The sequence below is a fragment of the Melitaea cinxia genome, chromosome 26 (genome assembly GCF_905220565.1).
Source record: "Melitaea cinxia chromosome 26, ilMelCinx1.1, whole genome shotgun sequence".
Classification (NCBI taxonomy): Eukaryota; Metazoa; Arthropoda; class Insecta; order Lepidoptera; family Nymphalidae; genus Melitaea; species Melitaea cinxia.
This window is the reverse complement of record NC_059419.1, coordinates 298,651-370,739: the sequence shown is the minus strand read 5'-3', so window position 1 is coordinate 370,739 and position 72,089 is coordinate 298,651. Positions and strand designations below refer to the sequence as shown.

Below are 72,089 nucleotides of genomic sequence, written 5' to 3'. Positions count from 1 at the left end.
TTGCAGATGAGGTGAGTAGAGTAAAGGTTTAATACCTACCAGCACTTCTACCAGTGATTTGGAACTTTGTGTTATTTATTTTTAGATATCGAGATAAAATCTGAGTTTTATTTTTTAAATATATACATACATGTATGTATATATTTGAAAAATAAACTCGTGTATATATTTTTTTAATATATTTCCACGCCATTTTTGGCGCACTGGAGGCCTATGTCCAGCAGTGGACTGCGATAGGCTGAAATGACGATGATTGATGGATAGGTCTATGCAACGAAATGTAAATGATACAAAAACCATGACAGTCGAACAAAATTGTAATAATTTAGCTCATGCTTAGCGGTTAAGGCTACCGGAAATCGGCGAATCGGAGGAGTGTTTTTCGAAAGCAGAAATGACTACGGCACAGTTAGAGGAGCAGCAGTTTGTTAAAGGACGTAATGCGGAAATTGTGATACGAATTCTCAAAAGCTTTTTTAATATTATACACTATTCCAACCATTCTAAAAAATAGACTCCTTACTGTATTATTTTTATACACAATTTCGTAATAATAATTATGTAAAATAAAATTCATACTTGTGCATCTGCAATGTATAATCTATGGCGCTGTTATGGTTTTTCCGGGTCGTGTTTTATATGATTTGCTCATTGGAGTGCAATTAACGCAATGTTTATTGCTGTTCTTCAGTTAATGAACCGGCGCAGGGTCAGTCTTATTGGAAATTATGTTGTTACTAACTGAGGGGCTGATTTTCGTTTATGTCGATCACTTAATGATTTAGAATAACGTTTTCTCGTGAGAGTTGAACTCTGATAAGTGACCCTTTTAACAATATAACTAGTTGAAGTAGCTGTCATACCTACAAATCATTTTGTTATTTAATATTAACATTTTACCAGTAATTACTTATTTATTGTTATGAAAAAATGCAGTTAAATTTCGTTTGTATTTGTAGCTAGACCTCATTTCCTACGAAGGAGAAGGGTAGACGTTTTATCCTTATACAGCTACGTCGCAATGTCTTCAAACGTCTTGTTTCCCTCCACTTTCAAACATGAAATGAATTTCAGAGACAAATTTAGCACTCGTAAATTCAGTGACGTAGAGAGTTTTAAAAGTATTATAATTTCTCAAAAAAGACTTATTGACGACTGTAACACCAACAAATACTTATCATTGTATAAAAACTTGCTTATTTATAAACAGTTGATTGTAAGAATTGCTCCCACTCTCGTGAAATCCCAATCAAGAATTGTTAAACAATTTTTTTTTTAATTTTTTATTTAATGGGAGTTTAATCACTTAGTGATTGTCACCCCCGTAACATAAATGATACAAAATGACAACAACAAAAACATAGCCATATAACAATAAGTAACATTATACTTAGTTTAAAAAAAAAGATAATAATAATAGGCCACGGACCAAGCACAAAGCCACAGTTATGTGTGATTTGTTCTTGGTCCCCCGCATATCTTAACTTTTGACACTTACAATACGATTGATCTAACCTTAATTATTCTCTTAGATATACAGCAAATAACATCCTGCACAGCACCCTAGCATCCTCCGAAAAGGGAGAGGCCAAGGCGCTGTTGCATAGTTAAACACTGAACGGGTGGTTTAAGATAACATGTGTTTAAAGTTCAACGAATAAAGAAACGTCCAGACAATCGCGACGTCCCTTCAAATTTGTGCAAAACACGAGTTTTCCGCCCAAATCCTCGCACAATGACGTAATCCCAGTCTGTCACAATATAAACGGTAAGCCTATTAGCAAATTTGTCCTCTGAACGCTGCGGTCGGCTGTCGAGTCCGGCACACACGATTGCTTTTGTATTATCAAATGGAAATCGTAAAATTCTCTTTCCTAATATTCTTCCTAGAATAGGCTGTCGACATGTCCATATATACCAGATGATTTCACCTGCTTTACTATTTTGGGGCTACAGAAATTGACGCTTGGTATTCGTATAGCTACAATCAACGCTGGTGTACTATTACACCTATTCGTATCTTACATAATCAGATTAAACACTCTGAAACTACCATCTCAGCGTCAAGAGCGTGGCACGTCTTATATCCTTTCATTAAAAGTAGGTAATCGAAATTTCGTACATTAAAATAAACATATTTGAAAGCTGTAAATACGCAATTGATCGCGGAACTAAGACTGGTGTAGTACGACGTGTAATGAAGATTCGAAAACTCAATAAAATTCTCAATACACGAAGCGTGCAAACATTACAATTGCTCAACGAGCTTACGTTTATCTCGTGATGTTATGAACGCTCGGTCGCCGTCTATTCTGCGAGTGTCACATTGTGTTGCGCGGTGTATGCGCTCTCAGGAAGTGGCGGACACTCGCCACAATGCGCAGGATTTGCGCGGATTACATCATAACAGATCAATGTCGAGCCTCGCCGCTACTGATGACAGTACGCGATTCTATAGACATATACGATTTCTATGGTGTATTGTTGGTGATACGTTTATTATTGAATATTGAATTGGAGGTTTGTTTTTTTTTTTTATTCATATTGATGGTGAAGTAGTTATATTTTCATATCATATTCATTCGAGTTTAATATAAATGAATTAATTATTTTAAATGTTTATATTTCTTTCAATTCGTTCAAATCCGTTTATTAAAAGTTTTTATTTAACTTGACATGATGCGATAAGCTTTTGCACCATATAAATTATGTAATGATGTTACATATTGATAGTAAAAGTTTGTTGAAAGGAGTAGTTTATGTTCTTTTTAGCGCATCTATACTATAATATTATAAAGCTGAAGAGTTTGTTTGTTTGAACGCGCTAATCTCAGGAACTACTGGTCCGACTTAAAAAAATCTTTCAGTGTTAGATAGCCCATTTATCGAGAAAGGCTATATAGGCTATATATCATCACGCTAATATCAACGGGAACGGAACACTAATGAAGAATGTTTCAAAATAGGGTTTTTTTTTTCAAATAACTATTCAACGCCAACGAAGTCGTGGGCAGTAGCTAGTTTAATATAAAAAGCTTGTTTCCTTTATTTATTTTTAAAGAATGTGATTAAAAGTGGAATTTGTTTAAAATATTAAAATAAAAAATGTGCTTCGAAGATGTAGTACAGAGTATTCCAGTTTAAGTAAGACCAATTTACCTTACTCTATACTTATTATATTGTCTCGTTTTATAATAAAAAAATACTATTAAGTAATAGGCACATTCTGACATATCATAAATCTACAATGGAGTCTTTTAAAGACACCATGTGATAGTAGCAGAAATGAAATCGACAAAATACAAAATAAACGGGAGACACAAAAATATCGTGTCCCTCTGCGCTCGACAGGCAATCTGCCTGCCATGAGTACCGGGACGCAGGCGGTACTTCGCCCTCCAAAAGCAAGGTGTCACCTCACACTGCGGACAGGCATCAGACACTTATGACGATTAAAATTTTATTGTTTTAATATTCTATCTAGCTATTGAGTTGTTTGTTGTTAATTCTTTTACTATATTCAAAAAGTCTTTCGAATTGTAAAAAATGACTGTTAGTTCATCAAAAATTATAGATAAAGCTTATTACTCGGTGCAGGATTACATAGTTGATAAAGATGTGTGGACTTAGTGACGCTGTATTTCATGCAACATGTTTCTAATTTTGTACTAAAATACAGTTTATTTATTATTTTCAAGAGTAACTGCGGAGTTTCTTACCGATTCTTCTCTGCAGAATCTACATTCCGAATCGGTGGTAGCTTCACTTCTACAAAAATAATAATTGATTTTTAATGTTTTAATTTGTAAAATGACGATTCGAAAGTGCTCATGGAGCCTATTTGAATAAAGCTGTTTATGATTTGATTTGATCACAAGTAATAACAAACCTAATGAGATTGTTTATCTGCAGTTCAGGTTTAAGGTCTTTGCATTAAATAGCATGTTAATATAAAGCCTCCTGGAATATTCTCAGTCATGTATATCAAGTAGGAGCGTGGAGTATGGAGATTCAAATATTTTAGTAATTATAAATCTTTAATTATATATGACTGTATATGACCCTACGGGAATTTTATACTTAAAGAACTCCTCAAAAAACTATCCTAGAATCTATTAAATTATCATAGTATTTATCTTGATAATTTTGAAAATAAACCAGCAAATTTGAAGAAAAAAATCAACAATTAAAGCAATCATATTATTTCAACACTTTTAAAGACGCCTTAAAAACGCGTATAGAATATAAAAGTACACAGTTCAATTACAATTCAAATAAAACCTTCTTACAAATAATCCGGAACTGGCCACAGCGCGCACATTATCCGGTTACTCGGAACCTTCTTTGAGCGGAAGCGCTTGAGTCCGGATTAGTAGCTAATGTTCCTTTTATTGGTTATTAGCGGTGTCGCCGGTCTGTCTGTTGTGGATGATATTTGTGGGTGTCGGCACAAATCATTACTTAATGTGGTGTAGAGGTGTTAGAGGGGATTTAGTTCTTTTTGTAAGGGTATATTATATTTGTAAAATTTCGATCAAATTGTTTGAGGTTTGAATATTTGCGTCGAAGATATTAACGATTAAACTTTATACGCTGGGTTATATTCTATGTACTTTTGTGGCTACATCTTATAATATAAATAAATAATTCTTAAGTAGTTTTTTTATGTAACAATAAGTGTCTAAATTGCGTAATCGTTTTGTTTATAATCTCTCTCAATCTGGTTTACCGCAAAATGAATAACAGATAAATTACGGTCTCCGTTAAGATAAAAAGATTAAATATATGAAGAATAGTAGTACATTAACTATCATCTGTGTACGGGTTAACGCACATTGAGCAATGTGATTGTTTTGCTAATTAGTAACCTTTTTAATTTAGCTGATTTATTACGAAATTGTTATTTTACTTATGCAGATTTCTAATGAAATTGATATTTGTTTGCTACGAATGACGTCAAATGAGGTCTGTACTTCTGCCTAATCTTAATCTTAATAAATTTAGTGTTAGATCGACTTTCATTGGGTTTGGTTTCCCTCATAACCTTCCCTCACATGTCATCTCTCACTCAACCATAGACTGTACCATACAATCTGATTTCAAAAAGTAGGGATCCTTACAATAAAAGAAAGCCCCGTAAACAAAAAAATGTTTACATACATTGTAAACTGACAATTCAGAGGCGCTATTAAAGCCTCGTTGAATAAAGAAATTTATAATTTCATTTGAATATCGTATATAGCAAAGTATATTACATTTAAGGACATACAAAACGGCTATATGACACTATTACATAACAAAGACTGTTCACTTTGTATTAAACTTTGAAATAAAATATTCATTTTGTAAACACTAATGCCCTATATTAACTTAATGAAATATAATGAACAGTGATAGAATTATCACTAACAATATAACGATCTTACGTTTGATAATGACACTTCGTCTCAACGACAGCGGCAGATGCGAACAAAAACGAAATTCTTGAACCCTTGTGAAGGGACGCGGAAGATTCTTAGTTGAAGAGTATTTAATATCGGTTGGTACTATTTGTATTTGCAACTTTTTATTTAAATAAAAATGCATACAATTTTGAAGTAATTATCTCATGATATGTTATTGACAAATTATACGTAAGACTTATATAATTAGTTAAAATTCGAAAAAAAAAGATGTATTCCTTTTTATTTTATTTTCTTGTGTTTAGAAATATGTAGTCTTATTTGTCATAATTTTAAACATCGTAAGTACATATATATTTATTTATATAAGTATTTCCATGTATTTATTGAAAAAATATATGTAGCTATATCAGCCGACTGTTACCCACATCCATTATAACTTACGATAGGAACAGACAACCGTGTGTATGTTATCATCACTACATCATCACTACAGCCTATTGCAGTCCACTGCTGGACATAGGCCTCCACAAGTTCGCGCCAAAAATGGCGTGAACTCAGGCGTGCCCATATCACCACGCTGGGCAGGCGGGTTGGTGACCGCAGGGCTGGCTTTGTCGCACCGAAGACGCTGACGCTACTGTGTATGTTATACGATATTTATTTATTTAATTACATATATACGAGTTGACTAAGACGGGAGAAAGATATTTAAGATTTTTTTTTAGATTTTTTTCTTTTACTAAATTAGAAAGCCTACTAATAGTAAAAAATTATTCATCTCAACCACATACACGTAGATATAGAAATATAGTTATAGTTCAATGTATTATTATATTTCAATGTTGTTGAGAATCAACAAATAAAAAATAACTACACGAGATGATCGACAACAATTAAATATAATAAATCTTTTTCCAACAAAATCACGATTCGAACCTCGGACCGGCAGAGCGGAAGTGATTGTGCAAGGATTATTGCGTCACAATGGGTACGAACGCTTGAAAGGCTGCCAGCCTGCCTACAGCCATTCATAAGATTCCCTGCTTTATGAGAAAATTAAGAAAAATATTTCTCTTTATACTTGAGTTGGATTGCAGTAAATATGATTATTTATCGTAATTACCTTTATAAATAAATAATAATAAATAATAAATAAATATCTACACAATACACACACGGTCATCTGTTCCTAAAGTAAGTTACAGGTAACAGCCGACTAGTATAGCTACTTAAATATATTTTTTTTTCGATAAACATACTATTATATATATAACATATTCCATATAAGTATGTTTATCGAGAAAAAAAAATGTAGCTATATACCAGTCGGCTGTTACCTATAACACAAGCATTAAGTTGCTTACTTTAGGAACAGACGACCGTGTGTGTATTGTGTAAATATTTATTTATTTATTATTTATATACTTATAAATAATACATATCTGAATATATAAATAAATATTTATATTAAACCCAGACTCGGGGTGGGAATCGAACCCACAACCCCCGGAGCAGAAAGCGGGGTCACTACAAACTGCGCTAACGGGCTAGGCAAGTGGCTTTATGTAGATAAACTTACAAGGCTGTTTCTAAACTGTATTTTACTTATATAAACTCCATTTAAACGCATTCACAGTCATTTGAGATTTCGATTAGTTGGACAAATAAATAAAATTGGAATGTATGTTTGTAATATTAAAGTAACCGCTTTAAACTAAATGCATATGTATATATACACGATACATATACCAAAATAACATTTTTTACAATTTTTGTCTGTCTATCTCTCTGTCTGTTTGTTCCGGCTAATCTCTGAAACGGCTGGATCGATTTTGACGGGACTTTCACTGGCAGATAGCTGATAGTAACTTAAGCTACTTTTATTTTAGAAGTTTATTTACTTTATAACTCTGCGAACTTTAGAATATTTTTTTTAATTCCACGCGGATGAAGTCGCGGGCACAGCTAGTAATATAATACACGCAATGTCATATCTTAAGCAGTATTAAACCTTTTTTAAAACAATTCTTGAACAGAGTGTAACTTGTACCTAAATAAATATCAACATAAATAAAAAAGGCTACATTTGGAATGAAATTTAACTCTCAATCAGTTGAAATCGCAGATGAATATATACTATCTGCGCGACGCGGTTTCACCCACGTAATTTCCGATCACGTACAAATTTAATTTAATTTAATTTACTCTTTATTGTATACATAAAAAAAGTTTACAATTTACAAAACGAATCACAAAAAGAAATGTACAACAGGCGGTCTTATCGCTAAACAGCGATCTCTTCCAGACAACCAGCTTGGAGGAGATAATGTGAAAAAAGCGGAAAGGGTGTACAGAATTAAAATTAATAGAACAGGAAGAAAACCAAAAAGAAGTGTCGGGGAAAAAAGTGTGGTTCTCGGTACGTCGGGATAAAAACTTGACAATATATTTACGAGTCGCTATCGACGTACCAAGTTTCATTACGTTTGATTTAATAGTTTTTGCGTGTAAAGTAACAAATATGAAACATCCATCACTCACTTTTGCGCTTGTCATATTAATCTCATCATTACAGCCTATACAGTCCACTGCTGAACACAGGCCTCCACAAGTTTACGCCAAAAATAATGTGAACTCATGTGTTTTGCCCATAGTCACCACGCTGGGCAGGCGGGTTGGTGACCGCAGGGCTGGCTTTGTCGCACCGAAGACGCTGCTGCCCGTCTTCGGCCTGTGTATTTCAAAGTCAGCAGTTGGGTGGTTATCCCGCCACCAGTCGGCTTTTTAAGTTCCAAGGTGGTAGCGGAACTACGTTATCCCTTAGTCGCCTCTTACGACACCCACGGGAAGAGAGGGGGTGGCTATATTCTTTAGTACCGTAGCCACACAGTACATATTAATCTCAGTTTTGTACAAATAGGTATACAACGGAATCGACTGTTAACGTTTATAAAGTTTAAATATAAAAAATAACTAACTGATACGTCACTAAGCTAAGCCGGGTAAGCGGCATATGCGCGAGTCCCGGCGGGACTCGATGTTTGCGCTCGTAATTTGAACAAACATTTGGCAATAATTATAAATGTTTGAACAACTCGCCGGGTGCTCGGCATATATCGCGTATATACCTACACGTATTATAAACTCTTAACTAGAATTCTGTAGAATATTGACAATTTAAGCTATTTAAATTTTATTTTATTTATTTATTTATTTTATATTCTTTATTGTACACGACAAAATTTAAATATTAAAATATTACACAAAATTTGACTAGCCTGTTGGCGCAGTTTGTAGTGAATCTGCTTTCTGCTCCGGGGGTTATGGATTCGATTTCCAACCCGAGTCTGGGTGTAGTGTATATGTGTATTTATTTATATATATGTATTATTTATAAGTATGTTTATCAAAAAAATGTAGCTGTACCAGTCGGTTGTTATCTATAACACAAGCATTAAGTTGCTTACCTTAGGACGTATGTATATGGTGTAGATTTTTCGTGTTCCTTAGAAGGACCGGACCGGGCATGCCCGATCTGGACCAGATAAGATATGTAACGCAGAAGATTTGTCTGGACCTGATCAGGATGAGATGAGATTCTCTTTATTTATTTTTTGACTTTAAATATCAATTATTTTTATTTATTTTTATATTATTAATTAATTATTATTATTATTAATTAAATTTTATTTATTAACCTCTATTGTCTTCTAGGCTATCCTGATCCTGATGCAGTTATGCCTTACCGTACTTGATTATATTTTACATCAGGCTATCCTTATCTGGACTGGACCAGGTCCTGATCCAGTATACCTTACCATACTTGATTATATTTTACATCAGGCTATTCTTGTCTGGACCAGACCTGGTCCTGATAAAGCTTGCTGGATCTGGCATGCCTCACACTATCCTGATCCGGTACAGATACATGATCTGGTTGAGCCTGACCTTTTTTCTAGTCGGGATTGATATTCATTGATATTATGTACTTGCTTAGGAATAGACTTGTAATTGACGTATTGCTTAAATAATAGATTAGCGTTGTTATTACGAAAGAAGAAGTAAATATAACTGAGGTAGAGAAATTTCTAGCTTGAAATATGGAGCAGCCCGCCTGGGGTAGTACCTCAAACTTACAGAAGATCACAGCTAAATAATACTGCTTTCAAGCAGTGTTATATTCCTGATGATAAGTAAAGTGACCAGAGCTCCAGAGGGGAATTAGGGATAGGGTAAGCAACGCGCTTGCGATGCTTCTGGTGTTGCAGGCGTCTATAAGCTACGGTAATCGCTTACCATCAGGTGAGCCGTACGCATGTTTACCGACCTAGTTGTATAAAAAAAAAGAAACAATTAAACATCTAAATGTGTAGGTAGCTAGTTGATACCTACATACAAATACTTTGAAATACCAATTACTTTTTTGACTATAGATAGATACTAGCTGAACCCGCAAACGTTATTTAGCCATATATGTTATTAAACCCTTAATGCCCCCCCCCCCCCCCGCTTATAACCTAGCTGTATGAAAAATAGATGTTGGCCGATTCTCAGACCTACCTAGATATGCACACAAAATTTCATAAAAATCGGTCCAGCCGTTTCGGAAGGAATTTTATATATAAGATATAATACCTACACCGGGAATTAAATTTGATTAAACAAGTTAACAAAAACAAAAAAGTTGGTAAAAAGCGTGTGAACTCTTTTGAAGACTCTAATATCCTGTATTACTAACGAACGTAATGCAACACCGACATTATCAGTTTTATTAGACAATTCTCATTACAAGTTCGCCATGGTTTCAAACAAAAGCAATTTACGACACGCGCCGCAACCGATCGACCAAATACCGTAATTGGACGATAGGTTTCACTCATCGAAGTTGATTTATTTATTTATTTTATTTATTTATTTATTTACAGAAAAAAAAGATACAGTTTATGTGATAAACAGTGCAGCAAAAACAAAGAATAGTTTAACAGTGCACTGTGTTTCTAAAGTAATAATACTAAAGTTCATACGATATTATATACTAACATAAACATATGATATAAAGCTATACAATTAATAGATTATACATGTGAATATAATTGGAATGAAAAAAAATTAACATTAAGTCGTTAAAGAATAATAATAATCATAATAAAAATAATAAATGCGGCCATGTCAATCTTTCTCTATATGTTGGTCTAAAAAGAATTTTTTAAATAATTATGTTTTTATAGTTGTTTTCTTGAATTTTTTTTCTTAAATTCGATGGCAGATTATTTATTAAGAAAGGAATAATATATTCAAGCGTACGTTTTCCATAAAAAATACTATGTCTAGGTATTTTTAATGTGTGATTTGTAATATTTCTTGTTAGTTTATAAGTGACTCATTTTTATTTGAATGTTTTAATTTAAAATATTGTTCTATTAATAATGTATATTTTATTTTAGTATGTATTGGTATTACTTTGCAGTAGGTAAATAATTTCAAGGCGTTGTTTTTGTATTTATTTCTTAAATGTAAGACCGTAGGTGCTTAGTCCATAAGATATAATAGATTCACCTAAAGATTTATAAAACATTAATAGGATTGTGAATGGAATTTTGGGTTTAATTATGGTTAATTTCGCTAAAAGGGCACGTAATTTGTCGCAAACATTGTTTATATGTTCCTTCCAATTGAGGTTAGTATCTATAGTAATACCAAGGTAACGCTGAGTTTTAACAAAGTCAATGTGGTTACAGTCGCAGGTACCAGTATATGAATTATGAAAACATTGATGGCTATGTGCATTGATTTGTATGTTCCCAGAGAATCTATTTTGCGTTGAGCTTATATAGATGGCTTTTGTTTTTTCTCTATTTAATACTAGGCCAACATCATGGGACCATTTTGAAAGTTGGTCAAAATCATATTGAAGTTTTTTAATTGCTTGTTTTATATCATGATGGGCCGATAGAAGACATGTATCATCCGCATATTGATACATTTCACAGGTTTTTACAACGTTTTTAAGATCGTTAACATATGTGAGGTAATGAAGGGGTCCTAAAACTGAACCCTGTGCAGTTCCTTCTGTTACTTGTATTTCGTCACTGAGGGTGTCAGTAATTTTAACGCGATATGTTCTATTTGAAAGATAATTATAACACCAATTTAGAAGTGGGCAACTGATTCCGTTATTTTCTAATTTTTCAAGAAGAATGTTATGTTGTAGAGTATCAAATGCTTTGCTATAATCTATAAATATTACTAAAATGTGCTTTCTATCGTTCAAGTGTTTATTTACAGAATTTGAAAATATTGACAAAAGTTGTGTAGTACTTTTTTTGGCTGAAAACCGAATTGATTACTATATAATATCATACAATATAATTTAAAACTGTATTTGGAATTTGGGTTCTGCTAAGAACAACGAGCAAAAAATGATATGTTAATTTTTTTATTAATCGAACATATCATGTAACAAATACCTAAAATTTAATCATACATCTCACAAAAACCTGCCTTACTAAAACCATATGTACACATTCCTGTCACAATGATTTCATTCGATTTTTCTTCGCTCCGAATTTCGCTTGTATGAAGTTATATTGTGGAAGAGTTTCGGGCGTTTTCTTGTAACATCATCGAAACAACAGATGTGATGATTCTTCATAGATTCATTCAACCCACTACATAAAACCTACTACGAGTGTTAGGTGCTTGCTACGAGTTATATCATATTATCACATTCGCTTCAATTCCCTTCCAAAACCGATTTATTTATTTTTTTGTTATTATTTATACTTTCTACATTTTATTGATTGGCGTGATTGATTTTTTGGACCCCCCACCGAGTGTCGAAGAGCGCGTAAAGCCGCCGGTCTCGGTTTCTATAATAACCAGCTGATAATTATTATCGTTAAAATTATGCTCAAAATCGCATGAGACTAGCATGTGGTTATTATGACCTATTTTTTCTCGTATTTGTGGCGACAAAGTAAGTTATTTGCAAGTTGCTTTAGTCAGGCTTAGAACTTCTGGACCATCTAAATTTCTGATCATTACATATAAAGAATATCGAACATAACGAACCTCGAAGTTCCACTACCACCTTAGAACTTAAAAAGCCGACCGATGGCGGGATAACCATCCAACTGCTGGCTTTGAAATACACGGGCCGAAGACGGGCAGCAGCGTCTTCGGTGCGACAAAGCCAGCCCTGCGGTCACCAACTCGCCTGCCCAACGTGATGACTATAGGCAACACACATGAGTTCACCTGGGCCTACATGCAGCAGTGGATTGCAATAGGCTGAAGTGATGAACCTTGAAGTCATCAGAGTTTATCGATCATAAACAAGCATTTCCTTATTAAGTCCGTACATTAGAATAGGTAAATAAAAACAATCCCTGTAAACAAGATACAGCACTCGAGAACGAATGTTTCAAGCTAACCATTAAACGATACATCCCGTGCTTATCCACAAATTATATTGCATTAAATGGGGTGAAATATCCCACTCCATACTATTGCACTTTCAACATTATGCTGTGGTTTTAAGGTTATTTTTTCGTTGTGATGTGTTTCGAGTGTGGGTGTATGCGGGCGGGAATCAAACCGGAGTAATGGGTTATTAAAATCGTTAACAGGCAATTGATTGGTTACCTCGTTGAGATTATTGCTTGTGACATTAATTCGTGCAAGTAATTTTTGCTAAATATTTAATCATTTCTGCTTACATATGCATATTACAAGATAACATTTACATTAAAAAATAAGAATATTTTTACCACCAGGTTGCCAAATAAGCGGCACACATAGTGGTAAGTGGTTACCGCAGACGTAGAAAGACTCCTGAAACACCAGAAGCATCGCAAGCACGTTGTCGACCTTCCCAGAGTTCTGGTCACCTTACTGACGACAGGAACTCTATAGATCGAGCAGTATTACTAGCTGTGCTTTTGTAAGGTACGTTAACGAAACGATTATGATCATACGACATTACTCGCTTCAGCCTTCACTACTGGGCATAGGCCTCTTTCCCCATGGAGGGGAAGGATTAGAGCTTAATCCACCACGCTGCTCCAATGCGGGTTGGCGGATGTATTCGCTACTATGAATAACGATCCCTATCAGGTGTAGATGGTAACAACCGGGACCGATGGCTTAACGTGCTCTCCGAGGCACGGTGAGGAGACCTACAAGGACTACACAAACCTACCCAGACCACGGCAAACACCTGTATGGCCATTACAAATGTTTGTCATGTGCGGGGATCGAACCCGCAACCGCCAGCGCAACAAGCACAATCAATAGCTGTGACCGTTGCGCCAACGCGGCATCATTACTATGAGTGATATTTTACGCTCAGATTACTCTCATGATCCCACTTATAATCATGTTTCTAGAAAGGTAGAGTTTTTAAGTTAAATAAATAAACTAAATACCTGCCTCTCGGAATATCAACTTAAACAGAGTTAAGAATGCTCCATGATAATAAGGAGAAAAAAAGAGGATATTATTGTTAGTAAACATTATATTTTTTTGTTATGATAAGTTCAGTTGGAAAGTATCAAAAAGGTCTCCCAAAAAAAATCCCCATATAATCGTCAGCTAATAATCGTATGCACAACTGTTACACCATCCTTTCGAAATAAAGAATTATTCTTTCATCAAAATTATTTAATATCTGTAATAAAAACGATAAAGTTACCAATTCCAATAACGAAACAACACATCACCGTCAAACGGTTAAAGATATTTGCTGAACGCGTGCGCGCCACGCGCCGCGACACGCCCGCCACCCGTCAACTAATCATTGGATTGATCGCTGCTAGTAGCGTTGTCGTGGACACCTCCACCTTTGTTGGGAACATACGAGCACGAATTTGTGGGACTATCTGATTAAATGACCAAAATGCTACTGCATATGTAGATGCAGCTTATATAGTTTAGTTTGTTTTTTTTTTGCAGTAAAACCTCTTTACGCATGTTTGACTTGGGTAGTAAGCTGGAGAATGCGTGACGAGAGCGTTACGAAAAGTGTGGTCGGGTGAGGCAAACGGAGGTTAAGAGGGAGATATGAATTAGGGAAGATAGGAAGAGAGAGAGTTACGTTTCGTATATTACTGTAGGAGCTAAAGAAATTTTACTTCAGTCGTATGGTCCAAAGCACCCTCGTTTTTTTTCGAACTATGACGTGAATAATGTATAGTTTGAATATAAAATGGTCATAGCTGTTCCCTTTTTCAGTTCTTTAACTTTTCATTTAAATGTACTCTCAAAAAATCATTTTAACCCAAACCCGTTTAGTATTTTTGTTGAAATCTCTTGAATCAAGCTATACCTTAATTTTGATGTAGTTTTGTGATTATTCATGATATAATGAATGCTAAATTTTCTAAAAGCAGAACAAAGCGATTGAACCAATCGCTTCAGCCTGTAATATCACACTGCTGGGCATAGGGCTCTTTCCCCATGTAGGAGAAGGATCAGAACTTAATCCACCGCGCTGCTCCAAAGCGGGTTGGCGGATCGAAACAAACCTTGATAAAAATTATGAGATCGTTCTACATAAATAATCTCCCACTTGAAAAGTTGGCTTCGAGGCGTTTAATTATTTATTTATAAAAAGCTCGAAACTAATTTTATGTCATTGATCATACATTTTAGGTAGTACCTTTTATAACCCGAAAGTTCGAAGATTCGTCTAAACCATCATCATATATCAATTTCCAATGACCCAAATAACATACCTAACACGTAGGCACTGTGATAAGATCGCACGCCGGGGGCAGCCGCGGCGCGCAAATATTTGAGGAGAGTAATAGCTTTTAATACGAACTTTGGAACTTCGCTGACGGAACGGGTGTATTTGCTTAAAATAATTAATGTGTTATAAAAAATTGTTCTAAATATCTTATTCAAGATTTGACTGTACAAACTACCATCTACTGTTTTTTTTTTTAATTTTGATCCACGGGCTCAAAATGCCCGTCATCATTACAGCCTATACAGTCCACTGCTGGACATAGGCCTCCACAAGTTTACGCCAAAAATAACGTGAACTCGTGTGTTTTGCCCATAGTCACCACGCTGGGCAGACGGGTTGGTGACCGCAGGCCTGGCTTTGTCGCACCGAAGACGCTGCCGCTCGTCTTCGGCCTGTGTATTTCAAAGCCAGCAGTTGGATGGTTATCCCGCCACCAGTTGGCTTTTTAAGTTCCAAGGTGGTACTGGAACTGTGTTATCCCTTAGTCGCCTCTTACGACACCCACGGGAAGAGAGGGGGTGATTAACAAAATGCCCATGCCTTTTGTTAATCATGCATGCATTATAATAATACCACAGGCGATTTTTCTTTATTACTACAGATCGACAGTCCTATGACTAACCTAACCTAACACTAGGACGTGGTCCGACGCTGACGGTTTTTTTTTTACTAAATACTGTTTATGGAGAAGTATACACATAATTCCATTCTAATTTCTGAACATTATTATTTTTCTTATCTATGTCTATATTTACACTTATTTGCTAGTTATCATATATGTACACTTATTTCCTAGTTACCATACCATCTACTGGTTTAGTAATGTATGCGCTCAAACACCGTTCCGGGCTCGATTCCCGCTCCGAGTGGATATTTGTATTTGTATTTCGGTTTGGGTGTCTGTCCTTGTGGGTCTCCCCATCGTACCTCGAACAGCCAGTAAAGCGTCCCGGTTGTTATCATACACACCTGATAGCGATCATTGCTCATCATTCTCCTGCAAAAAAAAAGAGCCCTATGCCCAGCAGTGGAATGTTTTCCAATAACTACCGACTATCAAAGTTTTTTTTTATTATGTCACTAGGTCGGCAAACAAGCGTACGGCTCACCTGATGGTAAGCGATTACCGTAGCTTATAGACACCTGCAACACCAGAAGCATCGCAAGCGCGTTGCCGATCCTACACCCATCATACATCATCATACTCACCAACAGGAACACAATACTGCTTGAAAACAGTATTATTTAGCTGTGATCTTCTGTAAGGTCGAGGTACTACTCCAGTCGGGCTGCTCCATATTTTTTCTCCATTTTTTTCAGTTATATGTTTCAATTTCATCTCTGAGCAATTATTTGCATTTATACAAATGTTTATTTTTGATTTGATTCTCTCCTAGACTAGATGACTCCAATTGCGCCTGGAACATTTGTTATCTAAGTTGATTCCCTCAGTCTCGGTTTATACCATAAACTCCTGAACTTCTTGTGACGATATTATTCGCCAATCTTCAGTAGAAAAGCGTAATGAATTACGTTTTGAAGACGAAATCTTTAACCGTTAGTCTGGAAGATTGGATTAAATTAATTACACAAAATAATACAAAACTAACGGTATTAAAACGTTCAAAGTACGTATACCATACGTAGGTCTATTTAGGTACCGATATTTTTTATTTTACTTCAATATTAAATAAATGGTGTTACACGTGTTTTTTTATTTACCTTTGTGGGCTCATGCACAACACTGTGCTGAATATCACGACGTGATTATATGCACAGTTTAAGATTTTATAAAGAACATACAGACAAACATTCGTATATATATATATATATATATACGTATATATATATATATATATATATATATATATATTAATTGAAAAAAATGCAATGGAGAGAAGTATTTTAAAAAAATGGGAGATAGAGTGAAATTGCAAGAAATCAAAAAGAAAAAAAAAATTAAAATGCAAACACAGTCTACAGACAGCTTAAATGGCGTTGGGCGGGACATATGTTAAGAGAAAGTAAAGAGAATGGACTAAGTAACAGAATGGTATCCAAGAGATAGTAAAAGAAATAGAGGAAGACAAATGAAAAGATGGGAAGATGACTTCAAGAAAATAGCTGGTCCGGTATGGACTCGCTTAGCAAAAGATAGAATACGTGGAAATCTTTAGAGGAGGTCTTTATCGACAGACAAGCTGTTCCACACAAACACCCAGCTACCGATCATTCAACTACAAGTTAAATTTAATTAAATCAATTTGTTTTTTAGAAAGTAGGCTTGTATTATTGTCTTAATGTTAAGGGAAGAAGCAGCAATAAAGGCTATTTTATTTTATTTTTATTTATTATATATACATATATGAAGTCTTTCGACTCTTGCAAGCTCTTTCCATATTTGCAGGGCGCGGACATAGGTTATACTTGCACTCTTTACAATATTATGTAGGTAGTACTTAAAAAGATTATAGCAAAATTGTAGCGTCCATCGAACACGTGGATGCGTGCGCGCTCTTCGGCGTTCCGATCGAGTCTATCGTGTGGCGGAGGGAGTAACTCAGAGCAGTGCCTAGGACTTGCGACCCAGGTGTAGGTTTAAGGAGGCCCCCTTTGAGATGCGCATCAACGCTCACCTTCACTGCTCGAGTTATACGCCCCGCCTAGCCAAATTAATCGTAATAGGTAATAATTAATTCGTTTGCACAAATTAATTATTGAATGAGTCTAGATTAAGCTACTAGCAGGATACAACAAGTGTATCGTGCCAAGCCAGAGCCAAGACTCCCTTAGCCGAGGTTACACCGTTCGTTTTATACACGTCAGAATAATTCGAGTAATAGCGAGTGAGGGTAGTTGACTATCGAACGATGTGCATCTGTTGTTTATAAATTCCTTGTTAATTGCGTACGACAGTGCTATTGCTGACATATATATTATTCTAGTAGTAACTTATATTACACGTATTCGTTATTCAAAATTTTAATATTTTTGAAAAAATAATAGATTTATAAACAATACCTAATCAACTAAAGATCATCTAGATAGGAGACGACGTCTAGGCTTTATTAGTATGATGCTAAAATGTATTCTCAATAAGGTACATTCGACCTGCACTTCCGCGCATCGAGTGTACCAGTACATGAGGGATCAATACTAAGTCTCAGTTAGTGTTTATGTAATAGTAAGAAACGTGAACCAAAGCTCTCGATACATACTTCGCGGAGCATATAAACAACAATTTCGTTTCAGACTGTGTGCAGAGGCGACGGAAACGAGTGCTTGCGAAAGGGTCGCTCTTAAATTATTCACCGAAGGGACAACACTGAGCATCTATATCCTTTCCTCTCTAACACCACGATATACCATCTAACTATCTCTGTCTTCTTTGAATGGTAGGTATTGCGCTTTCGTCCGCCACATATGTTTGTCTCGCTCGGTGACGAGCGGGTGGTATGAGTGCGTCTCGCTTGCTCTCATTAGGTTAGGCCCGGGAGTCATGTTTGCACGACGCTTGCCAGTCGCATTTTGTTTTGTGTGCCGTTGCGAAGAGTAGAGAATGGTTACAGAGATTTTTTATTACATTTTCTATACTAAGTTGGAAATGCGAATATCTATATATTTTCAGTGTACAGTTTTATATTAAGTTTTTAGTTTTATTATTATTTAAAATTGTACAGATTAAAAATTATGAAGAAGCACATGCTTAAAAATTTGCGCCCCACGACTCTACCTGCAGTTCGTCACTAAGCATTTCATACTAAGAACAAATTTAAATTAATATTTATTAAAAATTTTATTTCTTTGCTATTCATTACATACAATTTACTTATTTACATACGAAAAACATATTCAACTATTGGGTAAAATAAAAAAAAAAAAACCGTGTGGTGTCGTGGGACACCAGATAGGAACGAAGTTCCTTATTATAAAATATAAAATTCAAGTTCTATTCCAGGTATAAAGAAAATAATTATTCGGGTATACATTTTTATTATGATTTTTATATCGATAAAAATCACAATCAAACAAGGTACTTTACAAAATTATCTTAACACCTTTATTTTATTTACAATGTGGTTTATAAAAATACATAATAATTTTATCGATTGATATAATAATAATAGCAAACTGCAATGAAGATACTATACATTAGACTATACATTTGACACTGTATCATACATAGACTATACATAAAAATCTTACGCTTTTTTTAACGTTACGGACATTTTTTGTCGGCTAGGGTGACCCTCCGCAACGCCCCATTAGGAACTTCGTTCCAAAACATTTTTTTTACAAGTAAGAATCAATATAAATGATAAATTAATATTATAAATACGTTGTTACTTTGCTATTTAATGCTGTATATGGTGTCATAGAATTTTAAGTTGATACCTAATTTAAAATACCAAATAAGTATCATGCATCGGTCTGACACATAGATTTACAAATTTTTAGGCTCCGGCCTCCGGTCGATATCCGGTCGGATCTTTAGACAGAATGTTGAGATCGAATAAAAAACTGTAAATTTATTTATTGCTTTAATAAATAATAACTAATAAATATTAATTAATAAATAATTTAATAAATAAATAAATAAATTTACAGTCTTCCACAACGAATAAATTAAAGAATTAACTATTTATTAACTTTTGCAAGCAACTAACGCTACAAAAAAACTACGAGCACTTACTAATACTTAGTTATACGACATTTCTGATGTACCTCCATAATACTTACACCAAAAAGTTCCATTAACGATGATACTCGATTCCAATTTCATCTCAGAATACAAGATCAAATCGAGCGCTGTTTATTTACATACAAGTTAATGTTATTTCTCGACGATGATGTTTTGATGCAGCAGTCTCAGCGCTGACTGTTTCGCCGGCTTGCGGGTTCGATCTCGCTCATGGCCAACATGTGTTAGCCATACAAATCTTTGTCGAGGGCTGGGTGTTTGTGTTTTTTTATTGTATGTATCAGATTACGTCGTGTACCACGACTTGATCCGCTGTTGAGTGTAACGTGTTAAAAAATAGCGCTCATTACCTATTAGAAAATACTTTTAACGTAACCACGTCTGCCTAAATGCTGTAGGCACTTATAGATTTAAAAGCTTAAGATTGAGACTAAAAGATTTTATTTGTGCTAGGTAATGGTTTCACTCTTTGATGAAGAGACGCTACCTTAATATGACCACGGTCACGATTAACCCTATAACATTAGGCCTCTTTCTCCATGTAGGAGAAGGATTGGAGCTTAATCCATCACGCTGCTCCACTGGACGGCGGATGTTCCCTACTATAAGTAACGATCACTATCAGATATTTATGATAACAACCGGGACCGACAGCTTAGCGTGCTCTCCGATGCACGGTGGGGAGACCCGCTAGGACAAAAATCCAAACCGAAAATGTAAATATAAATGTCCATACCGAGTGGGAATCGAATCACTACCTACACTATAGCGGTTAATTGTTGTCTTAATACAGACAACGTAAATACTACTCTCCATCGAATGAATGTCATTAGGTACACATAAATTCATTAATAAAAACATGTTTACATAATTTTTAAAGCCTACATATATTTATAAGAATGCACATGTTGTCAATAAACCACAAATCGTTCAAATCTGTCCCTCCAGTCTGTCAGCGGCGGAGTAATAACGCGAAGAGGGCGCGAGGGACGAAGATTGACGTCAAGAGGGCTTTGATCTCATCGACCTCTCGCTTCTGCTTGTTTGCTTATTAAAGGATTTATTTAATTGAATCGACTTCATCCGCGCTTTGACGGCGCCGCCGGGAAGCGAAGTGTGCCTTTGTTCATTCACTTGACAATATTTCCGTATCTACATTTGATTATAATTAATGATTTTGTGAAACTCTTAATTAATAAGTTTATAGCAGGGTCTTAGTAACCAATTGAACTCCTAGATAGCTCAGTGGACAGTAGGTCGGTAGTTCGGTACCTATCATACGTAAATTAATATTAAGTAGATGATCTCACATTTACACACAGACCAGTAACGAATGTCTATTTGTAACAAGAAAAACATAAAAACTAAAACCCGACTACCACAAAAAAAGTGTGTGGCTGTACTTGGCAAGCCCGAGGGCCTGTCTGGGTACGGGCCTCGAGGTTACCCTCTTTACCCGGACTTTCATCACCGGGGCTTTGCCTCCGGGGTCAAATTATTTCGGCCCTAATGGGCCAGGTACCGCAAAAAAATAGCACGTCACTTTATGTCCTGTAGAGGGCGCCACGTTCAATATAATGTGATACCATATAGCCTATAACCAGTGTACAGTTAAGACGCTTCTAACGATACCTCATTTGTTCATTAATATTTCATTGAGATGCGAAGGAATAGATGAACATACGTACATAAATACATAGACTGATAAAAATTTGATCCTTCTTTGGCTTTGCCGCAGTGGGGTAAAAATATAATTAATCGCTGTTAAAATAAATTTCGTCACCACTCCACCAGAATTGTTGTCAATAAATAAATAATTAAATAATTACGGAACCCAATATTTAATCAATTAAATATTTAACACACATTTATACAATTAAAGTTTTCAGTGCACGAGTGCTAATGGAAGCTAAACTCAGTTAAACTAACGCCTAAGCTCGGCTACTTCTCACAAGGGCTCCGTCTCTTCAGCTTTGCATACGAGAGACGCCTGCGTTTGAGATGCAAATGTCGGCAGGTGGCGCTGTCGCCCGTTTGTCGTTCCTTTGATTATAATAAACACGACTTACTGTAAACACGGCTCTGAGCGCCCTCCGCGTTGATTCACATAAATTAACATCGTATAAGATCGACAGCTATATTGTGTTTTAAATGTTTAAAGAAACTCGTTCATTGAAATAAAGCGCGTGCGTACAAAATACACATGTCAGAAGGAAACTTCTTTGGAAAAAAAATTTGAAGTCTCGTTTATATCTATACAAATCTAAAGCTTTAGATTTCCGTTCGTTGCCGTTTCATCAAAACGTTGCAATTTAAAATAAAATACCCTCACGTGCCTAAACAAGTTTCACTTCAAAAATGTAACGTTAAATGTAATATTGAGTTGAGAGCTATGCAGGTGTATATTAGTACATACTGTACTGGTAATTACCAGAAACTTTGTCTATGTGTACCGTAAATATGAGATAAGGAACTTGAAAAAAAGAGCAATGTCTGCCTCTTTTATCTATAATATAGGTAACTACGTACCTGTAGCTAAATTGTTATCAGTCGATATCTATGCGTGAGGGATATTTTAGGGAAACGAATTAAATATGATTTTTTGTAAGTTATAGACGCTAAAAAACATCTTTTTAAAAATTTCGTCTGTCTATCTGCCTGCCTGACTTATCTTTATGTTTTAAGTTTATGCAAATTGGAAGGAATTTCTTTGTTTTATTTATTTAGGTACCTAGTACTGTTGTAAAGAGTTTATTAGGAAGTGAGTAGCGGCTATGGTTTAAGAGTTTAGTGCATGTTACATCGTAATACATCGTCTAGAAGTAGATTTATTACTCTTACCAACAATTGTTGAGAAATGGTAATGAAGTAAAGATTTCCCGCTCAAAATATGGAGCAGCCCGACTGGGGTAGTACCTTGACTTTACAGAAGATCACAGCTAAATAATACTGTTTTCAAGCAGTATTGTGTTCCTGTTGGTCAGTAAGGTGACCAGAGCTCCTGGGGGGAATTGGGGATAAGGTAACAGATTTGCGATGGTTCTGGTGTTTCAGACGTCTAATAAGCTACAGTAATCGCTTCCCATCAGGTGAACCGTAAGCTTGGTTGCCTACCTAGTTACATTAAAAATAAAACCCAAAAAGTATTCTACTAAATATTTGTAACAAGTTTTTACGTTGAGTCATTACAAGAATTTTATGTTATTTTAATTCTGGATAAAGTGACATTCTAACGAAGAACAGATCAATAGAGTTGAATTCTCAGAGTTAACAATTAAGTGCAATACATATACAAAAGGTAGATAAAATATTTTTCTTTATATATTTATAGATATACAAATGTACTTGGCGTGTAGGCCTTAAAGTAGTGTAAGTACGCAGCATCTTGTTAGTATTATTTCGTACGGTAATTATAGCGCTATAAGTAAAACCCATTCCAGTGCGGATGCCTCAGAAGTCCTCGTTCGAATCCTTGAGCACGTACACTCCTCAATGAGCAGAAATAACTCGGATCAATCGCCGTCTGTCGCCGCGCCGCACTCGAGGTGCACTCGTGCACGCGGCGGGGAGATATCAAAGATGCACAGCGACGCTGTATAAATATTTTGATTTTATTTCAGAATAATGTGACGCGGAGATCGGTTTGATCAAATTAATGAGAAATATTGCTCTATAGGTAAGCAGTCTAAGAGTAATTAAGGGTCTCGGAGACGAAATTATCATTACAATATGAACCTGTATCTATATAAAATCCATACCTTGCTCAAGACTTAAAGATGAACTACTTAGTTATTACCATTTACTTATTTATTTAAAGGACCGCTAACAAATGATTAAAAAAAATACAAAACAGAAAAAACTCTCACACTGTGCTCATTAGACTGGACCACTTACTTTTACTTTTTTTTTGTAATGAAACTGTGGAAATATCATTCATGATGGGGGTGTAGGGCAGGGAGTGAGTAGGCTTAAGGGTGCGGCGTTAAGCTGGCTTGCCCCTGTTGAGTCTGTCATACGCGTCCTCGTCGCCCTCAGCTCGCCGACGTACGGGCTTGGAGGCGAACCCACTCCTGGGCGTCAGCTCCTTTGGAGTGGGTCGCACACCCTGGAAATGCAGCAGTCATAACGGGCGCCGCAACTACCATCTACCCCGGACTGCTGTAGCCAAGTATGACAGGCCATCCGCCGGGTATAGTAGGTGACCCGGTGGATCAACTGCAATTGTCTACCTGCGTGTGTCCTGCGCAGTTGATCGCCGTACGCAGGGATGAAGGAGTCCTGGGGGGCTGAGTCGAACGGGGTCTGGGTTCGTTACCGCGGGAGACAACACGCCCTCTTTGGTCCGGATTTCAGGCTAAACGGTAGCCCCGTAGCTAGCCACTGCTGGGAAATGGACATGCGTAACTGCACGGATGAGCTGGGTGCTTTACGCTGGCGAGATGGGGTGGGGTCCTCTGGGAGGACGCGGAGACCGGCCATGCTGACGGGGCAAGGGTGTTCGGAACAACTGGGGGCCGTGGGATCGCGGTCACCAGCCGGGCATCTGTAGCTCCCAATGTCGCGTTTGGAATCCAACCTACCACATCTATATCTACTGCGTAGCCCCGGTGTCGATACGGCATCCCCAACGTTGCGGGCTCCATGGAGGGTAGGGAGCGCAGTGGATGAATCTTTTTTCTTACTCAACATGGACAACAACAGATCCAAACCCTCACAGGGACCTGAAGGGAAACCGGATGGTACCTTACTGGTGGCGGGAACCGCGAATGCGGGTCCGTCTACCAAACACCCATTACGGGTCCAACAAACACAACAGGGGAGCGGTACCACGAAGTTGGGACCGCCCTCCTTCACTAGCGGAGGCAAGGCAGCGAAGTCGACCTTGACCTCAGCAAACACACACACACTCGGGGGTGGTGCCGAGAAGGTGGCGCCACCACACACAAAGCGCAGGTCCGTGGGTGGCCGAGGGGAAACCGGGAAACCGGAGGAACCGAGGCCGTCCACGTCGACGGCGCCTTCAACAGGCTCAGTGCCACCTCAGGGAGGCACTAAGCCAGAGGGTGCTATCCTCGATGCTGACAGGGCACTGGGGCAACCCGGAACCCGGTCGGCAGGAGAGGTGGCTGCCCTAAAACGCTTTGACGAGGCGTGGACCCTAATCGACCGCCGACAAGTCAAGGGGAAACCCGGCAAGTCGGCGGGACGCGCAGGTGGTACAGGGTCCTCCCAACCAGGGAGTGAACCTAAGCCCCAGCGCATGAACAGGAGGCAACGCCAACGTCAGAGGAGGCGTGCATCGGAGGCGGGAGCCCCCAAGCGCGCTATAACAACCCACGCCGAAGAACCCAAAACCAAGGGGTCCGTCAAGTTCGCGAAGGGGGTGGCAGGTGGCCAGGGTAACCAGGCAACCGGTCACGCCCAACGCGGCAAGGCGCAGGCGAAGGGTAAGGCGGGCAATGGATGTGCATCCCAGGTACCGGCTAAAAGGGCTCGCCTCGACGACTCTCAGTAGCCGAGGGGTGGTCCCAAAAAGCCGAGGCTGGCTGATGGTACCCATGTCCCCTATTCAGCGGCAGTGCAGTCGGACTTACTGGTTGCGGTGACAACTGTGACCGGAGAGCACCTGACTGCACAGGCCGCACATGAAGTACAGGTCCTTCTACAAGAGCGCCTTCTCAAGGATCTTATAGAAGCGACCGATGACGAACCGGTGAATCCTGTTTTTCAGGGTAAACCGATATACGCCGACGGAGCTCTGAAACTGTGGTGTGAGAACCACGAAACCGTGGGGTACCTCACACGTGTAGTTTCGGAGCTCGCCCTGCCCACGGGCACCAAACTAATGGTTAAACGGCAGTGCGACCTTGTCAGGCTGGTCCGCTGCGGCGTCCTCCTTCCGGGTGAACAACCGGACATCTGGAATGTGGGACGTGCGCTGCGGCTCCAGAATATGTGGGCGAGGGTAGACAGCTGGATCCTCCATAAGGTTGACAGACAGGACGGTAACACGTTCCTGATCTTCAGCGTTCCTGAGGACGTGGTGCAGACCCTGGTTGAACGTGAGCGCCGACTCTGCTATTTGCTGGGGTCGGTGTACGTGAAGTTCCAGGGTCCGAAAGGTAAATTTACCGAGCACCTGCCAACGGAGCATGACGACCTCATGGAGGATACAAACAGCGGAGAAGTCGGGAGCAATCCCGGCTATCCCCGAGCCACCCCCTGTGAGGCAGTCGAGCCCCAAACCCCAGACCGAAGAGGCAGTGGTCGTGGAGGAGCTGCTTCTGGAGTCGGAGGAGGGGGCTTGTCTGGCAGGCCTGGACAACCTGGCCATAGGGGGGACAGAGACGGAGGAGGCAGGGGAAATGCTGTCTGACGATGGCTTACCCAGCTCACCCGTCCTGTAAAGTCCTCCAAGCAAACCTCCACCATAGCATGACAGCAACGGCTCAAATGCGAAAATGGTTGGAGGTTAACACAACAGCCATTGCACTGATCCAGGAGCCGTGGGTCAGGAATGGCACTGTATGCGGACTCCGGAACTCTGGAGGTAAACTAATTACACATACAGGCTCGGAAAGCAGCAGGGCCTATATTTACATCACCAACAATATACAGGCGCAAACATTAACGAGATTCTGTTCTAGAGATGTGTGCGCCATAAAGCTGCATAGAACGCAAGACCACAGCCTGCCGGAGATGGTGATCGCGTCGGCCTACATGCCGGAGGCTGATGCGCCACCGCCGCACGACATGGCACGGCTGATAACATACTGCGAAGAGGCCAGGCTGCAAATAATTATAGGCACTGACTCCAACGCACATCACATCCTATGGGGAATGAAAACAACAAACAAAAGAGGTAAGCTCTTAGTTGAATATCTGATGACCACAAACCTACAGATCATGAATATGGGCTCTGAACCCACTATCGTGAACAGACGTAGCAGGACAATCATCGACCTAACTCTTGCCACAGAAGCGGCCTCTGGGACCATCTCCAACTGGCACGTATCCGATGAGGCATCGTGCTCAGATCACAGATGGATACGCTTCGATGTGCAGGTAAATACAGTTCCAGCAACCCCTAGGCGTAACCCACGCAAAACCGACCGCGTGCACTACGCTGAGAGACTGGAGCAGCTGCTCAGCGAGCAGGCATGCCCAGACCGGCTTGTGGGAACAGGACATATAGAACAGCAGGTAGATACGTTGACTAGCAACATTATAGACTCCTACATAACTGCATGTCCCTTATCATTGCCACCGGAGAATAAAGTAATCTGGTGGGGGCCTGAACTGGAAAGACTCAGGAAAAAGGTAAGGCGACTTCTAAACAGAGCAATGAATACAGCAGCGTGGAAACCTGCGAACAGGCCAACAGGGTAAGGAAGGTTCTAGTAAACCAATCCAGCCAGCTGAAGGGCTCCCTAAGAAAGCCTGACAACACCTTCACGAGCACGCCGGAAGAAGCAGAGTGCATCCTGGTTCAGACACATTTCCCAGGGTGCCACATCATGCAGTCGGTGGATTGGCCCGAGGAGGACGTAGCCCCAACAGAGGAGCATTGGGAGTATGCACTCAAGGTAGTAAGTCCATCAAAAGTCAGATGGGCTATCAACAGCTTTGACTCCTTCAAATCCCCAGGGTTGGACGGGGTCTTCCCGGCACTTCTAAAGTGGGGAAGTAACCGACTGATCCAGAGGCTTACCACTGTTTTGGTAGCCTGTTTAGCTCACAGCTACGTGCCAAGGCAGTGGAGGGAGGTAAAGGTAATCTTCATCCCCAAACCGGGAAAAAGTAACTACTCTGAACCCAAATCCCACAGACCTATAAGTCTTACATCATTTCTGCTGAAGACTCTAGAAAGGTTGTGCGAACGGGATCTGAGAGAAAACGCCCTAGCTACAGTACGCCTACACCCAAACCAACACGCGTACAGCCAAGGTAAATCAACAGAGTCAGCTCTACATGCAGTGGTCAGTAAAATAGAAGAGGCCATTGAAAACAAGGCTATGTGTCTTGGCACCTTCATCGACATAGAAGGAGCTTTTGACAAGACCAACTTCAACAGCATCTCGTCGGCCCTAGTTAAGCACGGGGTACACCCGATACTGGATAGGTAACATGCTCAGAAAAAGAGTCATCAAACTTACATCAACTGAGGCACAACATGCACTGGTAGCCAGAGGATGTCCACAAGGAGGGGTGCTTTCCCCACTACTGTGGAACCTAGTGGTAAACGACCTTATAACCAGACTGAACCAGCACAACTACTTCACGATCGGGTACGCTGATGATATCGCTATTTTAATCAGCGGCAGAGTCAGCAGTACCGTGTGCAATGTCACACAGCAGGCGCTACGAATTGTGGAGAGATGGTGCATAGATAACGAACTCACCGTCAATCCTGGAAAGACGGAACAGGTAATGTTCACTAACAAACGGCAATTGGGGAGCTACAACCCCCCTAGACTGTTCGGTACGGAGCTACAGTTCAGCTCGGAGGTAAAGTATCTAGGAATTATTCTAGATAGCAAACTGAACTGGAGCAAACATCTCAACAGCAAAATTGACAAGGCTACAATAGCCTTCTGGCAGTGCCGCAGAATGATAAGTAAGAAATGAGGTATATCCCCAAAAATCACTCTGTGGCTGTACCAGTCCGTCATCAGGCCAATTATCAGCTACGGTGCGGTGGTTTGGTGGCCGAGAACCAGACTAATCACCGGTGAAGCAAAATTACAACGACTTCAAAGGCTAGCTTGCATGGCGACTACGGGCTGCATGAGGACCACTCCGACAGCCGCCCTGGAAGCCCTACTGAACCTGCCGCCGCTGCACCTGTTTATCCAACAGGAGGCGGGAGCGGCTGCGGTAAGACTCAGGAAGGTAAACCTTTGGAGGAACGTAAAGGTAGCACACACAGGAATACTTGGCGAACTGGTAAACAGGGAACCGCTCGTCGAAGCGGTTACCGACAGGATACCCAAACAGTACGTATTCGACAAAAAATACAGAATACAATTACACGAAGACCCAGGTGAAGGCCTCAACCCCAGAGAGTTAAGAATCTTCACAGACGGGTCGAAAACATCAACAGGTACAGGTTCTGGGGTCTACTCAGAAGACCTGAATATCCACATCTCATCGCCATTAGGAATCCACAACACCGTCTTCCAGGCGGAATGCATGGGAATCATAATGGCAGCAACAGCGATCAAATCTAGAGAGGTACAGGGTTTTCCAATCCGTATACTTTCCGATAGCAGATCGGTCTTGTAAGCCCTACAGAGCGACATTATAACATCAGGGCTAATATACGAGTGCCATCGAGCTCTGACGAAGGTAAGTGAAACAAACACCATTACCCTTCAATGGATAAAGGGACACAGTGGATCGCGAGGCAACGACGCGGCCGACCGACTGGCGAGGAATGGATCGGAGATGAGGGTCCACGGACCCGAACCCATTCTGCCTCTGCCTTTCGGATGGCTGCGTAGCCAGCTGCGACACAACACCAAGGTAATGCACCAAGAATATTGGTCAAACCTAACTACCTGCAGGCAGACCAAGGAAGCTCTTCCGACGATCAACCCAGGATTGTCCCGCAAACTTCGCGGTTATGAAAGAGCCCAGCTCCGACTACTGGTCGGGGCGCTTACCAGACATGCCTTGCTTAACAAGCACTTACACAATCTAGGTGTTACAGACAGCCCCCTGTGCAGAGCGTGCCTGGAGGCAGAGGAAACGGCCTCACATATCCTGCTGGAATGCGGTGGTGTGGCGAACTACAGGGCACTACACCTTGGGACACCGAGGTTGCTCCAGGAAGTCTTCGGCAACGTGAAGGGTCTGCTAGGCTTCCTCAAGGAGCTTGGCTGGCACGAATAGTGCCCACCAGCCGATCACGCAAAAAAGGCGCACCAAGACGTTGAGTTGCGAAAAAGAGCCCGTGAACAACAACAACAACAACAACATCATTCATGATGATAAAAAAAGATTATCGTGAAAGTTTAAAATTGTTTTCAAAAATCCGCACATTTGTAAAGCCTTCGTTATAATATTATTCATATGCGGTACAAAAGTAAGTTAAGTCCAACAAAAACTCTCAGGTCACGTATAGGTACAATCAATTTGATCGAATACCGTATCAACACTACCCCGACTAGAAAAAAGGTCAGGCTCAACCAGATCATGTATCTGGACCGGATCAGGATAGAGTGAGGCATGCCAGATCCGGCAAGCTCTATCAGGACCAGGTCTGACAAGGATAGCCCGATGTAAAATATTATAAAGTATGGTAAGGCATACTGGATCAGGACTCGGTCCGGTCCAGATCAGAATAGCCTGGTGTAAAATATAATCAAGTATGGTAAGGCATACTGGATCAGGATCCGGTCCAGTCCAGATCAGGATAGCCTGATGTAAAATATAATCAAGTATGGTAAGGCATACTGGATCAGGCCCCGGTCCGGTCCAGATCAGGATAGCTTGAAAGAAATTATGCGAACTGAGCCTGAATCGCCCTATTAATGTTTTTAAGCGCACTTAGTGTATACAGTTATCAGGACAGTCTAGCAGGGAGGCCATTTCTACACAGTGGAGCAGTCGTAAGTAATAGGAAATAGTTAATTAGTAGTTAATTAGACGGACGGATGGATTGTATGACAAACTTTTGACCCTTATTTGAGACCTTAGATGACTTGACCTTGAGACTTGTCAAAATCTGTTCTTATTGGAGGTCTATTAAAATAAATTTACAGTATTTGTAGCACGGAAAATGAAAAACTTTCACACAAACTTGTTCAAGACCTAAGACCACCTTAATCCAGTCTATCACAAAATCCATTACTAGTGAACGTTCAAGCTTGTAGCACAATAAATTATAGTTTAAAAAAACTAAAAATCCACGCTTTTATAGCTAATGGAACTAAAAAGTACAGAATAATTTTTAATTACAAAGAGTTTATATTACAGTAGACCAATTTTCGAAAGATTGGTCTCAGACCAATATCACAGATTTATTACGTTCCACATTACGTAGCGAGAGCACCAGGGGCAGTTGGAAGGGGAATCGAATTATCTATTACTCTGAATTGAATTATTCTCTTAATAACTTAAATTTTATTAAAATTTTATTTTGAAGTACCTAATTAATTATAACCTATGATCGATTGTTCGATCTTCTACTACTGTAATATAAACTCTTTATAATTAAAAATTATTCTCTACTTTTTAGTTCGATTAGCTTTGAAAGCGTGGTTTTTTAGTTTTTTTAAACTAGAATTTATTTTTTATTTCGATTGTTTAATTAATTATTTGCGGACATGTGATAGTATTGAAATGCCTTACGAACTATATCGTAATCTAGTCATTTTGTCTAAAACTTCACTGTTGCATGGGGTTTTTCCTGTTAACTTAGAGCAATCAAGTTCTTCAATCCGAATACCGTCTAAATTTGTAAGGATATTGAGAAACTGTTATTTAATTACGGCATTTTCATCGGTCCTTGATACGTGTGCAGTTTCAAATTAATCAAACTTCTGGAAATTGGTGAAAATTCTTAAAGAATGTAATATTTTATTAAAATGTTGAAAAGCTCTTAAACCTCTTTAGCGCAACCCTGTGGCAAAATTCGCTATTGGTAGACGTTTACAAACTATTAACTACCTCTTTGTCTATTTTTAAATTCGTAGCAAAAATTTAAGGACTTGTAAAAAAAAATTTTGACCGCCCTTAGACCTTATTAATGCAGCCCTAGTCGCAACATCCGTTCTTAGACGACCTCCACTATGAACTTGGTGCCAAGAATTGAAGCTTATAGCACAGAAATAAAGGGATTTCATATAAACTGTAGTTATTTGTTTCCAAACCTGTACACTCTACTCCATGACGCTTTGGCAAACGCTAAGATACAAATACTTTAATTTATCAATTAGTTTTAGCAGAAAATTTAATACCTATGTCTATTCCCTAAATGACTACATGTACGTACCGCTTATAAATAACTAGCTGACCCGGCGAACTTCGTATCGCCTAACACAAACTTTATCGTATGGTATTAAAGTTCAAATTGACTTTTAAGTATTATCACAAATCTTTTGTATGGGAGTATAGAAAAGTGTTGTTTTTAGACTTTTTCAGGAAATTTAAATTTTTTTTTTTTTTTTGAATTTTTCTCTCCGTAAGAACCATCCTCGTACTTCAAGGAATATTTTAAAAAAAGAATTAGCGAAATCGGTCCAACCGTTCTCGAGTTTTGCGCTTAGCAACACATTCAGCGACTCATTTTTATATTATAGATTGAGGTAGGGCACAGCAGGAAAAATGTGGCTCAAAATATAGAGCAGCCGACTGGGGATAAAATTGGAATGAGACTAGCACACAAAGCAGGGTGGGGAAGATGGCATATATAGAGCAAAGAAAACAAATTTTGCACTTTTTTTTGTAATTTCTTTATTTTTTTTTTCACCATTTATCATAAAACTTTCCTACGGCACACCGCGCGTCGCAGTCGCGCACCAATATTCCGCCTTGTGTATGTCGAGCGAAACCCTCTCGTGGCTACGCGCCACATCACACATACATCACGTCACGATGGCACGCAACACGGCACTATCCCAGAAACAAATCACTTGACCTCCGTTCTCGCGAGTCAAATTTACGACATGATTTAAAAAAAAAAAAGCTTCAAGAATAATGACAGTGTCACGTTCACAAATAGCTCTTAAAAGTAAAACTTAGTAAGACATAAAAAATTATAAACATAGGCATAGTAATTACACCGAAATTTTGAATTTCACTCATATTAGAAAAATAAATAAGCGTAAAGATTTATTTTCAGAAATATAGAAATAATATATAGTATATCCATCGTAAGTACACACAAGCACCATATCGCCGCAGTTTAACTGCCACCTCATCGATACAAAATATCCTCCGCGCACAAACAACGGTCCGAACACTCGACCGGCAATTGTTTTGTTCGGTACAAAAAGCTTTTTGATAATTTGTGCGCGGTTTACACTTTCCTTACCGCTCCAATAAATACATGAAATATAAAAAGTGACAGACACTGGCTCCTGAAAAAATCAGTAACCGACTTTTAGATTAAAACGAGGGTATAATTTAATTACTTCGAAAGCTTATTAATCTTATATTAGTATGAATGAGCCCTTCAGGAATTACTAGTGTCTTCCATTTCACAAACTTTTCACTCACATACACAAAATTATAACAGCATTAATAATGATTAAAGTTCGATCGGGAGATCTGTCAATGTTCCAAACATTTAATCAATAGTAGCTAGTGTCAAACAACAGAAAACAACAAGTATATACTATACCATTATAATACAATAAAAACCTATAGGAAATTCATCACACTTTGCAATCTTTGGATACAAAATCTCACTGGCGCGCTCGCTCCGTAATCTGCCACTTATAGCTCGAAATAGTCCGATTTTCGAAAGATTGGTCTCAGACCAATATCACAGATTTATTACGTTCCACATTACGTAGCGAGAGCACCCGGTGCAGTTGGAAGGGAAATCGAATTTTCTATTCAAATATAACATTGACTATTTGATTTTTATTGTCAACTTTCAAGTCAAGAGTTTCCGCAATGTCGACTTCCCTCGCGCTGCACCCACACAAACTGAACCAGTCTCAAGACAAACATCTCGTGTTAAACACGATTTAATAAATTTTGAAAGCATAATTTAAAAAGACCAGCAATTTATCCTCATCACATGAGCCACATCAGTCCCACAGTTCCATACATTACGATATCAAACTACCAACTACTCCTCCACATATTGGGTGCCCAGTCTATACTCTTTATTAATAGCTCTCTCGTTTTTCTGTTTCCAAAGAGAGAAAAACAAACTCGATGGAACGAAAATTATTTTAAAAAACATGTTTAAGATAGCCATAATCTGCCATCCGAACCCACAAACGTCTCCCCCTCTCTCCATACACAACACCCAATATGCCGTCATCGTCATGCCTTCACACTTCAAATTATATTGCATTCTATTTTTTACAGACTTAGCGTTCCGTGAACATAGTTCACGCCTAATTATCACGGCGGCCATTTTGCACTCCGGCTTAGCGATCATCAAAATGGCGACGGAAGCAATAAACGCTCGAAGCGCGAAATGGCCGCCGCGCCAAGTGCAAACCTATCTAGACAACGCCCTGTCGCTCGGTACACTACAGAACACAGTTTGTATCCATCGTCCTCACCCTAAGGAAAACATTTACATGGCGCCCGGTCACGCCTCAGTAGCAATGAATTATTCGCATCCTTCTAGACGCTTGAAGGCAAAATCACGAGCGCGCTCGGTACTCGGACGTGACCGGATCGCCGCATGTACCAATACTATACATAAAATATGAAATATTTAGGACATAATATTTCGAAATCGTTAACTCTACAAATCATTATCCATTATTTAATATAAACTACAATCGATTGGCAGTATTCGTTCACCTCTACCTCCACATTCATGATATTATAGCGTATCACTCGTGACGTGAATCGAGTCGAATGCGACTCGCACGTAGCGGGCCGATATCTCGACCCGCCATTAAACTCCCGACCTATACACACTTAGCACTTACTAACAAATTATACATTGATGTTATCGTTTATACAAGACAGACTTAAGCCGTTACCGCTACCCCCTGGACGCCACGCGGGTGCCAAGTCACAGTGGCACCGTTCGGAGGTCAACGCACAAGGCGACGCGCCGCCGGGGCCGCGCCGACCGCGGCGGCCGGCCTGCGTGCGCCGCGCGAACTACCGCCTAAGCGAACTCCGACGAAACTGTCGTGTGTCACGAACAGTCGTTCCGTCCCTACGGATAACTTTTTCACCCGCACGTGATCCCTTCAACCGTTTACCCTAACCTGAACTCCCGTACTTCAATCTAGGCGACTAGCTGATGGCATCTCCGAATGAAATGAAGTCGACGAAACGAAAACGAGTCTCGCGAGAGTGCCATCGTCTCGCCGGAACCCAGCGCCCGTTCGATCGGCCAATCGGATGATTTAACAACGAACTCGTTACTAAAACTCAAATCAAATAATACTTAACAACAATGAATCGACTGCGAACTCTATCCTGCGCGAATGCTCGACACCGCTTACGATTAAATCCAGTTTTGAGTCGAACCAACGTTTCCGTCTATTATATTTTTCATCTCTATCAATTTCAGGTACTGGTATTGCTTAAATGTAATCGAATTAACTCTGAGGTTACTCGCGTAGTGGTCGGTGATCGGAGTGCGGCGGGGCCTGATCGGAAATATGTCCCGCTCTCCAGGAAAACGCGTCGGCGAGCGGCAATGTATCCTTAATATATCGATGTTTTATCGATCGTGGACGAGACAACGCTAACCAGGCCGCCCGATGCTGCCGCGGGTGGTCGAGGAACCGAGAGAAACGAGCGCGGCGGCGAAGGCTGCGACGGCAGAGCGAGCCACGCGACATCAAACGTAACGCACAGATAAATTATCTTTTAGCAAAACATCAATCAATATCAGAAATATAATTAAAACTAACGTACTATTATTATAACTCTGAATCTTTTTTATTTTTATTTTTTTTTCTTATTTCCCAGTATCGAGCAGGACCTACAGTGCCTATGTGGTGTGGCGGAGCGGGAGCGGCGCGGGCGCTCGTCGACGTCGCACCGTCTCTGGGCGCCTTCGACTCGTTTCACAAACATTCAAAATAATTTCTGCTCTATTTATATTCTGTTCTGTTTCGAAACTATTAATGTTGTAAATATTTACTCTTTTTTGTTAAAATCGATACATTAACGCGAGTCCGACGTCGACGAGCCGGCTAATGAATATAATAATAATTGACTATCACTTTACGCGAACGCGTCGACTGGCGGCGACTCACACAGCAAAATTTCACGTTCAGCAAAATCGCGACATCGACATTTATAGTTACATAAATACGCTCATGAAATCTCAGTGATATATACTCCCTAAAACCATAAAGCGATGAGACGTCGATTAATAAACAGATTTAGGCGAAAATGCGAAATGGGAAGCCTTTTGAGTGATTACTATTCTTAAAATATATAGATATATAATTGTTCGTTTCAACGAAGATTGGTCTCGCAGGAAATACGCCAGTGGCAGTGCTAAGCATTCAGGAAACAACGAGGGAAGTGAGCGGAGACGTTGACTCTGTGAGCCGCAACGAAACTTTCGAACCTAGTTCAAGCGAGATCTTAGCAATTGGTCGCTTTTATATTCGACCATTCGGACGTCGAGCACACAGAAACTTATTAAAAAGTGACAATAAATTTACGATAACAAATTAAGATCAAGTGAGAGTAACAAAAGGCTAATAATTTGACTTAATTTATCAAAGCGCAAACATTTGAAAAAAAAGTCGAGATCACGTCCTCGAGCCCGTCAAGATCTCGTTAGAACCGGTTTGCAACAAGAGCGACGCGAGTAAGAGACGAGGCGAGGCTCGTGCGGGGGCGGCGCGAGTACCGCAGGAGGCAGCTTCGAGCACTCGGGTCGGCGGCGGGAGGAGCGGTGAAGTGGGGGTGAGGAGAGGGGGAAGTGGGGGGTGAGGAGAGGGGGAAGTGGGGGTCAGGAGAGGGGAAGTGGGGGGTGAGGAGAGAGGGAAGTGGGAGGTGCGGAGAGGGGAAGCGGGGGGTGAGGAGAGGGGAGGTGGGGGTGAGGAGAGGGGAAGTGAGGGGTGAGGAGGGGAGAAGTGGGGGAGGTGAGGGTCTTGGCGCCCGCGCACCAGCTGAACACAAAATTTCCGAAAATCAAAATCCCGTAGCGTCACACGCACCACTCGCGCATTACTGCCTGTCGCCGACGTATCGACACACGCGATATCTAGGTCTAGCCTCGCGACGTGGACACTACTTCATTTTACATTAACTGCGAGTTAAACATCTCATATAGTCGTACATATACCGCGACGGCGTCGCGCTCCTCTAAATATAAACTCTATAAATCTTAAACGTCTATGGAAATAAAATTACACTTTGTACCATAAATAGTTGTTACAATTAAGCGACTACCCTCGGCACGATTCCGGGCGCCGCTCCCGCTCAAATACACTGTTTATTCATATAGAGAAGTGATTTAAATATGTATTTTTTTTTTACTTTTTTTCTATATTTTTAACGTTATCGGACGTCACCAACTTACCACTCTTTTTCGGGGGGCTGAGGAGAAATGTATCGTAAATTAACCTATTGGGACCTGTCCAGACTGCATCGTGGTTTGTCGAATCGATTTCGGACCGCGGAATGCAATCTGACGAGTCGACTATGACTATGGGTCGTTAGGGCGACGAGACACTAAGTTACATTTAATTCCCAGACACGGGCGCCCGCAGACGTCCAGTCGCGCGACTGTCTGTCGAGACGCCCGCGTGTGGGACGACTAATGTTTTAAAACTTTACAATTACGATGCCGTCGAAAGTATCGTGGAATGAGGGATAAAATAATATTGCGATTGTCTTAGCCACAAATTAATACAAAATAAAACATACAGTATACAGTACAGATTTTTCTCTACAGTTTTAAAGAGCGAGTAATCTAGGCAACCTTGTAATAACAGTAGCTGCTAAACGGGAGAGAGTATCATCTATAAACAACGATATATATCTTTATCGAGGGTGTACTTCACGTATTTCGATGATCGAGTACGACTATTGCTAAAATAAATATACACTTCATAAGTAAGATTCACTGAGGAACAAACGCGTTAGATCACACTGTACAGGAAACAGAACGAAAGCTGCGAATAACATCCGCGCCGCGCGATCGCGCCGTCGCCAACGTGGCCAACGAAAGCTCGCCGCTAACGTTTAAACAAGTCTATTCTCGAATTGTCGTTGAGACGGCGCGAACGCGCGGCGGTCACAATCACGACACAATATATTTACATACACTTAACTATGTCGATGCGGTCGGCCAGCGGAAGCGATGCGAGCCGATGCTATACGAAGCGAAGCACGGGAACGTAACGACCTCGGTGACGCGACCGAGCCGTCACTAGACCGACTCGAGTAGATGGCTACGTACCTACTTATCGTAAAACACTTAACGGCCTAAACCTTTTTTGCTGTATTTTTGTATTTTTTTTTTTAATATTTAATTCAAAAATAGATGTACGAACGTCTAGTCCGAGCGGGAAGCCTAGACGGAGGTCTCGGGCGGTGGTATGGTAGACGGAAAGCGATAGGAAACTAAATGTCAGTGTTGATGAAGTCTGAGCGCCCGACGACTATCACGCTCGTACGGAGCGCGTCGCTGGAACTACGACCCCGCCCTTATCGTATCGCTCGACTGCGAACTCACTATGAACTCTCTCATTCTCTGCTCTAATCTCTGCGTTAAATGTCCTTTTTACAATCCAACGTCACATTAAGTACGCTTCCAGTTTCACGTTAGCATTTAGTACAAAATAATACATTTTTTACAAAATAATATTATGCATGTTTGCGAGCGTACTTAAGGCTGCACCTAACACTAGTGTCACAATATCCGTATAATATTCACATTCGAACTAACGATGATTTTGTTCTGGATGTAAGAGTTTTTACAAATTACGTAGGCTACATTTTGCATTATAAGACATAATTCGGCCTGTAGTTCCAGCGGCCCGCATTAGCAATCCCCACAGGGTGCTTACAAACCCCAACTTATCCTATCCCGACGGGCACAGCCGCGGCCGGCTGAAAACGTATGCATGTATATGTATCATATATTTATGTTATATTTCTGCCCTTTGAGCGACAAAACTAGTCGCTGTCAAACAAAACGCTGCATTGCCTTTTTAATTTCACCGAAAATCTCAAAAATTGCGAAATTTTGAATTTCATTAAACCGAAATGTTTTATAGACATTATAATGTCTTGTAACCTTTTTAAGTCTAAATTCTCTTTTATTGTTTTACTAACGCCAAATAATGTTTTTTTTTTCATTGTTCAAAACAATTTCCTGTCTCTGACAGGGTACTGAGTATAACATAACCGATACAAAAGCGTGTTTATAGAAAATAATAATGTTTAAAACATTCGAAGACTTCGAGTCTAAATATAAAAACCTAAATTATCGATACCGCTTTTAGCGTTTCGGATTCGAAGCGCCCTGACTCCGGCCGACGCGGAAACGACAGGATACACGCAATTTTATTACGGTAATACCAAGCCATTGTCAATGCCGACGTATTGTTATGGAAACTCGTACTTAATTATCTATCATTACAAAACATTTTTCTTACTTTTCTTTACCGTTGTCACCGAACTCTGACGCATCTTAAAAAAATCTTACAATTACCAAAAGCCCTATCCATCTTTTATCAACTTACATCTTCAAACAATAAATTTATTAAACAATCCCATAGTAATTGATATATTATAAAGAAACCATGTTCACAGTAACACGTCGTTATTTCTTCCTGCATTAAGAATGTTTTAAGTTTTAGTTATATGGAGTCAAGGCGCTGTACAGACGTTATGATGTATATATATAATAGAGCCCTTAAATAATAGACTTAATATGGCGGACAGTGTCATGCTATCTCACTCGCACGATATGTGCTTCTCTGTCTGTTGTAGTGTTAGAAAAAACATTTTAATCGAAAAATTTATTAACTTTTCGTAATAATTAAAAATTTTAAAAGCCGAAATGTAGATAATATATTCAGTTCAAATAAATTTTTCGTTCTACCCGTTCTTTCATAACTATCGGCCGCCATTTTGAAATCTATAGTTAAACGGCTTGATTTATAGGTTAGTGCATTATAACACAACAGAGGACACAAGTAGACGTACAGACAACATGTCGGCCGCGGCTCTCCCGCTCGCCTACGAGTATATCACAGCAGTGCACTTAGCTAAAGATTCGAGAGTCGCCTCGCCGCTACCCACTAACGCTACACGTTACATTAATTACGTTACGCTAATCTTACCCACTATACGTCTATTACCACAAAATTCAAGTTTCTCTAGTACCCAAAAATTTTGTGGATATTTTCAATAATTTCGTATGAGTTTTGGCTTGAGACATTTTTGTACAGAAATCTTGGTGATACTCTAGACGAAATATAAATTAGTGGGTGGCGGCAGGGCGGTCGTAATACGCGCTTGTAAACACCCGGTGTCCTTCTCATGGGACACGCCGTTGAATCGTTTCTCGATACCTCGAAATCGACGCAAACTTATTAAATTAGATAATCACATAAAGGACGCAAGTCGGAGTCCTAAATATTAAAAGACGTCGAACACATCTTTAGTTGCCGCAACTGTTTACAAGTTTCGATAAATCAGCAGCGGCAACTACAGTTGCTTAGTGACGGTCGCTGCAATTTTTATTATGAATAAAGGCAAAAAAACTGTCGCAGCGTGAAAACCGAACCCAGACAGTCGGCCGGCGTCCTGGTATCGCAGTTCGAGAGAAATCGAGAAGCGCCGGCGCACCGCCCTATGTACAGATGACAGAACTACATCGAGCTAGTGTAGACTAGTGCGGGCCGCAGCCGGCTATGTACAGGCGCGAGGCTCCGCGCCGAATCAAATCCGAGGCGGCGCGCTGCCCGCGAACGACTCCTGCAACGAACAAACAAACAGTATTCAATACACGCCTCACACTCAACGGCCTCCACCACCAGGATTTCCTCCTGCGTCGGGGTCAGGAAACCATTGGATTTCCGGACCCCGACGCAGTAGCACAAACGAGCACAAACGCCCCGACCACGACACTTTAGCCCTGACGTAGTCAAATACGTTGAAATGCTCTAAATGACCAAAGGGAAATCTTTGCTTATCAGTGCCGTAGTGAAGCCAATTATGGTCAAATTACACGTTTAACGCTCATGTTATGTGGCCAAGTCAACATTTTCTTTATTTTTATTATTTTTATTTATTTATTTAACAAACAAAAAATAAACAACAATATTGAAACAAAAACAATGTAACATTAATAAAAAGCATTCAACTCATTACTTGTCCATCAGATCATCATTCATCATCATCATTACAGCCTATCACAGTCCACTGCTGGACATAGGCCTCCATAAGTTTACGCCAAAAATAGCGTGAACTCATGTGTTTTGCCCATAGTCACCACGCTGGGCAGATATGCAGGGCTGGGGAGATGGGTCCATCAGATAGATTAGTTTAAATAAGATCAGATAAAGAAGGAAATCTTACCACATCCCGAGCGGGCTGTGCGGCGGGCGCTCCGATACCGCCCTGGAATGAAGACGCATTAAGATTAATTTATGTTAAAAATACAAGCTGTTTATGGTAGGGAGGCTCACTTGGTGGTGGTCGGGAGGGGGGCTCACTTGGTGGTGGTCGGGAGGTGGGCTCGCTTAGTGGTGGTCGGGAGGTGGGCACACTTAGTGGTGGTCGGGAGGTGGACCCACCTGATGGTGGTCAGGAGGGGGCTCACTTGGTTGTGGTCAGGAGGGGGGCTCACCTGGTGGAGGTCGGGAGAGGGGCTCACCTGGTGGAGGTCGGGAGGGGGGTTCACTTGGTGGTGGTCAGGAGCGGGGCTCACCTGGTGGAGGTCAGGGGGGGGGGCTCACCTGGTGGAGGTCGGGCTCGGCATGCGCGCGGTTCATCTTTTCGCAGTAGTCAGCGAGGATGTCCCGGAAGCGCGTCCAGCACTTCTCAGGCACCGTGATGGCCGTGCGGAAGTTGCTCTTTACCTGCGGGTGGCGGCTCCGTTACTAATGGCGACAGGTGTGATATTCTATCAAGCTATGAGGTTTGTGGGATTCTAGAACTGTGAGGCTGCCCTAATATGCAAAACATTATGTTTTCTATCACCTCAAAGTACGACCTTATCGTCACTTGATTTTGAAAAAGTTTCAAAAAATTCTGATAATTCTTCTTTGGGAATTTTTTTTGATCCCATATGAGTTATAATGGGGCTAAGTCAAATTGTTAACCATTATTCTAGATAAATCTAAAACACTGAACGAAAAATTAAAAAGCAAATAAATATAAAAACATTTAAAGAATTTAACTAATCCATATTAGATTTAGCAAAATAATAGTGCTTTCAAGCAGTATTGTGTTCCTGTGGTGAGTAAGGTGGCCAGAGCTCATGGAGGAGATATGGGGTAGGCTCAGTAATGAGCTTGCGATGCTTCTGGTTTTGCAGGCATATAGAAGCTACGGTAATCGCTCGCCATCAGGCAAGCCATACGCTTGTTTATCAACCTAGTTGTAATAAAAAAATATTCTTAGTAAAAATATTTTATAGAAATATATGAGTTCAAAACTTATCATATCATAGATTATAAAACATATGCATGATTTTTAATCTATTTCAAAAATAGAATTTTGATAAGAAAATTCTAGCGGGTGAAATGGCAATTTTGATTAAGTTTTGACTTTTTAAAACAAAAATATAAAAGAAAAAATTGGGTTACCACAAAAAAGGCAACTTAGTTTAATAACAAAAAATAACAACTACAAAACCGCTTTTGATCTCAGTTGGCAACCCTGACAAATTTCGAAATCAATTCAAAAAGCATGCGGGTAGAACTAAAATGGTAACGAGATGGAATCAAAAACCATGCAATAGTGAATGTTGTGGCGTATCACAATTACTTGCAACGATGGTACCACCTCGCTGACTTTCATGTAGATGCCGCGGTTGTTCTGCCCGATGTCGAAGTAGAAGTTTTTGTTGTCGACGCGCAGGTGCCGGCCCTCGGGCAGCTCGCCCTTGAATCTGAGCAAACAACCCTTTATACCATTACTTACGATTATTTATTGACAAACTTCCTCTCAGTTCATTGGGAGTCATCTTCTAAATTTATTAATGACGTCACCGGACTATTGGTCATCGTCCATTTGTTTTTTTTTTTTTGTTTTTTTTTGTTTAGTTGGAATGCTATCATGGAAGAAATTATATTAGGAGATGTAAATACTTTTGCAGTTATAATAATATGATTTTAGACAGCTAACTTTTAACTACCATTAATGAAACAAAAATACAAGAGAGAAATAGCAAAAACGTCCTTGTTGATAAATTTCTTAATCAATGAGCTATTATAACTATAATGCTTCTTTTATTGTGCAATAAGGGTGCTAATCAATATTACTAAAAATCCCTTACGATTGAAATTGGTTCTTTCGTGGCATTTATAAAAAAATGCTAGTAAATAAATATATAATCTATATAAAGAAATTCTTATAGAATCTCTTTAGTTTAATTATTTCTACTCTTACGACGATAGACAAATAATCTTATATCTATACCCACAAAAATGCAAATCTATTTTTTATTTAATCCCCCTGATATTTGGTATTAAAACATAATTATTATTCTATACTTATTAAATATAAATCAATCAATATATAAATGGATAGGAACATGGGAAATAGGGTTAATCAAATACAAAGGAGGCAAAATAAAAAATAGCTTCATTTTAATGTGGTGGGTAGTGTCGTGTCTGTGCGATGTTGTGGTGTTGGAAGAGGTGTTTGTTTACTGGAAATCGAGAAAAGATACAAAATAATAAGGATATACATAAGAGGATTCATAATAAGCCAAAACGTGACGAAAGACACAAAGAAATAGAAGGTTTATCTTGACTGGTGTAAAATTAAGGGAGCACAAAGTTGTCGTCCAAGGGAACAGTACCAAATCATAATAATTATAACCTAAGAGGCTGCGATGCTTCTGCAGTTGCAGGCGTCTATAAGCTACGGTAATCAATTACCATCAGGCGAGCCGTAAACTTATTTGCCGATCCAGTTTTATAAAAAAAAGTTAGAAACTTTTCAGTAGCCAAACCAATCATAACAATCGATGTGGTCTTGGTCCCCGGGACGACGAAGCGGTAGGATCGGTGGTGGGGCAGACTACTGTCACGTCCTATTGCACGCGACGTATCACGTGAGCAGCCGCACGGAGCCGCCGTCGGCGGTCGGGGAGGGGGGGGGGGGGACAGGGCGACACGACACCGAGCCAGTGTACAGTAATCACGTGATCGGCCGCACGGACCCGCCGTCGTCGGTGCCGAAGTCGTCGAGCAGGTCGGTGAGCGCGTCGCGGAACTCGATCATGCCCTGCGCCGGCAGCGCCACCTGCGAGCGCGGCCCGCCGCGCGTGATGGTCTGCGACACGCGCAGGAAGCGGCCGCGCGAGTTCTCCTTCAGGTCCAGGTAGTACCGCCGGTTGTCCTGCGGCAAGGACATCCATGCTCCCAATTCCATAGCTCAAACTAGTCTACTCACGAACCTTTTCCTCTCTAATATTTTAAATAATATGCATAAAATGTCCTATTCTTTCTAGTGGAACGCCTTTGCGTAACATTTGAAAAAATTTCATAAATCACACATTGAAATTAAACTCGTTTGGCACTACACTGTAAATTTATATATCAAATTAACTAACTTCATAAGGAGGAGGTTCTTAATTCAACTTTTTACCGGGTGTACCGATTTTAATGATTCTTTTTACATTTGAAAGCTGTTGCTTGTCATGTGGTCCCATTTATATTTGAACGCGATCTGACGAGTAGTTTTTGAGTGTTTATTACTCGTAGATAAAAATAAAGTTGTTTTTTGTGTTGCAGAAGAATCAGAGACAGTTATCCCAAGCAAGCTTTCAGAAAAATTGTGTAGTTTACTATTGATTGATTACAGTTGCAAAAACAAATTAATATAAGAAAATGAGAAAACTAAACAGCATAATAATTACGACATCCCAGACCCTACATTCTACACCAACAAACAGTACCACTTACCTTGAGCATCATCTCAGACTTGAGCTTGCCGTCGTCGGGCACGTTCTCCGGGTTGGGCGGGCCTAGCGACGAGTAGAAGTCGCTGAAACTCGACAGGTGGTCGCGGAACTCCGCTGCTGTGGACATCGCCAGGAATATCTGACTGCGACGCCCGTCTGCGCCGATCTGAATTGTAATCGCCATCCAGCTTTAATACTATTATTTTTCATCGGGATAGCACAGCAGAAAATATCCTGCTCAAAATCTTGGAGTGACCCCGCTGAAGAAGTACCTCACCCACAGTATTCAAGTACTTCTGTAAGTATTAAGTATGTAGTGTGCTATAAAGTAGTGCCGTGTCCCTTTGGCGAGTAGGGTGGACAGAGCCCCTAGGAAGGGTGAGATGTATGGTCGGCAACGCGCTTGAGATGCTTCTGGTGTTGCAGGTGTCTATAGACTACTGTGATCGTTTACCGTCAGGCAGACCGTATGCTTGTTTGCCAATCTAGTTATATATATAAAAAAAAAAAAAACTACTAATGTAGTCAGTAACCGTATCTCTCGTATCGTATAAAAGACAAAGGTTGTAACTTGGAACCTCATCAGCTGAGCTTTATCACGCGGATTGGCAGAATGTTCAAGAACATGCTTTTCTTCTTAAACAAAGAAACATTTCACTCTTTATCAACTATGAAATCCTGCACCGAGTAATAAGCTTTATCTATTATTTTTTTTTAAATAAAAACTTTAAAGTTATGTTTAGACAATTCCAAAATTGATTGTGGGATTTTATTATACATGCGAATACCATAACCCAGAAAGGAAACGCTTACTTTGCGCAGTCGGAAACTTGGAGTTACAATTTTGTTATTCCTTCTCGTGTTTACAATGCGATTGTTACTATTTATTTCAAAATAATAAATATTTCGGTGAATATACATATTATTTATTATAAATATACTGCGAAGCAATTGTTAATATGTCTGTCTAGCTTTTGGAAAACATCCCGTAGGGAGACTCGAGCTCCAAGATCGTAAATGCCGCGAATAGCCCTTTTTTGCAAGATAAATATAGTCTCAATATCTGCAGCATTACCCCATAGTAACAGCCCGTAAGACATAATACTATGGAAATAGATAAAATATATTAAGCGTGCAGTTGCAACGTCGGTCAGTTGTCGTACTTTTCTAACTAACTATTCAATGATGACAAATTGGAATTCCACCGAAGTTTTGAGTCCAAATGTATCCCTAAGAAAACTGTAGTATCATTGACAATAAGCCTCTCGGTATTTATTATAAAACAAACAGGGTTCAAATAGCTATTGAACTGATAATAGACGTCGCCAAGTACTTTATCTCTATATCTGTTGCATCAACGCACTTATCTCGTTATGTAAGACCAGTTAACAAACTCGATAAATGATTATGATGACATTTACAATGTTTATACAAATTATAAATCGTTTAGGTATACTTTCAAAATCGATTTGTAACTGCAGCCGTACTATTCGATGTTGTAAAAACAATTTTTAAAAAGTGTGAAAATATATTTTTTTTTTGATAAACATATGGAGAGATAAACAATTAACATTCACCACAACTATTGTCAAAGAAAACATTATAATATACAACCCGATGATGATGATGATGATGATGATGATTAACTGTTAATACAACCCGCAGTGGAGCAGCGTGATGGATAAAGCTCCAATCCTTCTCTTACATAGAGAAAGATGGCCATGCTCAGCAGTGTCATGTTACAGGCTGAATTTTGATCGTAATCGATGTGAAAATTATTAGTAGACAAACGTTTCACATTACCAAACTTTTTTATAGATTTTGGTTTTTTTGACGGTCATATTCGTCAATCTCAGAACATATTTATCTGCCTGAGCTCATAAACGCTCAAAAAACATTCTGATATTTACTGAGATATAATACATTTGTCGTTCATAATGCACATTAAGAAAGTATCTCAATATTCTACAACCGGTAGATCCTGACTGCGGAAGCTCGCAGTAATATTTCATCGACGTTCGAAACAAATAAAACAACGTCGTTACTCCAATATCCTGCAGTACCAGGAGACTGATGGTCTTCACACTTTGTGCATTTCTATATACAGGAAGCAGCAAAGATATACTAACAATACTATATATACAAGTTGAAAACTGCAGTTTTGTTCGCATAAATTACGATATCGTAAAAATTCATCCGCCAACCTCTCCTCATCTCTCCTCAACCTCTTATCCTTCTCCTACGTGGAGAAAGAAGCCTATGCCTAGCAGTGGGATATTACAGGCATAATTGTGATCGTTTGTCAAATACATACATTAAAAAAAATAGGTATCCTAATTAGTAATCCAGGTATATTAACTTTTACTTAGCATCGTAAATTATCTAGCAGATTTTGGACGAAAATAAATCATCCTTCACCCGACTTTATCGGATTTATGATATGATATAGCATTATTCTAACATCTATACAAATAAATAAAATTGGAGTCTGTTTGTAATATTAAAATAACCGCTTTTCACTAAATGCATTTAGTTGTATACAGGGTACATACACCAAAATATATTTTTTTACAATTTTCGTCTGTCTGCCTGTCTGTCTGTCCGTTTGTTCCGGCTAATCTCTGAAACGACCCGACCGATTTTGACGGGACTTTCACTGGTTTTTATTTTAGAAATTTATTGATTTTGTCTGCGAACTGAACATATTTTTTTTAATTCCAAGCGGACGACCTCGCGGGCTCAGCTAGTAATTTATAAAATTGAACCTAGTTTTACATTAATATTTCGAGTGTAATTAATAATCATCTATCAGATAAAAAAAAACCTTAGTGTTGAAAATTTACGACTGGACGAGCTTGTCCTATTTAATTACTTGAATTATGAGACCGGACATTATTCAAGTAATTAGCTTCACTCCTTTGTTTAGTTTAGCTTTGACAAAGACGAGCGAAACTTTTATTGTATTTTTTTTTAACAAACCAAGACGTTTTACCTAAATTGGATGAGAATGCAGTTACTGTTTTAAATAATGCATCGTATCATTCTCGAAAACTTGACAAAGCACCTACAACTTCATTTCGTAAACAAGACATTATTGAATGGCTACAGTCGAAAAATGTTGCTTTTGACGTATCAATATTAAAGTTGCAACTTTCGGATTCAGTTAAGCAAACCAAAGATCACTTTGAAAAATTTGTTGTACACGAGATGGCAATTTCACATATCGTCGCGTCATACGTTTGGCACCGTATCACTGTGAGCTCAACACAATTGAGCTTGTTTGAGCTCAAGTGAAGAGCTATATAGCAGCAAATGATAACTTATGAAATTGATGAAGTGCGAACTCTTTTGTTACAAGGAGTACCTAAAGCGGATAGTCAAAAATGGTCGCCATGTGTCAATCATGAGATAACCGAGATCGAAACAAAAATGTACGAAGTCGACAATTGTGCAGAAAATATGTTAGAGCAGTTTATTATTCACGCGTCTGCAGAAAGTTTATCAGAAGGAAGTGATAACGTTTTTAAGATTTTATGAAACTTCATATATAATAATTGTGTTTGTTCCCAAACGAAAAAAAACCGACTTCAATTACATCCACATGAAATATTATATATACGGTCGAACTGAGTAACCTCCTCCTTTTTTCGAAGTCGGTTTAAAAATCCATTTCCATACTTTGGCATTATTTAAACCAATTTTTTTTGTCGACTTATGTTGAATTGCTTGTCGATGTAATTGAAGTCGGTTTTATTCGTTTGCTTGCTAGCAAACACAATTATTTACAAAAGTATATCAATCAATTCAATAGTTTCGTGATGATGTCATTTTGATGTCAATAGTCAATTATTTTACGGCTCTGAACCCGTCTATTATATTACATCTACTAGTGCGTTCCCTTGACCCATTTTTATCGCAACAAGGTGCGTTACAATTCCAGACTAATAATTAGTATCACAAAATAAAAATTAATACTATATCCGGCTCTCTATTGCAAATCTTACATCTTCTACTCTGGGTTATCCTGTAATAATTGATGTTTAATGAATAGGTTTCAAAAAACTAATTTTTTACAGACAACAGATAGTCTACGCGACAGATGTACTTTTTCATCTAATACCTATATTACACCTATATTCTTTTACCTGCAAGGAAGCAGTTTTAAATTTGTCTATTTACATGTATCAATTTAACTGCTGATGATGATGAGAAAGATGTTGTAAATGTTCCCAACATTTTTCATATAATGATTAAATTTTAAAAATACCAGTGAAGGGAGTATTAGAAAAAAATAATAATAACAGTTTATGTGCAAATTATATTAGATAACATTATTTAGACACGACACGTAAAAACGCAAAGGGATACTTAATCATTTTATAAATACATATGACCTACAAATAACAATAACCAGGAGATAAGACTCAAACACGAAATTCGAATAAATTCAAATAGCGTCATAGGAGATAATTTTAGTACAGTGACCGCATTCCCGTTCGATAGTGTTAAAAGCGACAAGTCTTTAGTTATGATGATGTTCTAAAAAGTTAAAACAGAATCAGAAATATTCCGACTGTTAAAACTAATTTTATTTTCCAAAACACTTCCAAAATTAGCACTTGTACCTAATCGAGTCGAATAGACTGTGTAACAATAGCCAAAATCGTATAATTAAAACCGTTTTAAGAATTTGAGATTATTGAGAAATGACCATAATGCTATACAGAAATGGGCAGTGAAATATGTAGAAGTGGTTTAAATTTCCGCAATTTGAAATTTATTACCTTGACCTCCCGCCCAATTAAAGTAATCAACTTGTTCGTGAATATAGGAAATCGCTAGCTCATCTCGTTCGACATACAAATGCTAGTTAATTTGTGGCACCATAAGAGTTACTATGATTGACCGTAACTCCAGCTAAATAATCGTTATAAACTTCTGTTTATTCTGACAGTTTTGACTTGGGCCTGCCCTGAATTTGGATGGGCTTAACTTTTAACATGGGAGCTGATACACTAGACCTTTTTTCTTGTTCGTGGAGTGAGTTCGCAAATGTTACTCTGTATACAACATGTTGTAAGTAAGGAATTGAATGATTTTGTTTTTATTGATGTTACGTTGTTTTTTGTTTTAGCATTATTGTTCATGTGAAGCTAATTCGTATTTTTATATGGTGGATTTTGTGCATTATTATTTCTATTTTTACCTTTTTTATGTCTAATCACTTGGGTTCTGCCTGCAATGGTAGATGTAAGGAAGAAATAAATAAATAACTGCAAATATCAGGAAATCTCTTCAGTATTAATTTCCGTAAAATCAAATTTCACCGGTCTTTACAGCGGTAATTGGACATATCCACACATTTGTTTGTGTGTGGGTTAGATTTATTATTGCAAATTTCATATGCGTGATTGGTACTCCTAAATTATCTGAACGTCTTTAATTATCATAATTAAATATTTTAAAATTATATTACCAATATAAGGATATTTGACCGGTTTTCGCTATGACAGGATCTATCCTCTCGCGTCAGATTAATTAATGCCAGCGGTAATAACCGGCCGCCTGACGATGAGATTAAGGCGATGCCATTTGTAGTAAACGAGTTTATTAGTGGTCCCATTTTCCATTGGATATTGCCCATCGATGATGATATGTGAAGATAAAACGTAGGATCAATGAGTGGTACGAACTAATCCTTCTCTGTTCGTAAGGTTATTAAAACAGGCAGTTTTGTATTCAATCCAGTGTATATAAAATAGACCTTTAAATTTTTAAATTTAAATTAATTAAAGGTATGAAGAATATGATATTTTTAAATATGTTTTGGTTGTCTCGAAAAAAATAGCTAAGTAGCTGAACTCCACTTATTGTACTGCACAATTTGTTACTACTATTAAACTATAAATAAAAACTTCATATCAATAATTACTATAAGCAAGTATTGACTCACCTCTGCAACTTTGATAAACCGCCCTCTGCGGTTCTGTTTCACGTCGAGGTAAAATCTTTTTGACTGTATCTGCAACATTTTCGTCGCCAACTCCTGCTCCTGTGGCTGTTGACCTGAATGTTAAGAACAATACTGCTATTAACTCTACGGCTAACCTATATACGGTTAATTTAAGGTCTTTATATAATATAATGAGAAATCTAACGCCCAGGCCAATCAATTTCAATGACTATTCTACTGTTTTTCAAGTACATTCAATACAATTTTAACTAATATTTAAAAACAATTGTAAGATTTTTCTCTATACTAATATTATAAAGCTAAAGACTGGTTGTTTGTTTGTTTGATCGCGCAGATCTTAAGAACCCCTGGTCCGATTTGAAAAATTCTTTCAGCGTTAGTAGCCCATTTACCGAGGAAGGCTATGCGCTATTTTTTCCAAATGAACGCGTGCGAGACCGCGGTGAACAGCTAGTATGTAATAAATGATAGTCGTAGGTGGGAGCTAACGTGAATATTTTAGATACATTTAATAAAACACTTTTTTCGGATTTTATCGCGGTTTATTATTAAATTTTGATTCCCGACGTTTCGGATACTTTACAGCAACCATGGTCACGGGAGTACTGAGGTGTCAGACGTCCCAACGTTACAAAGTTATTCGAAACTACCCGACATACATCAATATTTATTTAGTCCTATCTACGCAGAATGAGCTAATTTTAGATACAAATACATATTCTAAATCTGAGTGTTGTTCTTCCGAAGAATCTGTTCTTGATTGACGGAAACGGTTCGGAATGATTGGATGGCTTATTTTAAGTAAAATTAATTTAGTGTAAAAATTGTTTAGGTTTCAATAAGCAAGATTTAATACGCAACATGATTCAGAACATCGGCATTTCAAACCCTTATCATCGAACTTAAAGGTAATTTGTAGTTAAGTTGCTTACTATCAATAGATTAATAATAACTTGTAATGTTGATGCCAAAGTTGTAAGACCTAATAATTACAAAGATTTTTTCCTATAAAGGTATGTAGATATATTTTTCCTTTTTTAAAAGGGTCTTTAAATCCGCTGTGGCATTATAAATTAGCCTTTTAATAATAACACGATTTTAATGTGTATGGCTTCAGTACTGTAGCCTACTGTGCGTAGCTGTGCCTAAATTCTTTCATCGTTGCAAAACATTTGTATTAGAATCACACTCGGTACGTACGCGTTCAAGGAGCCAAACCTTTTTACTTCAAACGAATAAAAAAATTTTTAGCCGCGAATCCTGAAAACGCGAAATCGGTAACCGTGAATAAGGAGCTTTTACTATAAATATTTGTCGCCGGAGCTGAGAATTATCAATTACATCTACGATCTTTCGTTTTGGGTACGTCTTTTCCTATACTGTATCGTAAATACAATGTTAATTAATGAAATGTTTATAAGTATTACGCTTCAGCCCGTAATATCCCACTACTGGGCATAGGCCTCTTTCCCTATGTAGGAGAATGATCAGAGCTTAATCCACCACGTTGCTCCAATGCGGATTGGCAGATATATACCCTACTATGAGTTAAGATCGCTGTCAGGTGTACATGATAACAACCGGGACCGACGGCTTAACGTGCTCTCCGAGGCACGGTGGGGACCCACAAGGACTGCACAAACATCCAGACCACGGCAAACACCTGTATGGCCAATACAAATGTTTGTCATGTGCCGCGACGAGACGCCGCGTTGGCGCAACGGTTACAGCCATGGATTGTACCTGTTGCGCTGGCGGATGCGGGTTCGATCCCGCACATGACAATGTTTATACATTTAGTAAGTATTCATGGAGCAAAAATTTTGAACCTTCATTCACAAATACTTATTTACTTTGAAGTGACCGCAACGGTACCACCGACCGACCGGTGATACTATATCGACCGAGTACAAGAAACTTTTTCTTTACTTGTAATCATTCTTCTAAAATATATTTTAAACAATGCAATACAAACCCGTTTTAAAATAAACTAACTTTAGCGCATTTTATAATACTAAATATAAAAACTTATAAAATTATTATATACATATACGAGTATATGATAATAAAACATATTTTAATAATATAGGCTAAAAAATTTAGAGTAGAAAAACTGTCGAACAGATTTAATTATACAAGCGTACCTTTTATAAAAATGATCCATTATCTTTACGAAGAAAATGTTTAGGTCTAAAATTATTTTCACTTCCTCTACTTAGGTAATGCTCGTCTCTGTTCTTAACAAAGTGATTTCTTTTTTTATAAAGATCCACAATAATTTAAATATATTGTGACATGGCCGAGATAATACCGACCTGAAGAGAATTTCTAACTGCAAGGTTGTAAAAGAGCTGTTTACTTAAAGTATATACATTTAAACGCGATTGGTTCAGACTGTAATGGTTCATTTAAATTTTTACTATAAATTATAAATTGTATCAAATTTTCTATGTGATTCAGAAAACATTATTTCGACCACTGCTCATGGCAAGTGTTTCTATAACTAAGCACAAAAAACATACCATTTGTATGTATTTTTTTTTTATAATAATATAAATATGTATATCAGTAGGAGCACACGACCGTGAGGGTAGTTAAGTAAAATATTAGTGTGTCCAACTATTATAAACTAATTTCTACGAACGCCTAACTCTTACAAACAAATTAAACATTAAATAATTTTTAATATAAAACACTTTATTTGTTAAGTTCTGACAAACCGATGTGTATATTATAATGTCCTACAATATATATAAATTATCAATGTTTATTCAGCGAATCCGAGTGTTCTAAAGAAACACGTGTATGGAAAATAGTGCAAAACAAAAAAATATATATTTATTAAAATTCAAAATAAATCACTTAATTAAAATTCTATTTACGAAACAAAAATATTCAAAAACTAAACATTGTGAAAAACTCGAAGGCCTCATTTATAATTTTAAATTTGACAATCATGCACCGACACGCAATACCTGCTACGATATTCGGAATTTTGCGGTTATTTTTATATAAATAAATAAATATATAAATGCTTCACACTCAACGGCCCCCAGTAGGATTTTCTCCTGTCGGGGTCCGGAAACAGATACAATACACAAACACAACGCCCAGACCACGACTAATATCTATATGGTCGATACAGATGTTTGTCGTAAGAGGGAACGCGACCGCCAGTGCAACAGCCAGTGCTATTACCGCTGCGCTAACTGCGCGAGTTTTATAAATGACGTTTAGCTATAATAGCCTCATGACCACCATTCTGGTGGTGTGGTAGTCTATGAGACATTAATTGTAATTTAAGCGGAAATAATTAATACAGACGGGTCAGCGGATATATTTCCCAGAGGAGCAGCGTGGTGGATTTAGATCAGGAGAAATAGAAAGAAGCCTATGCCAAGCAATGAAATGTTACAGGCTAGACCAATCAATTAATCAATACAGATAGGTGTACACATGCTACGGACATAAAATTAAGCCACATGTGCTATGTACTGTGTATATAATGGTTTTATGCCTGTCGTTTATATCCATATATAACATCATGTTGGGTATGTCTTGTAATATTTAGTCGGTATTGGCTGACAACGTGCCAAGCTTTATCGAAGGTTCCCTAGGGCTCTTTAACAAAATGTGACGTTGACAGCCGCCTTAATAGTCAATCAAAAGTATTTAGTTTGCAAATACTCTTAAGAGTAAAATGACATTGTCCAAATAATCAACTATATAATATTGGCGTTAATCTTTACCACAAATTTAATACGTAACAAGTTTATTCAAAATCAAAAACAGCTTTATTCAAATAGGTTCCAAGAGCATCTTCGAATCGTCATTTTACAAATTAAAACTTTAAATATAAATTATTATATTTGTAGAAGTAAAGCTACCACCGATTCGGAATGTAGATTCTGCAGAGAAGAATCGGCGAGAAACTTCACAGTTACTCTTTTGAAAAATAATTTCTTAAATGTAATCGATACCCTGCCATATTACAAAAATAATGTAAGTGTAGCGTATACACGCAGTCATTTATGACTAATTTTGAGAAATATTTTTAAAATATATATTTTACATTTATACACGTATATGGTACTATCTTGATTATTTATGTATGGATATTTGTATATGTGTATGCGTATGAATTATTGACTATATCATACACTATTTTATTCATCCTTAAGAATATTGTACACTTCCTATCCGTCACTACTATATCGTGTCCTGTGCCCAAAGGTTATCTGGAAGAAATCGCTCTTCAGCGATAAGATCGCCTTTGTACATCTTTTTTTTTAGTCACTACTGTTTGTTTATATTTTGATGTACAATAAAGAATATATTATTATTATTAAAATCGCAAAATACTTTATTCAAGTAGGCTAAAAAAAATTTTGAACCGTCAAATAAACTTTAATATTCATTTTAATTAATTAACTATAGGAAAAGTGAAACTACCTTCCCAATATTCGGAGTGAAATTTCTACAAAGAATTGGCAAGAACCACTATTGCTTAAAAAAAAACCTCAATATTATCTTGACTTCACAGATAAAACTGCGAAGTTGTGACAAATTTATTGTTATAACCCTGTTTAAACTGGAAAGCCTTTGTTTTTAATGTTAGAAGCAATTTAAATAATTTTAATACTTTTGAAGTTCCTATTTATGTATTTGCAAATAATGGCGCCTTACTCGTTATGTTAATATTTAAGTGTTTCAACGTTCAAATTATATCTAATAAATCTGTTTAATGATTCATAATTACCTATATTTATCTAGCAGATATAAAGCGTGTTGTTTTAAAGAAGACGATGTTCGAGGTCTTCCATTTTTAATTTTGAAATTTTGTTTTCTTAAATATAACGAAACAGCCATATACTTATAGAAGCGATGCAAACAAACCTCACCCCGACCAGACGAATATCAACATTCGACGCTGCTCGCAACAACTAGGTCGAGATCGGTACAATTGGTTGTGATCTAATGTAACGTCGAGGCGCTTCCCCAGGACTACTCCAAATTTTGAGAATAACATTTTCCGCTGTGACCTACGCAATTAATATCATATAATAGAAACGAGACAACAGGCTGTTTATTTTATATACTACTATTAGCTGAATCGGCAAACGCTGTCTTTCTCTAAACGCTATTTAAAAATAGGGGTTGGTGGTAGAAGTGTGAAAATTTAGGGTTGTATGCATTTTTCAACGCCAAATCATAATAAAATAAAAAATAAATAATTTATCTAATTAAAAAAAAATTGGGGTGGACTACCCTTAACATGTAGGGGGATGAAAAATGGATGTTTTTCGATTCTCAGATCTACCCGATATGCACACAAAATTTCATGAGAGTCGGTCAAGCCGTTTCGGAGGAGTTTAACTACAAACACCGCGACACGAGAATTTTATAATTTAATATTATGTGCAACTTGTTCACGTAGAAATTTGGATGTGGTAGTCTTATTCAATACACGGTGCATGTATTCTGATCGTTATGCTATCAAATAGGATTTTTTTTTCTGAGATACAAAATATCCTATTGTAGTATGTACTCAGTACTGTATACAACGTAATATCTACATATTTTATCTATTATTGTGTGTGTGTGTGTCTTATCTTTGTCAATCATTATCCAAATCCTATCCATTTAACCATTTTTTCTTGATTATATGTAACTGCTTTTGCATATATGTAATTATGAATATAACAGGTAATAAATTTTATGTACTAAATTATAATCATTAGTCAATCATCCGAGTCAGACGGTGGTGTTGCAACTAGAGTGCTGTAATTAGAAATCGCGATTGATTACACAGCATTACAATGCACTATGGACACGCTCCGATGCGCCCTTAGCCTGCAGACTTAGCAATGATTTTAGGACATTAATTAAGAGCTAAAATGTCCACTGAATACCCGTAGATCTTAATCGCAATATTGCAGGTTTAAATATAGTACCACTGAATTTACAAGCACCTAAATCTATACATGTATATTACCGATACTGAAACTAGTTTTTTTTTTCATTTTTGTCTTTTTTGTATATTTTGAGGAATTGAAATAAAACTTGGCAATACCAAGTTGGCTTGATTTGAGTCTACACTACAAGCTAGCATGTTAAATACATTTTATATTATTACTAGCTGACCCCGCAAACGTTGTTTTGCCATATATGTTATTAACCCCCTTAATCCCACCTCCCTATAACTAAGAGGGATGAAAAGTAGATGTTGTTCGATTCTCAGACCTACCCAATATGCACACAAAATTTCATGAGAATCGGTCAAGCCGTTTTTTGGAGGAGTTTAACTACAAACACCGCGGCACGAGAATTTTATATATTAGAATATTAAATATATAATTTATGTTAAACACATTTAATTACAAAATTCGTTAAGCCTACGTTGATTTGAGGGGCCAAAAATCAAACTGTAACAAACAAAGCTGCGGGTGTAGTTAGTTGTTTTATAGTCACGCTCAGTTTTCAGCATTTAAGGTCATGCTGTGATGTTGTATAGCAACTTTTTGACCCACTAATCCTCCTTGATCTGGGATTATACTACATGCACCCCTAATCTATACCCATATGCCATGTGTATTTTTTGTGTCAAGTAAATTGAATTTTTCAAAATATTATCTTTAAATACAGGTATAATCTGATTAAATTTTTGAAAACTAAGAATCGTAATAATAATTTCTAGACAGGCATCAAGGTTAGGTACAGCCTACAGGCTGTTTATTGGTTTTTTTTTCTGTTGGTTTAGAAATCGCGCGAAAAATAAATACACGTGATATCCCCCCTACTTGTGATTCCGTGATGTTTCTTCCGAGCCCTCTCAAACCTTACGTGACATGGACGACCCCTAACCGCTTGCCATCAAGCATACCGTATGCTTATCAGCTTTGCCACTTTAATGATATAAAAAATAAACTTATGCAGGTACACTTCCATTATAGAAAAAAAATGTTACCAAAGACTGGGAATATTTAAGGTAGACAGTACAGCACATCTACTAAAGCATTCTCTTTGCTTTTTAATGATAATTTATTCATTCAAACTTTGAATAAATTATCCCGCTCGGTTAGCAGACGTATATCAATTATATTAATATTAATTAGCTTCTGTATATTTACTTTTTTTTATTTTATTTTTAATTTTAAATCAGGTACATTACATTTCTACAAGATATTAAGTAATGATGCTTAGTAAGAAAAGCTACTATCTGTCAATCTAAAAAACCCTCATGGGTTTTACAGACACAACAGATCTAACTGAGGGAGGCACAGCAGGAATTTCCTGCTCAAAATATGGAGCAGCCCGACTGGGGTAGTACCTCGACCTTACAGAAGATCACAGCAAAATAATACTGTTTTCAAGCAGTATTGTATTCCTGTTGGTGAGTAAGGTGACCAGAGCTCCTGGGGGGGATTGGGGATTGGGTCGGCAACAAGCTTGCGATGCTTCTGGTGTTGCAGGTGTCTATAAGCTACGGTAATCGCTTACCATCAGGTGAGCCGTACGCTTGTTTGCCGACCTAGTGACATAAAAAAAAACAACAGAGCTTCACCCCTCAATTCCCATCTTCCCAGAAAAACAATATTTGAGAATATCATGTATAAAAATGAAGGTCATATCGACCACCACTCTAGCGTAACGGAATGGATAGAAGCCATATGTGCCAACCAAAAAGCATCGTGGTGAATGAAGCTCAAACCCTTCTTTTGTAGATAAAAGAGGCCTTTATAGTTGGACATTTCCGGGCTAATTAAATCGACGTGAAATTTATTTTAATTGATTCCTTCAACAAATGATAGAAACGTGTAATTTTATTCAACAGAATGTCATGAATGTGAGCCGACGCAAAATTATCGTACAAATAAATATATTGAATAACAGAACTATCAAAATAACCATTAGTAAGTCAACGACCTGTCGTAGTGACACGTGAAATCGGCCCCCAGTTTGCACCAAGACCGATGGCAAACGCGTGTCTACATTTCCAACAGGTTTTGACTAGCCCGTGGGCTCAGTTTGTAGTAGCATATATGTGGATATGTGGGACATATGTGTAGATATTTGTGTTTATACAAATATTTATTTTTGGTCTGGTATAGTCCTTGTGGGTCTCCACGCCGTGCATTGGACAGTACGTTAAGCTGTCGATCCCGGTTGTTATTATACACACCTGATAGCGATCGTTACTAATCTCTTATATAGTAGGAAATATGTCCGCCAACCCGCATTTTGATTCTTCTCCTACATGGGGAAAGAGGCCTATGCCCAAAAGTAGTTTATATATTTTTTTAGATTTTTTTCTTCTATAAAAAAAAGTAGGAGAGATTTGTTTTATTCCCAAATTACAGCCAAAATATCAAATACCAAGGTTAATGGTTTGCAACAGTACCAAAATAACTCGAACTATTTCGCTCACATATATAACGGCAAAGGCTCGAAGGAGATATCACTGTAACTCTATATTCATTAAGTCAAAGTTAAATGAAACACTATAAAATCGCTAGCTAAAAGCGTAAATATTTCATCTACAATTTTTTTATCTAATTAAGGAAATACGGTCAAAATACATATTTAAATCATTATCATTCAGTGTATATTTCGTCAATGGACTATTTAGCACAATTTAATTAATAAAATCAATCTCGCTTATCAGCTATATACTATTTCCGGTATCGTTATTTCATTTGGACAGATTTTATTCAATTAGGGTTTGCCATTTCCTGTTCGAATTAAAATATATAATTATAAATTGCTACAAGCTTTTTACCTGTAATTTATTTTAAATTATCGTAACCTCATTCACCTGTTCCATAATGACTACATTTTAAAAAGTTATTTCGGTGAAAATTACGTAGAATCTAGTCAATAAGCTTTGGGTTTTTTATAATTCTATATATGAACTGTTCAACTTGTTTTACGACTATGGAAGTTCAAATTTAAAGATAAGGCAGAAGCCCTAATAAGCTCGTTACATCACTTTCCATAATAAGGTTAGCAGAGCAGCGTGCTTGTCAGTAAGTTTTACACACATCAGCCTTTCGCAGTCCACTGCTGAACATAAGCCTCCACAAGTTCGCGCCAAAAATAGCGCAAACTCATGTGTTTTGCCCATAGTCACCACGCTGGGCAGGCGGGTTGGTGACCGCTTCTGCCCATCTTCAGCCTGTGTATTTCAAAGCCAGCAGTTGGATGGTTATCCAGCTATCGGTCGATTTTTTAAGTTCCAAGGTAGTAGTGGAACTGTGTTATCCCTCAGTCGCCTCTTACGACACCCACGGGCAAAGAGGGGGTGACTATATTCTTTACTGCCGTAGCCACAAAGCAGTAAGTCTTATGTTGTTTTGAATGTAATAATTCTTAACGCTTTAGCCTGTAATTTCCCACTACTGGGCATAGGCCTCTTTCCCCATGTAGGAGAAGGATCAGAGCTTAATCCACCACGCTGCTCCAATGCGGGTTGGCGGATAATAATTCTTAGTCTGTTTTCAATAAGATCTTCTTACAACAAAACATTACCTACAGAGAAATTTGAATTCGTGTCGTATATGTTTAAGTTTTTGCAAAGAGCGTCGGTAACAATATTGGAGTCCTATCGCGTATTCTACTGCAACTCTCCGCTATATATTATTCAAGCGAGATCATTATTTTTGGAAAATAAAATAACTAGTGTAGTGTGTAAGGATATAGCAAATCACGAAGGTAGTGTATTGTTAGCGTAATAATTTAATATTTGCTTATAGCCAATGTTACTTACCGGAGTCAAAATTATTCCCACCCGCGTCCATGCCTTGACCATGATATTCTGTAAAAAAGAGGCAAGTAATAAGTAAATCATATCGATACCATGACATAGGAAATAAATAAAACAATAATCTTAATTTTAAAGCAACTTTAATAAAAATATTTGATTTACAAATACAAATAAAAGTTTATCTAACAACATTAGGATTACAAATCTTCAATATCCATATTTGTACACTTGAAATGGTACCAAAGAAGTACAAACTATTTTGCCAATATCACGTGGAATGAACAATATTAATAAACAACTAATAATGCGTCAATTGAACAGAAATTCCGTTTTGAATCATCTCGAACTCTGATAGACGATTCCCGCAACAGCCGTTCAATTAGCCAGCTTGTTATACAGACTTGGTTACTCGAAATAGACAAGGATGTTATTGATTAAATTTCGAAAAAAAAAATGTTCCAACTTTTTCACACTTAAGAAGGGAATCTTCACCTTTACCTCGTTTTTCTAGATCGGCATACATTCATACAATGAATGAAATGAATCGTTAAAAACAATTTTGTATTATCAAGTTTGGAAAAGACAGCATTTAGAAATTACATAGTTAAATTTTCTATGGCCTTTTTAAATTTACTTTACAAGTAGTTACCACCAAATGGAGTGATGGGTACGTATAAAGTAGATTAATAAAACTTAGTATACCTACAAATTAACATGAATTTCATGCAATTTTCGTAACGCTCACACGCAACACGATGCACTTGATTGCGACCCGCGATCCGCGTGTGCAGCCTGCCTTGCTCAGCTTATATTATAATCAAGCACGCGAGGCTATTTGTTTCTTTTGTTAGACAGACTGGACAGAATACATAATAATAACAATAAAATACTAGACTTATTACCATTTGAACAACTGCTGACACAATATCTTCGAATTAAAGCAAATGAATTCAAAGTTGCTTCATCTTCATATATTGTAATTGTCTTTGATATTTTTAATATATAATATCCTATCTGTTATATAATTGTCTATATTCACAGAGGCTAATTCGAAGTGGAGCGATAGGTGGGGTTGGTGTGTGACCGTACACGGACGGCTGATTCGACTCGAATTGCACGTGACAAGGCCGCGATACATAAAGCGGCTTAGATACAACTCGGTTCGTATCGTCACTCAAATGGCTCGACCCGACTGCTTTACTGATCAAGGGTGACCAAATTTATCCATGTACCGAATTAAGATTCGACAGAACTCAATATAGTTAACTATTTAGGGTGTTTTAGAATTTTGGTTCCTATCAAATATACCAATATAAAATAATGATAACTTTAAGCGTGTATCTCATAAACCAAATACTATTTTAAAAAGACCTTTTTTTGATGTTTTCTGTCAGTATCTATGCGATCTAATACGTCTACAAGGCAAAAATATTTAAGTGATTAAACGCCGCCCGCGCCGATTCAAATCGACGTAATCTATCATCAAGGCAGCAGTGGAACCATATCGGGACAACAGGGTCGCAAGCGAGCAGTAGAATATTAATAATGATTCGTTAATCCAATAACAATGTTACGCAAAATGATTCCAAGTAGTTCAAAATATCGGTTGCGGTTTTCGATCGGTTCTAAGATTTCAAATGTTTCTTCTGATAGGGTTCTTGCACAATGTCCTGCAGGTATCATATTCTTGTGCCGTTAATTCCTTGTTATCCCAGTTTTAGAAGCTGCTTGTTTTATCCACGTTTTTTACTAATGATAAGGTCAGTGTCCGCCGTCCCGTTCTATATATTTTTATGATAAATTTCGACAAGTACGCCCAATCTTTTGATGTGCGTCACCCTCACCTAAATCCTAAAATGTGTCTATTAAAAGAATTACAGTTCTAGGTCAGCGTCGTAAAGCAAGGCATGTTATAAGAACACTTATAGTAAATGTGTTACTATCTCTTCCAAGAATGTACTTTTGAGGCCAAACCAATTATTATTATAATCATACTGCTTAAGTTTTGCCATTTCTTCGGTATAAAAACTTTAAAGGCAATAAATAAAAGAAATTGGTTTAATTTTAGACCATTGCCGTCTACATCGAACGCCTTCATATTTACCTAGCTTACCCGGCGAACTTTGTATCGCCTAACAGTCGATTCTTTAATTTTATATTGTTTTTTTTTTAGAATTTTTCTCTCCGTAAGAACCATCCTCGTACTTCAAGGAATATTTTAAAAAAAGAATTAGCGAAATCGGTCCAACCGTTCTCGAGTTTTGCGCTTAGCAACACATTCAGCGACTCATTTTTATATTATAGATAGATATGCTGAATATAAAACAAAAACTAAAAGAAATTTGAATAAAATTACTCAATTCATTTGAATATCTTCACCCGTTTACACTTTGCATCAGACATAAAACATAAAAATAATTTAATTCCTAAAACCGGTTTTTATCAATCCATACTAGAGAAAATGTAAGGTATTTTGTACAAGCAAAACAAAGATAAAAGTTTCTCAAAGTTATACTTTGCTCATAATACGAACGTAACGAGCTTATGAAAGAAAAGTAAGAAATAAATCAAAAAGATCGTCAAATGAAACTTCGTCTATAATATAAGACAACGACCATTACATCTTTAAATCAACGCGACTTGAGCCATAGGCAGGACAAATATTTAAAAGCGTACAACAGTTTGCCTAACATAAATTACTATAATAACGAACGTAATAACCAAAAACATTGTCTAATATTTGTAAGCGCGTAGAATGGTAAATAAATCCAATAAGGTGGATCGAGAGTCAGATAGCGTCGTTATATAAGTGGTTCAAGGCGGGTCATTGGCAGCAGACATAATTTTGCCACAGACACAAGCCAGACGGGCAAAAAAGTGAAACCATAATTTTTTCTTGAGAAATCACCACCTCAGCGCGCTCGTTCGAGAAGGGACCGTTTCCATTCAGCGGATATATTGACGATCTTCTCTGATTGATTACCCAGAGCGTAAATAAAATTGTCATTTTAGTCGCCTTTGATACACTAAAATTTTAAATATTCTCATTTCAATTCTTGCGTAATTATCATGTCTTTTAATGCTTGCAGTAAAGATAACATAAATAATTTAAATGTATTAAACAACCACACACAGACAGTAGTTGTAGTTTAAAATAAAAGTGTATATTTTGATAAATAATTTAGTAATCCACTCAGTAATTTAACATATTTTGCACTACGCAAAGCTCAAGGTAACAACGGGCAGTGGTAATGTAAAAGGCCTCTTATAGAATGACAGCCATGTTAATACACCATGACGCAACATCTAGGTGGAAACCAAGTTCGCACTTCGTGAACAGTTCCGTTTCGCAATACTGAACCTTAAAGTTTAAAATTAAATGACGATAGATATGCGACTAATGGAATCAAATATTTATTTAAACTCTCGCTTAAAAAATATAAAAATGAAATTGCAATCCGTTATGATTGTTTTCACTAGCAAAATGTGAGTGGCTTGGAATGTGAATGTTGCTATCATTAAGTACTTCTCATGAGGAAAATTTTTACAGATTGTAAAAATTTAGTAAGAACGATTAGATGGACGTCGTCTAACTGTACAACATTTTATTTTACCCATTATTGCTTACCTTTAGATACAAATATCAATAGAATAGTCGAATACATACTATTCCCGATACAAATTTCAAGATTAAAAGATATGTAATAATATGATAGTCGAATAGTTTTTATAATATATCCTAATGTAATTAAGATTCAATTAGAGCAATGAAATCACAATGGCAACTGCTAAAATATCGTATTCATGCTCTAGCCGATTTACTAAAACATCGCTAATTAAATATTAGCATGAAATGGCTAGAAATTTTTATATACCTACATTAGTTTCAAGTTTTCTGATCAAATTTTTCCTCTGCTACCTTCGTAATGTTATAAACATCGTGTTCAACCAGTCGGCTAATTGACATTTAGGTGTTACGTTGAACGGCGTTTGACAAGCAGTCCGATTAAAAGGCTATTTCGACTTCTTTGCTACGACAACACATCTTATTCAAACGTATCTATTCAGAGAAGAACAAATAACTTAAAGGAGAATTATAAAAAAATTATCCAAACGTTTTTAACGTGTAAGTCTTGTCCGGTGTTGTATCGGTTACTCCGCAGGGTAAATCGTGATAAAAACAATAATCATCTGCAAAATAAGATTTGCTACAGAGTTTAAAAGCTTAAGGATGCAAAAGTCATCCATTTATCTGACAATCATCGAACATTTTTGCATTTATCGCGGAAAACCCATATATTGTTTAGTTTTTGTTTTCCGTATTTGTTTCGTGTGTTAGAGCACAGCTAACGTTTACTAACATATTTATATGTTTAATTTGTAAGTATTATTTTAAAATGTTCCATTTAAATTTAAAAGAGAATATTATGACGGATTTTAAAACGACGGCTACACAAAATCCATGTTCCCACGATGTTCTTTGTTAGAACTAGACGTATTATATAACAATATAAATATTACTGCTACTACTGAATAATAATTAAATGAAATTGATTACAATACTGGTAAAAAGCCGACTATATTAAAAATTCATTATCATCTATCTACTATACAAATAAATAAAATTGGAGTGTCTGTTTGTAATATTAAAATAACTGCTTTTTACCAAATTCATATATATATACGGATTTATACTCGATACATATACTAAAATAACATGTTTTACAATTTTTGTCTGTCTGTTTGTTCCGGCTAATCTCTGAAACGGCTGGACCAATTTTGAAAGGACTGTCACTGGCTGACGTAGTAAGGTAGGTTAGGTACCTTAGGCTACTTTTATTTTAAAAACATATTTATTTTATTACTCTGTGAACTGAACTATAATTTTTTTGTTAAATTCCACGTTCTCATAAACCGAGAAGTGCTCTTGATGGAGGGCTCACTCATCATGCCAACTATCGCACCAACAATCTGCTTATATAGGACTGATTGCAGATGAAAACATAAGAAAATAAAAAATCCACGTGGACGAAGTCGAGGGCACAGCTAGTTCATGAATATTTATGGCTGAATGATGTCAAACCAAAGAAAAAGTTTTTATTTTTTTATGACACTAGGTCGGCAAACAAGCGTACGGCTCCCCTGATGGTAAGCGATTACCGTAGCTTATAGACACCTGCAACACCAGAAGCATCGCAAGCGCGTTACCGATCCAATCCCCAATCCCCCCAGGAGCTCTGGTCACCTTACTCATCAACAGGAACACAGTACTGCTTGAAAACAGTATTATTTTACTGTGATCTTCTGTAAGGTCGAGGTACTACCCCAGTCGGGCTGCTCCATATTTTGAGCAGGAAATTCCTGCTGTGCTCATTCTAAGACAAAAGAACAACTTAATATTTAAGATAAACCAAAAACAGAAACTATTTCAAGTCAAAATATTACTGAAGTATACTCTTTAAACACAAATCAAGCAGTTTAGAGTGCAGTGGAGCAGCGTGGTGGATTAAGATCTGATCCTTCTCCTACATGGGGAAAGAGGCCTATGCCCAGTAGTGGGATATTACAGGCTGAAGCGTAAGCGCAGGCAGTTTAGAATCAATCTTATACAAATGATAGTAATAGATAGAAATTAATAAGTAGATGTCTTAATTTTAAGAATCATTAAAGAAAAATATAATAAAAATCTTTATAAAATTGAATACATAAATTACGGTCATCGAAAACGAAGAGGCGCAACTACTAACAGTAACGTAATAATTCTCTTTCTTATTTCTTTATAATGTACTGAAGAGTATTGATTAGAAGCTACGCTTAACTTCGACTGATGCAACATAAACTTTGACAAGTTCCAGTCAATGGCCGCCAGTTGCGTCAACAAAGGTTGGCCAGATTATGGTGCAATTTTTTATATCAAATATGTATACAAGAACGTGCCAGTTAGTAACTGCTTAAATTCATCATTCTTAAGTTGAACGTCCACATTCGTCTTTCATTTATTGCAAATTTACAATATTTTTTTTGTATTACTAATAAACCCATTTTTTAGTTTTTCCTTTGAGTTCCTATACCAAAAATATACTAATTAAACTGTTAAAGATATATTGCAAAAAAGATGTATTTCAAACACTTAAAATGTTTACATAAAGTAATATTATAGGTAGCCCAAACAGAGATGAAAATTAAATGAGAAGTAATAAACAATTTATAATTTTTTTCAGCACTCTTAGCTCAATATTATTGATATTTTTTGGCAAAGCAAACTAACCAAACCCTATTTGATTGTCAAATGTTCAATTATGCATTATCCTGTATGATAATTGCTACCCTTTTCTTGTATGCTATTACCAAAAGATTGAGGGTTTGTGTGAACTTATCTTGCCGTATACTGTTCTGATTTTACTCTTTTAAAATTGGTTACTTTTTAATAAAGGTTGACAGTGTTTTTTAATGTTATTAAATAGTTATAATTAATTACATATGTTAAATTTATTAAACAATCACTCATAAGAAAATTTTAAGGAATTACAGTAAATTATAAATTACTTTCTATTTAATTTCATTTCATAGAAAAAAAAAATTATATAATTCTAATTGCCAGCACTTTGCTGTGATATTTTATAGTGTTATTCCGGAATTAGTGATGCACTGGTATTAAAAAACTAGAATTTTCAATAGTGCAAAAATAGCATTAATTAATTCAATAATGTCACATAGAATAGAGCAGACACAAAGCAAAAAAATGTTACTATCACTTAAACATTACTGGTATAAGTTACTGGTACAAGGCTTTGTTTAATATATGTTTTCTTTTTTTTAAATAACAATTCTATTTTGTAATAACTTTCAAATATATTAGTCAATCAGTTCAGCCTATTGCAGTCCACTGCTGGACATAGGCCTCCCCAAGTTTGTACCAGACATCCTGGTTTTCCGCAATCCTCATCCAACCAATACCGGCAATCTTATGTAGATCGTCGGTCCAGCGGTAAAATATATCAATCGAAATATATTCACAGAAAGATTTTTCAATAAAAATATGTATTTAGTCTATGGTTTGCCCATAAATACATCTCTGGCTTAATATCGAAGATAACAGCCGCTTCTCTCTAGAACAGAGAAAAATTTGTTTTATTCTGACCATTCTTACTTGCAAAAATCATATGAATTTTACATCAAAATTTTATCTACGCATATACAGACAGATAAAATGTACAAGCAATAAACTAAACTATAATAAAAATATGCACCAGCTTTAAAAAACGTAAATAATAATTTTAAGTGTAATTATATTTTTTGTCCTAATTTACTTAATTAATACTGATTTAAAGCTTTGTGATCTAATGTTTATAAAAAGCTTGTTACATAAATATGGCTATTTAAGATTCTATCTACAACCTAGTGAACGTTCATTTATCTTTATTAATGAATACAGAATGTTTCTACTTCTTTTATTATATTTATAAGTATACAAATGTAAAATTCATTGGTACTCAAGGAATTTCCTTCTTTGGAGTTTAAAGTTTTGTTCTAACATTAGAAATATCTTAATTCCCATATATACAAACTAAAAATTGCTAAAAAGGGCAAGGTTATCCCATACATCTAATATCAACTGTCACTGTATTCATATTATTTCTGTTGAAATAACTTCCAATTACCGTCTTGAGCAAACGTTTAAAAAGCTGACTAATTATAAGAATGTCGATTTTTTTTAACAAAAGTATAAACATTTGGAATATTATACGACCCGTTCAGAATTCCTTTTTTAACCTACACTTATTCACAGTAACCGATAACTTCTATATAAATTAGGAGGCATGGTTTGGCAGTATATGTAAAAGTAAAAGATATGTTTAATTATTTATGTATTATTATATTATATTATATAATAGTTTGTGTATCTGGGTTCACAGTTTACAAGAGATGGAAAGTGTGAGATTGATATTGAAAGAAGAGTGAATGCAGGAAACAGGGTGAATGGAGCTTTGCACTCCTTTATGAGCAGTCGGAGGGTGTCTAACAAGGCTCGTTTGGCTGTGCATGAGGGGGTGTTGGTTCCGACACTCATGTACGGAAGTGAAAGTTGGGTATGGCAGAAGAATAAATACAGTTGAGATGAGAGCGTTAAGAAGTATGATAGGAGTTAAACTGAGTGACAGGATAAGAAATAGTGAGATGAAGAAACATTGTGGTCTGAAAGAAGATGTAGTGACAAAAATTGAGAAAGGTATGCTCAGATGGTTTGGTCATGTCAAGAGAATGAGTGAAGAACGATTGACGAAAAAAGTGTATAAGGCGAATGTGGATGGAAGGGTTGGAAGGGGTAGACCTAGGAGTACGTTCCGAGACCAATTAAGGGACGTCTTGAAAAAAGGCCAGGTCAAGAGTACTAAACCGAAGAGCTTGTATGAAGGGAATAATGAAAGTGGATGAAGCGAAGGAAGTATGTAAGGATCGTAGCAAGTGGAAAGAAGTGATCTCTGCCTACCCCTACGGAAAAGAGGCGTGATTGTATGTATGTATGTAATATTATAAAGTCTTTTTTTGTGTTGGATAAATCATTTACCGAGGAAGGCCCTAGGATACTTTTCCCTTAAATTAACATGTGTAAAATCGCGGGGCACAGCTAGTTCATGTATTTCTTGAAATTTCTTGTTTCAGTTGCATACATTACTTTTAAAAACACAGAAAGCAGCAAAATATAATATTTGAACTAGTTTGTACACAGACTGCCATTTTGTACCTGGCATTATGACACAAAATAGACTTGATTAAGTTATTAGGAGTATGTAGTAATTAATGTTATATTGTATTGTATAACAATTAATAATAATTGTGTTTGCTCGCAAACGAAAAAAAAAACCGAGTTCAATTACATCGACGAGTAATACAACGTAGATCGACGAAAAAATAGTCAAGTAACTACGCGTTATCAAAGATTACTCAAGAAGTAGTTATCTGATCTCAATAAAATTTATGTGACCACATGACAAACATCAGCTTTCGTTTAAATTAAAAATTATTAAAATCGGTACACCCAGTAAAAAGTTATTGCGGATTTTCAAGAAGTTCCCTCGATTTTTCTGGGATGCCATCATCAGATCCTGGTTTCCTTATCATGGTACTAAACTAGGGATATCTTCTTTCCAACAAAAAAAGAATTATCAAAATCGGTACACCCAGTAAAAACTTATTGCGGATTTTCAAGAATTTCCCTCGATTTCTCTGGGATCCCATCATCAGATCCTGGTTTTCTTATCATGGTACTAAACTAGGGATATCTCCTTTCCAACAAAAAAAGAATTATCAAAATCGGTACATCCAGTAGAAAGTTATGCGGTATAATACAACGTAGGTCGACAAAAAAAGCGTCAAGTAAAAACGCATTATTAGATATAACTCGAAAAGTAGTTGTTGGATTTCAAATAAATTTAAATGGGACCAATTGACACACACCACCTTTCGATTAAAACAAAATTTGTCGAAATCGGTCCACCCGGTCAAAAGTTCTGATGTAACATACATTAAAAAAAAAAATAAAAAAAATACAGTCGAATTGAGAACCTCCTCCTTTTTTGGAAGTCGGTTAAAAATAACAAATATAATGTATGTCAATTTCTTCTCTTCAAATTTATTTTTAGTTTTGGCCTCTCAAAACTATGATTTCTTACAAGATTTCATTCATTAAAAAATTCATTCGATAAAAGAGAAAATAGTTCCTTTTACTTTACTTTTTAATATTATATAAATAATTACAATTAATTCCTGTATAAAAAAAATGAAATAAATGACTAGTATGTAACAAGAAAATTTTCATTGTAAAAGATTTTAATTAGATTTCAGAGTAGAATTATAATTACTTTGTTGTATGTCAGTAAATAGATCACTTACTGAAAAACAAATTCTATCCCAGCGACCACTCTAATATATTTACCAAGATGATGAAGTTTCATAATCTCCTGTTCAATTATAAAAACCACATGTTCACAATAAAGCACTACACTTACTGAATACTGCAACTTATCCTTAAATAACACTTTTTTTAACTCTTTCACAACTTTTTTATTCATTCATTAAGATCAATGCAATTTCACAGAAGTCCTCCTAAACTGTCTTAGAAATGTTTCTGTATCATAAGACAATTATGCATCCGTTGTGAAATCATACTTAAAATGTCATGTTTAATGTAAAATCCAATCAATATGATGTTGAAGTCACACAGCAATGTAGAGTTAACTTTTTCTTAGATAATTCCTTTGTTTCAGATAGTTTTCAAGTTTAACCTAAAATATAGTCTGTCTAGCTCAGCAATCACTGCTATGAATATCACTGGCACTAGCACACAAAGCACTGACAATTAAACCTAATCACACTGCTCACTTGAGTAGAAACAAAGAAACACGACACAGGTTATCTTGTACAAGCAATTCAAAATGAAACTCGAGCCACTGGAGGATCGGGAACCATGCAGACATAGGTACGGTCAGCGGAGCAGTGGGTGTAATCGGGAGGTATCCCTGCGGGAGCGCGGCCACTGACCTGCCATGGTGCTGGCGTCAGCTGACGGAGGCGCGGTGCAGGCGCGCTGGCGCCTCCGCCGAGTCCAGCAGCCACCCTCACACCTTCGCCGCCACCAGACACCGGCCCGCCCGCCGACGAGAGGTCGCAGACAAAAAAATCGATAGGTCGTCAACCTCCGCCGGCGCTAGCACCGAGCCGGGCGGGCCGTCGCGCCGTCGCCCGCCACCGCACCTCTATCCCGCACCGAAAACCCACCGAGGCCTCAACGGCCGAGTAATAACAGACCCGAATTCGCCATTTTGAAACGGGAACAATGAGATATTTACTTTCGAACGTTACGACGGGTCGAAATGTCGTTCGCGACGCTAAACGGAAACGGCGCGAAACGAAACACGATTTTGACTCTACACCGCTGTAAATAAATACGTACTCTGACTAGAAATCCCTTCGTCACCGCTGCCGATATCCGACATCTCAATCCACACCGAAATCTACAAGCAATCCACCGATCTTTTAAGAACCTCTTGGACAAGTCAAATTATCTATGGTTTTGAAGCCATCAAACTTAGGTTCTTTATGATGCTAGCTACCTAAAATAATAAACGAAAAGTAAGTATTTTAAACCAAGCAAGAAAATGGAATATGAGGCTATTGAAAAGAAATAAAAATCATTATTTTATAATTTATTTGCTAAAAAGTATTTATTTTTTCATCACTAAAAAGGCAAGTAAAGAAGAAAATAGAAACAAAAACTCGTCATCGAAAGAACCTTGCAACTTTTGTCGTCAAGCAGATTTTTTATATATAAACATTAAAAGTATATGTTTACAATACCAGCTGTGTCAACTTTACTTAACGTATTTGAATAGACTCAAGAAAATATTCAATAAGTTTATTTTTCTAATTGGTTTTTTTGTTCAATGTAGAAAGTATGAAAATATAAGTCCATCAAAGCTTTTTTTTTGAGTTATACTTATTCTTACTATGTGTTTGCTTTAATCAATATTGGCAGTTTATTTAAATGTCAAAGATCATCAAATCTTTTTCTGTTTTATTATTAAAAATATTTTGTAACATCATCCATAGACAAGATTTTTGCCATTCTATATTTGACACTTGAACAAAGAACTGCCTTACAGCATATTTCCCGCGCAATTTTAAAGGGTTGGCGAAAGAGTATATAGGTATTAATAATTTT

At 37.5% G+C, this 72,089-nt stretch overlaps 1 protein-coding gene across 1 annotated transcript; it reads right to left on the bottom strand.

The window, feature by feature from the left end:
* Window positions 1-41,038: 41,038 nt before the first annotated feature.
* On the bottom strand, window positions 41,039-71,451 carry LOC123666381 (transcriptional activator protein Pur-alpha). The gene is made up of 8 exons (XM_045600476.1): window positions 71,322-71,451; window positions 60,371-60,418; window positions 50,584-50,696; window positions 44,632-44,796; window positions 43,887-44,065; window positions 42,503-42,608; window positions 41,452-41,574; window positions 41,039-41,113 (listed from the first exon to the last, which is right to left on the bottom strand). Exons 1-8 carry the CDS (start codon window positions 71,362-71,364, stop codon window positions 41,039-41,041), a joined length of 852 nt encoding a protein of 283 aa, XP_045456432.1. The 5' UTR covers window positions 71,365-71,451.
* Window positions 71,452-72,089: the final 638 nt, after the last annotated feature.

What these genes read in the sequence shown, in the direction of transcription:
- LOC123666381 (XM_045600476.1), bottom strand. Translation starts at nt 71,364, where the DNA reads ATGTCGGATATCGGCAGCGGTGACGAAGGGATTTCTAGTCAGA. An exon ending in TTCGGCACCGACGACGGCGG is followed by an intron (nt 42,609 to 43,886) that starts GTCCGTGCGGCC and finishes TTGTTTGCTCAG; the next exon opens with ATTCAAGGGCGAGCTGCCCG. An exon ending in CCGAGCCCGACCTCCACCAG is followed by an intron (nt 41,114 to 41,451) that starts GTGAGCCCCCCC and finishes TCTTCATTCCAG; the next exon opens with GGCGGTATCGGAGCGCCCGC.